At 42.5% G+C, this 71635-nt stretch overlaps 4 protein-coding genes and 2 pseudogenes across 4 annotated transcripts; 2 read left to right on the top strand and 4 right to left on the bottom strand.

Moving 5' to 3' along the window:
• Window positions 1-3196: 3196 nt before the first annotated feature.
• LOC137618973 (uncharacterized) lies at window positions 3197-5674 on the bottom strand. Its single transcript, XM_068349175.1, has 2 exons — window positions 5650-5674; window positions 3197-3513 (listed from the first exon to the last, which is right to left on the bottom strand). Exons 1-2 carry the CDS (start codon window positions 5672-5674, stop codon window positions 3197-3199), a joined length of 342 nt encoding a protein of 113 aa, XP_068205276.1.
• A 17533-nt stretch (window positions 5675-23207) lies between these two features.
• Window positions 23208-25749, top strand: LOC137619216 (zinc finger protein 271-like; annotated as a pseudogene).
• A 6573-nt stretch (window positions 25750-32322) lies between these two features.
• LOC137618972 (uncharacterized) lies at window positions 32323-43431 on the bottom strand. The gene is made up of 2 exons (XM_068349174.1): window positions 41683-43431; window positions 32323-32466 (listed from the first exon to the last, which is right to left on the bottom strand). Exons 1-2 carry the CDS (start codon window positions 43429-43431, stop codon window positions 32323-32325), a joined length of 1893 nt encoding a protein of 630 aa, XP_068205275.1.
• A 347-nt stretch (window positions 43432-43778) lies between these two features.
• Window positions 43779-44168, bottom strand: LOC137618971 (uncharacterized). Its single transcript, XM_068349173.1, has one exon. It carries the CDS (start codon window positions 44166-44168, stop codon window positions 43779-43781), a length of 390 nt encoding a protein of 129 aa, XP_068205274.1.
• A 183-nt stretch (window positions 44169-44351) lies between these two features.
• LOC137618970 (uncharacterized) lies at window positions 44352-46875 on the bottom strand. The gene is made up of 3 exons (XM_068349172.1): window positions 45984-46875; window positions 45339-45817; window positions 44352-45134 (listed from the first exon to the last, which is right to left on the bottom strand). Exons 1-3 carry the CDS (start codon window positions 46873-46875, stop codon window positions 44352-44354), a joined length of 2154 nt encoding a protein of 717 aa, XP_068205273.1.
• An 8990-nt stretch (window positions 46876-55865) lies between these two features.
• The window catches only part of LOC137619215 (uncharacterized), a 16501-nt pseudogene continuing 731 nt past the window's right edge, over window positions 55866-71635 (top strand).

Here is a 71635-nt window from a genome sequence, read left to right as displayed (position 1 = left end):
CTTTTTCTCTCAGACAACGCCACTCACTTTACATGGGCGGCCGGTAGATCCTCTGCGGGTTAGGTTGTGCTTCCCAATGGTTTTCTTTATTAATTAGGTGAAATAATAACTGCTTTTAATTTAAATTTTCAGCTTCGAATCTTCTCTCCTTGGGACGATGGTCCTACGGCCCTCTTTTGCCGGCGGAGGATGCACATGCTCTTTTGCTTTTGGTGAAGAGACGTCTGTTCGGCTTCTCGCCAACCGCCGATCCCCAACTAGTCGTTTTCTCATCGCCAACTCTCTGAATGACTGCTTGTTCTTTCGCTGATCACCAATAGGCAGCTTACCAATTTCCGATTGTTAGCTCGCCGATTGCTAGTTTGCCAATCACTAACTCACCAATATTCAAACCTTACTGCTGTTTTTCAGCTCACCGATTGTCAATCTGCATCTCCCCGAGCGTCCTCTTACGTCTCCTCTTGGTGATCGCCTGCCTACAGCACTCCGGCTGCCAGCTCACAGCTAGACCATTTGATAGCTTGCCTTCCACCAGCTTGCCTATTTTACAGCTTCCCTATCATCAGCTTGCTGATCGCCAGCCTAACCTGCTAGCTCACTGATTGTAAGCTCAACGATCGCCAATGGCAAGCTTAGCAACCGCCGGTTGCCGATCGCCTGCTCATTTTTTCGCCGATTGTCGATCTCCAGCTTGCTGATTGCCGATCGCCAATAGGAAGCTTGCCGATCGCCAATCACCAGCTAACTAGCCTGCCAATCTCTAATCATCAGCTCAACAATCGCCGACTCACTGATCATCGAACCATACTGCTGTTCCTCAGCTCACTAACTGTCTATTGACAGCTCGCTATGTACCGTTTCAGATCTCTGCTCGCTTAGCGATCACCAACCACCAATCGCCATGCCAATCGCCTGCTCGCGGGTTGCCAGTTTGCTGTTTGCTATCTCGCCAATCACTGATTTAATGGCTAGACGATCTCCAGCTTCTTACTGATCACATCGATCACCAATCATCGTTAGGCAACTCATTGTTTGCCGTCTTGCCGTGCAACAGCTTTCCATTTGTCAACTTGACGTTCGCCTACTTGCCGTTCGCTGCTCACTAGCTCGTGTTCTTGGCTAAGCTAGCTCAAGGTCTTCTTCTCTCCTCTCTTGGGCTTACGCTACTTCTTTAGCCCTCCAACTTTTGGGAGCCTAACCCATCACTCTTCATCAACACAAACAGGGTTTCTTCGGTTCCCGAAGTTTTCATCACCTTCTAACTTCGAAAAACCCAGTCATGTTGCCAGGTTTCTTCATCAAATCTGACATGTTTGGGGACGTTCATCCCTCATGAACATACGTTCTTCACCTTCACTTTGTTCCTTCTACAAAAGAAGGCAGATCCCTTAAATCTGTTCCTCCCCCTACATTGGGAGGTACAACCCCAAGGGGGTTACCACACCACCTCATTATTGTGTTAGAAGGTTGAATTCAATGCTGTCTAACGTGACCGCTATGGCAAATTAGTTGCTAGAATTCCAGTGGACTCTGGGATGGATCCCCAAGAAGAACACCAGAGGTTGCCAGCATCTTGTATTCTCCCGATATTCGTTGGCCTATACGCCCTCAGACCTTTGTGTGAGCACATTCAGCACCCATCTAAAAAATCCTTGCCCAAAGAAATGTATTTGCCCAACCCTTCATGAGACTCGGCCTTGCTCGTGAACTCGGACAATGACTCTCATCCGTAACCAGAACTCTCCCTTCAACCCAAGTTATTCAAGAAGATCTTCCTCTCATCCCAGAGCAAGGTTTTTCCAGTAATGGTAAAACCCCTCCTACAAACTTGAAATACTCCACTCATGTTTTCGCCAAGCACAGAGAGTCCACATCCCGCAAGAGATACTCTCTTGCAGTCTTTATTTATCCTAGCAATTAGAACATCTAGTCTCATGAGAAGATGTGGTTCATCAAGATACGACCGTGATTCTTCGGTCACATCTTACAGAAGTCTCCAGCTTAGCCTCTCCTCGTGGAATGAGTTTGATATTCAAACCCTGTCATACGAGGGGAAGACTTGTGATCATTCAAACAGTTACTTTACTTTACTTACTTTAAGGGATGCTTATCTGATCCTGTACACCAGGGGAAACCCTACTCTCTACAGTACCTCCACGGTCATTTTATGATGTTGATTTCAGGAGCATTCAACATTTCACAATGCCTATTGCTCGCTTACTGTTAGGTCATCACTATCGAAACACAGAATAAGAAAGTCTTCAGTTTCCTCTTTTAAGCCTTAATATGTTCAATTATTCAGATGTCTCATAGGAGCCTATTGTATAGTCTCGGGGCCGCATATTTAAAGGCTCTAGAGCCTACCATAGATATGTATCTTGGTTCTAATAGTTTGTAACCATCTGTAACTGTTCTCGGGTCAGGACAATTTGTTGGCTGCACAAGATGTAACAATTCTTTTAGATATTTTGGACGACTGGTTCTGATAGCTTGGTGGTTATTGTACATATTTTAGACTAAATTCTTGCTATAAATGGCAGCCAATGTGGATCAATTAGTATTAGGAGTGATCCTTTCTTTAGTTGGGACACATTTATGGATCTTGTTCCTCTGTTTATTATGTTTTGTAATTTTGTAAGTTGCACTTTTGGTAGATTTTAGTAGATGAAGTTACAGTAGTCAATTCTGGTAATTACACAGTCTATCACAAGTTTCTGTACGGAATAATCATCAAGGTACATTTTTAGAAAAGCAATATTTGTTAGAAGATAACCAGCAGTTTTTACTACATTATTTATTTCGGCATTGGAGGACAAGTTCCAGTCAAGAAATACACCTAGGTCATGAACTTTACTAGATATCGGCGCTGAGTCATTATTTTGTTTATTTGAATATCACCCAAACTTCTCACAGTGGTTTTCTTTCAAACACAATGAACTCAGATTTGTTCCCATTTAATTTTAGTTGTTTAATTGTCATCCATTCTCGTAACACTATCAAAGATTTGGTTTAGAGTTTTAGTAGTGTCGTCTATATCATTTATGGAGAAGTAAAATTGCGTGTCACCTGAAAATAGTTTGAACTTCACACCATGCCTTTGTAGTATTTTTGATAGACCTATAGTATAGATGCAGAATAAGTTAGGGCCAAGTACACTTCCCTGAGGCACCCCCCTGTTTAAAGGTTCATATGGTGACTAAAAGTTTCCAATTTGCACACAGTAATTTCTACCAACCAAGTAGTCTTTTAGGTATCCAAAAGCTTTGTCTTTAACACTGATGGACCGTAGATCATTTAGTAGCAGTTCATGCTCAACTGTATCAAAAGCAGCATGAAGATTGAGTAATATTAGAATACCACATTTATTTTCATCCATCATATAAAGCATATTTACAACAGAACAGATGGCTGTCTCCGTAGAGTATAGTTTTTTGCAAGCAGATAGGTTGTCTGGCAAAGCTTCTATTACTTCTAAGTGACTGACTAGTTGTTCAAAAATTATGTATTCTAGCACTTTTGAAATAAAGAATAGATTCGAAATAGGTCTATATGAGCTTAATTCCTGGTAATCCAGAGCACTTTTCAGAACCGGCGTAACTATAGCCATTTTTTTTAGATTCGGGAGATTTTCATTCATTATCGCTTGCATTTGCTATTCTCATAATTATTTTGGCTAGACTAGAAAAGTTCCCTTCTAGAGTTAATTCATATACTGGCATAGGATCAATTGCGCAGTTGGTTTTTTTTTTTTTTTTTTTGCTCTCTTGATAATCCTGGTGATATCGTCTTGTGTTATGCTGTTAAATCTCAATAATTTGATCTGTGCATTTGACGTTGAATATTCACGAATGACCTCGTTATGTTTTCAATTTTGTTTTTAAAGAATAATAGAAAACTATTCACTAGATCTTGGTAACTGTACCCATCAGGTAACTTCTTTTTGTTTACATTTCTCATTGTACCATTTAGGAGATGATATAACTTATTTATGTCTGTTGCTGCGTCGCGGATCTTTCTCTTATAGTATTTATGTTTTTTCCTTCTTAGTAGGTAGTTGTATTGGTGTATTGCAGTTTTGTATTCTACCTATGTACTTTCAGTTTTTAACTGATTCTACTTTCTTTCTTTACGTCTTTTTCCCTCTTTTTCACCAAATTCTATCTGTCAGACCAAAAAGATTGTTTTTTAAGTTATAGACTTTTCCATCAGTGGATTCATTGTATCATATTCACTTGTACTCACTGTATAAGGGCCTGTAAGGCAGTTAACACACACAGCTCCTTACAAACGTTGGTTAGGATGGTCACAGGGAATGTTAATAGCATCATTTATTTTATTTGTAACCTCTTCAATAAATACAGTAGGAGAAAAATTTGATTTCTGTCTAAAGTTTATTTTCTTTACTACTGTATGTTTCTGTAGAGATAGACTAAACGTAATAAGTTTGTGCACTGGGAAGATGGTACATTTCTCTTCAACTTTTATATCAGATACAATTTATTTATTCCATCACTCAAAACTAGGTCCAACGTTTGCCCAGTTAAAGTGAATGTACAGCCGACGTTATTCACCAATTGATATGATTCTAATTACTCGCTAAATGCCAAAGCATCAAGATTTGATGCATCATCCATCCAAAGATTGAAGTCTCCACAAAAAAATAATTTATTTTTCTCCATGAAAATCCTCTCAGTGAGTGCACTGAATTCTTCAAAGAAGATTCTAGTATTCATTCCTGCAGTTTTGTAGACTTTTACAATGGATTTTTTTCTGTTTTTTTTTGTGTAAAGATATATATATATATATGTATATATATATATATATATGTATATATATATATATATATGTATATATATATATATGTATATATATATATATATATATATATATATATATATATATATATATATATATATATATATATATATATATATATATATATATATATACACACACACAAAGCTAGTTACACTAGTTCTGTTTAACATTTTGTGATTTGAGCAACCTTTGTGAGTAAAAGAATTTAGACACCACTCACCAGACTTACCCTCTCTGAATGTAAAAGAAGGCGTGTATGTGTGTGTGTGGGGGGGGGGATCATTTCAGTGATCTTAGCCTTGTCAAAGTTATTCAACCATGTTTCAGATAATGCTAGTTTTTGCAAGTATTTCTCTTTTATCAATTCTCGAATTTGAATAGTTTTATTACCAACATATTGTATATTTACATAGCCACAGTTTATAACATCCTTAGTATCCATGATCAGTATTTTCTGTTTTTCTTTTCAATTCCAAGTCAAAAGTTTTGCAATTTCTTGAATTTACTCTGTGATTGTTTGGTTTGTTTAACTTTGTGCAGTTAATACACTTTGGCATTTGCGAGTTGCTCTCCTTGGTGGAATGTTTTTTCTGAACATTTTCTGCATACTTTATTATCAATTTTAAACTTGCAATCTTTTTCAAGTTGTCCATACCTCTGATAGTGGTAGCAGGTTATCATGTCCATACCTCTGATAGTGGTAGCAGGTTATCACATGGCACCTTTCAAATATGTCATAAGTACCTCATCACAACATAACTTTGTCACCATTATCTTGAATAACCTTTCTAACTTCAGGATCACATTTCAACATATGGTGGTTAGTCTCACCTGCAGCCTTTTTCTTCAGTACCATGCTTATGTTTTGTTCTATGTTTTGGATTTAGTCCAGGTAAGGATTCCTTTGAATGAAGGGTTTTACTACTACATCTTTATCATTGTCGTCGTCGGCGACCACTCGTGTCCGAGTATTGGGTTCTGTCGTTAGCCATCAGCCTCCTATCTGTGGGGTGGGTGCTTATGTCTCATGTGGCTGTTAAGTCCTAGTCTGTGGTGGAAGAGTCGCGGACAGTGTTCACAAGGGAGGGTAGGTGGTGGGCGGGGCTGTTCTAATCGCTCTCTCCTCCTTCTCCTCCTAGCCTCCTCATTTGGTCTCCTCCTCTCCTCGAAGTCCACGGTGCCATGGTGTACTGTACTCCTCCAGGTTTTCCTGTCCCTGACTGTTTCTTCCCATGAGGAAGGATCGATGTCAGTTAGAGCCAGGGTGCGCTTTAGTTGATCTTTATAGCGCATTTTCGGGGCTCCTCGTGGTCTGGTGCCCTGGGTCAGTTCTCCGTGGAATATTTTCTTTGGGAGCCTAGATGGATCCATCCTATGCACGTGTCCTATCCAGCGGAGGCGGTGGTGGATGATGGTGGCCTCCACGCTGGTCAGCGAGGCACGTTCTAAGACTTCAATGTTGGTGGTGTGGCTCTCCCAGGGGATTTTCAAGATCTGCCTCAGTTTCATTTGTTGGAAGCGTTCTAGGTTTTTAATATCGTTTTTATATAGTGTCCATGTTTCACATGCATACAGGAGCGTGGAGAGGACTACTGCCCTGAACACCATTATTTTGGTGGTTATTGTCAGTGCGTGGTTGTTAAATACGCGGCAGTTGAGTCGGCCAAAGGCGGAGTGGGCTGCCCTGATCCTGTTCTCCACGTCCTTTTTGCTTGTGGGAGTTGATGTTAGGATGCTCCCTAGGTAGGAGAACTGGTCCACCTGTTTTAAGGATGCTCCCTAGGTAGGAGAACTGGTCCACATGTTTTAACGGTTGGTCATTCACTGTGGTATTGAAGTTGGGGAGCATCAGTCCTGGTGGATGTTGGACGAGGGTCTTGGTTTTGTCTGAGTTGACTTGCATCCCAAAACGTTCGTAGGCAGAGTTGTATGCATCAGCTAACGACTGCAGGTCCTCTGCCGTCTGACCTGGGGTGGCATTGTCATCAGCATACTGCAGTTCTCGCACTGCACACAAGGTGGTCTTGGTTCTGGCGCGGAGTCTAGCGATGTTGAAAGCGCCTCCATCCATGCGGAAGCGTAGGTCGACTGAGGGTGTGTCTGGAGGAATCTCGTTGAGCATTGCTGCGGTGTATAGCGAGAAACACGTCGGGGCCAGAACACAGCCCTGCTTCAGGCCGCCGTTGATGGGGAATGGGTCTGAAAGAGAGTTCTGGTGGCAGACTCTCCCAACCATTCCGTCATGGAGGGCACGCACCAGCTTGACAAAATCGGGTGGACAGCCATATCTTTTGAGGACAGCCCACATGGTAGGTCGAGGTACTTTGTCAAAGGCCTTTTTCAAATCCCAGAAGATGAACATTATGGGCTGTTGTTGTTCGAGGCTCTTCTCTTGTAGTTGTCGCGCACAGAAGATCATGTCTATGGTCCCGCGGGAAGGTCGAAAGCCGCACTGGGACTCTGGCAGGATGTCTTCTGCGAGAATAAGGAGGCGGTCAAGGAGAATCCGAGCAAAAATCTTACTCGCGATACTTAGTAGTGATATTCCCCGGTAGTTGTTACAATTCTCCCTGTCTCCCTTCTTGAAGATGGTAGTGATGTTTGCATCGCGGAAGTCACTGGGGGGGGGGTCTTGGTCTCCCATATTTTCAGTATAAGGAGCATCAAACGGTTCCTCAAGCCGGGGCCACCGTGAGTGAGGAGCTCCAACGGGATGTTGTCTGGCCCTGGGGCTTTGCCGGGCTTCATGCGCTGCAGGGCCTTGTTGAAGTCATGGATGGAGGGTGGTAGTGCCATCCAGTGACGGACGGGATGCTGCGGGGTCATTCGCAGGAGATCGTCTGGGGTGTCTGCTTGGTCATTGAGGAGGTTCTCAAAGTGAGACCTCCACCTGGCCAGGATGCCCTCGCTGTCGGTGATGGTCGTGGCCCCATCCGCGTCCTTCAGGCTGCCCACTGATGACCGTGTGGGACCGAATATTTCCTTTGTTGCTGCATAGAATCTGCGCAGGTCACGTTGGTCAGCGAAACTCTGTATTTCTGCAGCTTTTCTTTGCCACCAGATGTTCTGGGCTTCACGGATACCTCTCTGGCAACCAGCTTCAGCCACCTTGTGACCACATTTGTTAGCTGCTGTTGGTTGGTTTTCCAAAGTCAGGCGTGCTTGTCGTTTGGTTTCAATGAGAAGAGAGATGGTAGCATCATTCTCATCAAACCAATCCTGCCGTTTCTTGGTGGTGTAGCCTAGTGTTTCCTCCGCGGCACGGGCCATGGCGTTTCTGAGGGTGGTCCAGTGGTGCTCAACAGTGGCCTGACCCACAGGGTCTGCGAGGTATTGTTCGCAGGCCTCCTTGTAGTTCTGTGCCACCTGTGGGTTGCGGAGCTTACTACAATCAAAGCGTTGGTGTGGTACGCTGTCAGGTGCCCTTCTGGGTGGTCGTAGGGTCGTCACGGAGAGTCGGGAGATGAGGAGTCTGTGGTCCGTCCAGCAGTCGTCCGCTCCGGGCATGGATCGGGTGATGCGGACGTCTCCTTGATCTCTGGCTCTGGTCAGGACGTAGTCCAGGGTGTGCCAGTGTTTAGACCGTGGGTGTCTCCATGTGGTCTTTTGTCGCTTTGGTAACTGGAAGATGGTGTTGGTTACCACAAGTTGGTGTTCTGCACACAGACCCAGTAGGAGTTGGCCATAGGCGTTGCAATTTCCAATGCCATGGCGGCCGATGGTTCCCTCCCACAGGCGATGGTCTTTGCCTACTCGGGCATTAAAGTCGCCAAGCACAACGAGCTTGTCATTGGCGGGCACTGCCTGGATGGTGCGGTCGAGCTGGGTGTAGAAGGCAGCTTTGTTATCATCGGTTGAGGTCATAGTCGGGGCGTAGACAGAGATCAGGGTGAGATGTCTGTCCCGCGTGATGGGGATGCGGACAGTCATCAGGTGCTCACTGATGGCCTTGGGAGCTAGGTTGTGCTGCTGCACTAGCTGGGAACGGATGGCGAAGCCGACACCGTGGATGCGAGGCTCCTCTAGGGCCTTGCCTTTCCAGAAGATGGTGTAGCCTGTTCCAGCTTCCCTGATGTTGCCCTCTTCGGGTAGTCTGGTCTCGCTAAGAGCCGCCACATCAACATTGAAGCGGGCTAGCTCCTTGCAGACGAGGGCTGTACGTCGTTCCGGGCGGTTGGTGTTCGTCACGTCTTGGAGGGTGCGGATGTTCGACGCACCTAAGGTTAATATTTTTTTCTTGTTATTTCGACCGCATTAGTGGGATGTCCGCCAGCCGCGGTGAGCTGACCAGACGGGTTTGCCGTGTCCGATGTTTACCCCACCTTTTCTAGGGGCCTCCCCATGTGGGGTGGGCTGCGGTGTCCTCAATAGGCCAGCCCAGTCACGGGTCCAGCTGCCGAACTCTGGTGTCACGGCACCGTCACTAGAGAGCGACTGAATCTTAGACTCGCCGCCTGAGTGCAGTCGTGGGCTAAGGGCTTCCAGCTATCCAGGCCTGCCCCCTTCACCCACGGTGCTGTCGCCTCAGGACTTGCTGGTGGTGATGATGATGATGATGGTGAGAAAGAGATGAAGAAGGGTGGAGGAAACGACAGAATGCCAGTAGCTGGGTATATTGTTTTGGGTGGTCGTGGCTTTGCAACGGCCACGCACACACACTTGGCCCACATCATTTTCACTGCGGCTCAAGACATCATTATTTTTGGTTTTAATTTTAGTTGTTGTATTTGTTGATTTAATTAATTACCATTAGTTTTTTTTTCCTTAACTTTGTCAGCGAATGTCATTTTCTCTGATTTTGTGTCCATCAATGTTTGAAGTGTATCCCCAATTGATTCCATATTCATAGGAAGATTAAGAACTTTCTCAATAAGATTTGTTTTTTGGGTGGAATTTGCTGCGTGTGCACTAAGGTCCACAACTTTGTTTTCCAATTCAGTAATTCTCGCCTATTGTTCGGTCAAAGCCTCTTCTCTTATACTCTGTTCTTCCTTCAATTTTGATATATATAACCTCGTTGTTCGGGCTTCATCTACTCAGTGTGGGCATAACCATTGTAGGTTTCTTACTTCATTATCAGTGGTGCATGTCACTATGTACACTCACTTCTTATGATAGAACCTATCCATTTTTTCCCTTCTCCTTTCGTGGTTTCACATATGAGACAGACCATGTTATGGGCAAACATGGTGCACTGTATCTTCCCACTTTGGTCTCTCCATAAGATTAACTAATATCTTTTCAATAATATTTAAAGTGAGAATTAATAGCTAAAACATATCTCAGGACTAGTTCTGAACGGAGCTCCTTGCAAAACACATCTACACTTAGCCCATGGCTTCCTCTGCCGGATCAACCACTAGGAATAATACTCTTAGTTTCCGTTTAGTGACAGCTGTCTTCATCCCGTCCTGTCAGGGAATGGTGTTTCACTTAGCTAAACACCGAGGGTAATAACAGGGGTTTCTACCCTGAGGACAACCTTCCCTTTCAGGATCTTCCTCGTCTCTGAAGACTTCGGACAACTGGCTAATCCTAAGAGTCTCAAGCTCCTCCAATACATCTCGAGTATAATGCGATCTGAGTACTGGAGTAATCTTAGAAGAGACCCAACTGTCGTATCGAATACGGATATTTATAGACATGGTTATCAGCCTACAGAAACTTCCGCAGGTTCGACAAGACTGCACCAGTCTCCTTCAAATCCTAACCTAATTAGGAATAGCCAGATCACAGGTCCTTCGGCACCAGGTATCTTCCTTCCTTTTGGGTCTCTATGAGATCTGAGTAAGAGAATGTCTTGATAATGAGGTTGCCAGTGAGAATCTCATCCAAGGACTCACTCTGCTCAGTTCTTCTCCAAATTGATTTTTCCCTCCAGATGCATTAAAGAAAGGAAGGGGGGCCTGCTGTATCGCTCAGCCACTAGGCTGTGGTCAGAGTCCGAACGGGCCCGCCTCTATAAACCTCTCAGAGAGTAGGGCAATCTTCCAGCGGGCAAGAGGTACCGCCCCTCTTCTAAGGAACTCAGTTTTGAGCTCCTACCCATTTCTCGTACAATGCCCGATGTTTGCCTTCAACTTGGGCTAGACCTCAAGGATGGGAAACATAGAGTGCTGCCAAGAGAATTGCCTCTATGTGAAGGAACTTTCCCTTCCATTGTGGAGAGAATAACCGACCACGGCAGCAGAAGTTGATCGTGTCTTTCCCTTCTGCGGAAAACACTTCCTTCTCTTGTTGGTCTCCCTTTCGGAGGATTCTTCCAGCAAAGAGGGGTATTTATCCACTCCCCTGCCGGGGAGGTAGTTCCTCCATCAGCCACTATGCAGCAATTTTCCTGATTGCTGGAAGGATCGTCGACAGCAGCAGCAAACGGTGGCCGCCTTTCCCATCCGCGAGAGAATCTTCTTTCCTTTTCCTCGTTTGTCTCCCCTTAGGGGTCCCTCTAATGGGAATTGATTTCACCTATTCTCCGCCATTGCCCTAGAGAGCAAGCCTTATCATCAGCAGTCCTGCCTCATTAGAAGTCTCGTCTCACTTACTGACGTAGATCCTGAGAGATCATACGGGAATTGGCTTCTTTCATTTTTTGCCCTTGATCTTCGGGAACAGGCCATCATACTCGTTTTGCCAGCAAGACGTCATGCCCAGCAGACCCATCTCATCAGCGATATTTTCCTTGCCCGTCAGACTCTTCATTCCCAGTCAACTCATCCACAACTCCGGATGGAGAACCACCTCACCGACTCTTGACAGTCACATGCCAATATTCCCAAAACAATACCTTTGCTATGACTTCGCGCCAGGAAACTATCCTGCTCCTCCTCTCTCAGGGAGTCTCTCTCACAACAAGTTGCAAATAGAATGTCTGGATACCTGGATAGATCTTTGGCTTCGGGCAATCCAGTCTAAGTGGACTGTTAGTTGGTGTCATTGAAATGTATCCTTCCCCTTGATACCACTATGCCGGCATTAGGGGTGTTACATGGTTACCCTCGGGAGGAAAGCATTTCTGAGTCTCAGCATTGAAAGGCCACCGCTATTCCTTGAGCCTCGCCTTCAGACCGGAAGGAATTAACCTTAACCTCCACGTCGGCATCTCTCCTCATACGGAGTTTCGAGCCTACTGACCCTTAGCTGGAAAGGAGACCTCATTCCAGGATTCCAAGCACCAGAGGTTTCCTGATCTAGATGACAGGTCTCCCGCTTGTGTTGAATTCCTCCAAAAGAGTCGGCGATACTCATGAGACACCCTCGTTTCTAGCAGCTCAGATCTCAGAATTTGAACCCTTCGATCTGGGAATCCTTTGCAGTATAACCAATGATCCAAATTAACAGTTACTATGCCAAAAAGAAACTGGAGGCCTTTCTCAAGAAAACTACGAGACCTCGCCCTGAGTGTCAACACTCTTCATCAGGTAGGGAATGGTCGAGAGGAGGATCACAAAGAACACCATATCTGCTTGGATTCGCAAGGTCATGGACCTCGCACTGAATCCAAATCCTCCTTCAACACGTTGACCAGAGCACTCGATGTCAAGGGAATTGCTACATCCCTGGCGTTAAAACTTATCTACTATTTGACGCAGGCTCTACAGGCAGCCTTGTAGAAACGTCAAACAACCTTCACTACCCACTACCTGCAAGATGTAACCCACTTGAGACTCGGTACGGTCTCTGTCGATCCTGTGGTGGCTACTCAATAACTGTTTTAACATCTCAAGTTCCTTGATGGAAAAGTAGCAGCAGGTTAAGGGCATTGGTTACCTGTTTTAGTGTAAGTGAATGATTAAGAAGGACTGGCTCTTTCTTATCTTCATCCTTCCATCTCCTGGGGAAATCAGCATCCAGGTTCCTCTGCATAGCTGAACTCAATCACTGCAGGTAAATCATTGTTCCCTTGTGTAACCTTTTTATTGTGTCAGTATTGTTGCTTCCCCATACCCTGGCGAGGTGGTATTGGGTATGTCTTGGTGACCTTGGAGGATTCCTTGACAGTCCCATTGCTAGTATCACTAAGACACAGCTTGTGTAGGTCACAGACCATGCATAGCAAGATTTTAACTATGTACTAACAAACATAGAGGGGAATCACCGGGTCAAATCCTAAAAGCCAGTTTGGCATGGATGTCCACTCTCCTAATGGAGGAGTCAACCCCTGTAAATATCGTCAGTGTATATTCCAGTTATGGAACAATTGACAAATTTGGAAGTAATTTGTATTTTTCCTAATGATATGAACCTGTAGCTATTTATACAAATTTGGCCCGCCAGCCCTGTCCCCCTTGAAGTCCTACCACCAACCTAAGTAAATTACAGTCACAGGTGTGTGAGTGAGAAGGGTAGCTACTATCTTCCACCCTCCGCTAACTAGTGGGTAGGTGGTTAACTCTCAGCTTTGCCAAAGGTAATTACCCTATAAATAGTTACAGGTTTGTATTGTTAGGAAAAATACAAATTACTTCTAAATTTGTCATTTTTAGCTGCAAACTATCAACCAATTGCATTGACATCATGCTTATGTAAGATCATGGTGAAGATGGTCAATGCAAGACATGTGGTACCTGGAAAAGAAGGGTATTTTATCACCTATCCGGTGTGGGTTGAGAAAAATGCACCCAACGACTGAGGTGTTGATACGACTGGAACCCTCTATCTGTGAACCCTTTGCTTCCAAACAGGTATATGATACTGCATGGGGATATGGTATACTGAAAACCATTCATGAATTGGGATTGAGAGGAGAGGTACCATTGTTCATTCAATCATTTTTTTTTCACATAGGTTTATTTTCAAGTGATAGTGGGGGAAACTGTATCAGAGAGGAAATGCCAGGAAGGAGTTTCCCAGGATAGTGTGCTAAGTGTGACCCTATTTTTACGAGCCATTAATGGGATATCCACCATTATTCACCAAGATATTGTCACAACATTATTTGTAGATGATCTCTCCATAATATTTGCTGGATCTAGAATGTCGATGGTTGAGAGAAAAGTACAACTCTTAATTGATAGAATTATTCAATGGGCAAATATGAATGGATTTAAGTTTTTGACAAGCAAAACTGTTGTTGTCTATTTGTCATATCCAGGGAGTACATCCAGACCCGGAGGTATACATCAAAGGTCAATGGATCCCATGTGTATGTGAAGCTAGATTTTTAGGATTAATATTTTATTGCGGGCTTACATGGATTCCTCCCTTGAAAGGTTTAAGAGTAAAATGTCTGCAGACTGAATCTTTTAAAAGTTTTTTTTTCTAAACATATTAGCCATGGGTGTGAAATATACTCCTCAGCCACCCCAAGCTGATTGAATATTTCAGATTCTAGACACCATAATGGAGCATTTAGAACCACCTATCCCAAGCCTCCGTGTCGAGGTTGGAGAATTCCCTTTAGTTCTTTACTGAAAGTCTTCTATTGTTCGGTATTGGTTTATGTTGCAAAAACTTCTTAATTCTATATGAATATATATGAAAACTTGTATAAATTTACAAAATTATCATTAATCATGGCCAAGTATTGCAAACTTCCAAACTGGCTAAAATGTTGGAGATTGGTTGATATGGATTCTAAGTACATGAAACCTGAATTCAACAGGAATAAGTATAGGGACTTGTAATCAACTTTCATATTTCTTTGTGGCCTGAAAGACAAGATAAGGAATTCTTGGATGATTGAATATCATGAGAAGCTGTATTAGACTGCAAACCTTGTAAGGCATTGTAGATATTTTGAGCACCCAAAATCTCCTCAACCTTATGGCTTTGGGTTAACCCTGGATAGGTACGATGGGTCGTTTGCGACCCCGAGCGTCAAAAAAAAACAGGTTTTTCTCACGTGACTCACCCCCGTGACTGAATTTGTGGGTGATCGACCTGCAGGAGGTGTCTCCCCTACACGCTCTAGTAGTGTCCAGATGTGCATTGCTGTAGCTGTACTCCTTCCCCGATTTCTGAGACGCGTCGGGGTCGAGCGCGACCGAGTTTACCCTTCTAAGGTAGTTTGCATAATTATCAAAGTTATTACGTATTATGAAATTGTCGTTGAATGGTGCAACTTGTATAGGTTATCAGTTGTGGAAAGTCTTGGTGGATTGTTTGGCTACCATGTGCATGATTTTTTTTTTAATTAAAATGTCGTTCATCACCACGAGGACCATTTTACCGCGAGTGCCCCTTTTTCATTTTTTTTCATTTTTTTGCCAAGTCATTTTTCCGTAAGATATTGCCAAATAGGGTCGTAAAACTTTTGCTTGTTTAGTGTTGGAAAGTGTGTCTAGATGATCTGGCTACCCATGCATGACTTTGTTTTTGTCAGATACGACGTAGTTATTGGTATATTGGGTATTTAACTGCGGTTACCAATTTCTGTTTTTTTTCAATATTTGTAAAAATTACTACGTAGTAAGGAATTGCCGTATATTATTCATTTTTTTTCATGTTTATGTGTTAGAAAGTGTGCCTTGATGGTTGGGCTAACACTTGCATGTCTTTTTTTTTATCTGAGATGCCGTATATTAGAATGTCGGGCATTTTACCGCGAGTGTCCCTTTTTCATTTTTTTTCATTTTTTTGCCAAGTCATTTTTCCGTAAGATATTGCGAAATAGTATCGTAAAACTTTTGCTTTTTTAGTGTTGGAAAGTGTGTCTAGATGATCTGGCTACCCATGCGTGATTTTGTTTTTGTGAGATACGACGTAGTTATTGGTATATTGGGTATTTAACTGCGGTTGCCAATTTCTGTTTTTTTTCAATATTTGTAAAAATTTACTACGTAGTAAGAAATTGCCGTATATTATTGATTTTTTTTTCATGTTTATGTGTTAGAAAGTGTGCCTTGATGGTTGGGCTAACACGTGCATGTCTTTTTTTTTATCTGAGATGCCGTATATTAGAATGTTGGGCATTTTTCCGCGAGTGCCCCTTTTTATTTGTTTTGCATTTTTTTGCTTGGTCATGTTACCGTAAGGAATTGGCAAGTGGTGTCGCAAAACTTATATTTTTATAGTGTTGGAAAGTGTTTCTAGATGATCTGGCTACCCATGCCTATTTTTTTTTTTAGCCAGATATGGCGTATATATAAGTATGTGTTCGATTTTCCTGTGATTGCCATTTTTTCGTTTTTTCCCATTTCTTTCAAAATTACTACGTACTAAGGAACTATCACAGAGTAATATTTCATTTATATGTTTATTTGTCGGAAAATGTGCCTTGATGGTTTGCCTAGCACGTGGCTGAATTTTTTTTTTCTGAAATGCCGTATATTAGAATGGCAATTTTTCCACGAGTGCCCCTTTTTATTTGTTTTGCATTTTTTTGCTTAGTCATGTTACCGTAAGGAATTGGCAAGTAGTGTCGCAAAACTTATAATTTTATAGTGTTGGAAAGTGTTTCTAGATGATCTGGCTACCCATGCCTATCTTCTTTTTTTAGCCAGATATGGCGTATATATAGGTATGTGTTCGATTTTCCTGTGATTGCCATTTTTTCGTTTTTTCCCATTTCTTTCAAAATTACTACGTACTAAGGAACTATCACAGAGTAATTATTCATTTAGATGTTTATTTGTCGGAAAATGTGCCTTGATGGTTTGCCTAGCGCGTGGCTGAATTTTTTTTTTCTGAAATGCCGTATATTAGAATGTTAGCCATTTTTCCGCGAGTGCCCCTTTTTATTTATTTTGCATTTTTTTGCTTAGTCATGTTACCGTAAGGAATTGGCAAGTAGTGTCGCAAAACTTATAATTTTATAGTGTTGGAAAGTGTTTCTAGATGATCTGGCTACCCATGCCTATCTTTTTTTTAGCCAGATATGGCCTATATATAGGTATGTGTTCGATTTTCCGGTGATTGCCATTTTTTCGTTTTTTCCCAATTCTTTCAAAATTACTACGTACTAAGGAACTATCACAGAGTAATGATTCCTCTAGATGTTTATTTGTCGGAAAATTTTGTTTACTTTTTTTTTGATTGAATATCATCAAATTTTTTTAGCTAAAATATTATATTGTTTTACATTTTTTTTTTTTCGATTTTATTTCCCTTCAAAAAAATTTTTTTGGGTCTGAATTTTAATTTTATAGTCGTAAAATAATCGACAATTATCCAGCAACCCACCATACAATTTTTATGCATATCCAATAATAATTAGATTAGTAAATAACACCTTGAAATTGACATACCCTTCCTACATTTCAAGTGGCAGATTAGGGAGTCTGAGTCAGTGTGGTTGGCGGCCATTTTGTGGACATATCCGAAGCGTAAGCTGCCCTATCTATATATATTCTTGTTCCCTATAGAATTTGTGATATTTTGGTATATTTTTACCTGCATAAATATCATATTATATATTAAATATATGTATTTTTTTACGAAATTTCTAAGTACTCAAAAAATTACCTTTAGATATGGCCCCTGATATAAATGTAATTTACAAAATAATGAAGATTTTTTTACATATTTCTATTTTAGGATAACATATGTTTATTCCCTAAAAAAATTAGCCACTTCCTATTTCATTTGGGTACCCAAAAAAATTCATGAAATTTGGACAAATTTTTTTGGCCAAAAAAAGTTACCCTTTTTTTCTCATTTCAGATCTTCACCTCCATGGGTCTGACTTCATCCAAAATACATCAAGATGTGTCCTAAACATTCAAGAATCAATTCCTAAAAGGATTTGTGTATATATGTATAAACTTTTTTTTATGAATTTTTATGTCAGGTCTTTTTTTTCTACTTAATTTTTTAAAATATTTATAATAAATAGTTTTTCTGCAGATGAGTAGTATTTATCTTTACAGTTGTTTTAAGCGTTCATTGAAGTTTTTTTTGGCAAAAGAAAAAAGGAGGTTACTGCAAAAACTGATTTTTAAAGAATTTTTTTTGGCGTCGGGGTCGTTCGCGTCCGAGTATACCCTTAAAGGGGTGTCCGAGGAGCGTACCTATCCAGGGTTAAAACAATTGATAAACAGTCTTGATATAGCAAGAAATAGTTCTTCCATTTAGGATATATCCAACCCCTCCATGGAAATGACCAGAGATATATTTTCTGAAAATATTTTATTAGTACTAAAAGGAATATGACTGACAGCCAGGTCTCTTTTTAATGGAACATGAGTATTGGGTCGTTCATATGAAGAGAATAAGAAGTTTTGGAAAGAAGTGAAGAGAGTGGGGGAAGGTTGGTTTGAGAATTTAAGAGACAGTAAGAGATGAAAGTGGAAGGCTGTTGAAAGGAGATGAGGCAAGGAAAAGGAGAGCAGAATATTTTGAAAAAATAACAATGTTGAGGATGATAAGGAGGCCGATATAATTGCTGCTGTAAGTGTTGAGGTGCCAGTGATGGGAGATGAGAATGAGAGAGATTACAAGAGAGGAAGTGAGGAGAGCACTAGATGAAACAAGAGTAGGAAAAGCACCTGGTATGGATGGTGTGAGAGCTGAGATGTTGAAGGAAGGGGGTGGGACTGTACTTGAACGGTTGTTGAGATTGTTTAATATGTGTTTTTTGTTGTCAATGGTACCAGTAGATTGGGTTTGTGCATGTATTGTACCACCATATAAAGGTAAGGGAGATGTGCATGAGTGTTGTAATTCATGAGATATTAGAGTGATGAGTGTGGTTGGAAAAGTGTACGGTAGAGTACTAATTAATGGGATCAAGCATAAAACAGGATGGAATCTTGGAAGTACAGGGTAGTTTTTGAAGAGGTAGGGATGTATGAATCAGATTTTTACAGTAAGGCAAGAAATATTTAGCAAAAGGCAAGGAGGTGTATGTTTTGTTTATTGATCTGGAGAAAGAGTATGATAGAATTGATAGGGATGCGATGTGGAAGGTGATGAGGTTATATGGAATTGGTGGAAGGATGTTACAAGCAGTGAAGAGTTTCTATAAAGGCAGTAAAGCATGTTTTATGATAGGAAATAAAGTGAGCGAGTGGATTCCATTGAGAGTGGGGCTGAGACAGGGATGTTTGATGTTGCCATGGTTGTTCCATTTGTTTGTTGATGGAATGGTGAGAGGTGAATACTCGAGTGCATGGTCGAGGAGTGAAACTGATAAACGAGTGATCATGAGTGGGAGGTAAAGCAGTTGTTGTTTGCGGATGATACTGTACTGGTTGCAAACTCGGAGGAAAACCTTGGATGATTGGTGATAGAGTTTGGAAGAGTATTTGAGAGAAGGAAGTTGAGAGTTAATGTGGGTAAGAGTAAGGCTATGAGAGGCATGAGAAGGGAGGGTAGTGCGGGGTTGAATGTCATGTTGAATGGAGAGTATCTTGAGGAAGTAGATCAGTTTAAGCACTTGTGGTCTGTTGTTGCTACAAATGGTGAAGTGGAAGCAGATGTATGTTAGAGAGTGGATGAGGGATGTAAAGTGTTGGAGGCTGTGAAGGGATTGGTAAAGAATATAGGGTTAGGAATGAATGTAAAGAGAGTCCTGTATGGAAAAGTGATTGTACCAACTGTGATGTATGGATTGGAATTGTGTGGAATGAAAGTTACAAAGAGACAGAAATTGAATGTGTTCAAGATGGTTTCGAGGAGTATTGCTTGTGTATCTCGATTAGATAGGGTTAGGAACGAAGTATTGAGGTTGAGAACGGATGTAAGAAAATAATTAGTAGCTCGAGTGGATATGAATGTGTTGAGATGGTTTGGCCATTTAGAGAGAATGGAGAGTGGCTGTCTACTGAAGAAAGTGATGAATGCAAGAGTTGATGGGAGAAGTACAAGAGGAAGGCCAAGGTTTGGGTGGATGGATGGAATGAAGAAAGCTCTGGGTGACAGGACGATAGATGTGAGAGAGGCAAGAGAGCGTGCTAGAAAGAAGAATGAATGGCAAACGATTATGATGCATTTCCGGTAGGCCCAGCTGCTTCCTCTGGTCGCCTTGGTGATCGCTGAGGTAGCAGCAGTAGTGGCGAAATTCATCACATGAAACTTCATTGTGGTGGGTAACGGAGGACGGTGGCCCTTGGCTCCCTAGCAATACCAACCAAACTCGGCTGAATCCATCATCAGTCCGGGAGGAGCGAAAAGAGGAAAATTCCAAATTTTGTTGCTTTTTTATGTTGGTTATCCTGCAAAATTGGGGAAAGGGCCTTGGTAAATAGATAGGTGTTGCAGAACATAGGGAATTGATTTTTGTATATACTGATGGCTCCAAATCTGATGCTGAGGTTGGGTTTGGAGTATATAGTAAAGTTTTTAATTGTAGAAGTGCACTTCCTCTAGTGTAAAGCTCGGAACTTAAGCAAAAGGTTACTGGTATAAAATCTCTAAAATGGGGCATAAAAGAAGTTTGGTTTAAATGTTACACAAAAGCTACTCAACTGATTTTGACCAAACTTGGAAATAATGACTCAATACCATTTTGGATAAAGTATATCAAAGTACAAGTACACAGCAGTACTTTGAAATTAATCTATGATATTTTTACACAGCATTAAGAGTTTGTGTTATAATAATTGGCAACAGCATTGGGAGAGTCTAGATGGAAAAAAGATGAGAGTAGTAGGAGTCGTCTCTTTACCGTCTCCTACTCGTCGTCTCCGCATTGTTTATACAAGTTTAACACATGAGTTTCTGATGACTAGAGAACACCAGACATATTGCTATGATTGTTTGGTGCCCTTGACAGTGAGGCATTTGTTGATAGAATGCCCCACTTTTAGCACCTTAAGAAATGAATATCTGTCGGAGGCTCAAAGTGAGGATGGCAGGTTCATTCTTGCCAAGGTTCTTTAACATGATGTATCGTACAATGCTAGCAGTACTTTTACATTTACTTCAGAAGCAGGTCTTCTGAAAGCTATTTAACTTCTATAAGGATATTTTTTCTTTTATTCTTTTAAATAGAATTTCCTTTTATTCCTTAATTATAACATATGATATTGGCGTCAATGACCTTAGATGTCTACCCCGCTCTTCTCCCGCTAATTATGGTTGGGTAGTTACACTCTGACAAAAAGACTATCGGCTGGTTTCAGCTTCGCCAAAATAAATACTCCATAGTAAAGAGCTCCAGTTTTGTATTGCTAGAAAAAATACAAATTCCCATATTTGTTTTGTTTTGACAGCAAATTTACTTTTGAGAAACACATTAGATCTGTGTCTTCTTCAATTGGACAAAAAAAATTTGCTTATTGAGAAAGTCTTTTAAAATTTTTGGTGATGAATCTATTCTGAAGAAGTGTTTTAATTCTTTCATTTTACCTTGTTTCGAGTATTGTTCACCTGTCTGGTCTTCAGCTGCTGATTTTTATCTAAATTTGATGGACAGGAACTTAAGGTCTATTAAATATCTTATTCCTGATCTAGATATTAATTCCTTCACCATCGTTCAATTAGTTTGTTATATATGATCCATAAGATTTTTTATTATTCTGACAATTCTTTACATTCAGATCTTCCTGGATAGTAGCACCCTGTTCGTATTACTAGGTATGCAGTTGATTCTAATAGTCAGGCCTACTCCATAATAAAGCTCAATACCACACAGTATTCTAGAAGCTTTATTCCAGCTTTGTGAAGAATCGTCTTAATTGAGTAATTAAATTGGTAGAACTTCAAAAGTTCAAAGTTGCAGCAAATGTTTTTATGTTTAATAGGCTGACATAAGCCTCTTTTTATGCATATATATGAAAGATCTGTTTTAATGTTGTTACTATTCTTAAAATATTTAAATTTTTTAATGTTACTGTTCTTAAAATATTTTATTTTAATTTTTCATTACTTTTTATATAGTTTATTTATTTCCTTATTTCCTTTCTTCACTGTGCTGTTTTTTATCCTGTTGGAGCCCTTGGGGTTATAGCATCCTGCTTTTCCAACTAGGGTTGTAGCTTAGCTAGTATTAATAATTATAATCATAATAGTAGTAATAATAATAATGATAATAATAATACTAATCCGCTGCAATGGCTCCAACTAGTTTATTCAGTTTCCCTGGTCTTCCTGGGGTTAAGGACAATTCGTAAGGACACCCTTGATGTCTAGGCAGCTGAAATGATGTATGGTGACCCGTTGGTCGTCCGTGCTGAATGTTTTCTGCCTGCAATCTCCTCTGACAATTGCCAGTGCCTACTACTTCACGTTGTTGGAAAATTTACACCTTTGCTGCCAGATATATGAGCCCCCAGTGAAGCAACACATACCGAAAGATTTAAACACTGAAATACATGTCTTAATGCGCACCGACACAAGCCACCCACTGCCAAAGGGCCATTTCCTCATCCCTTGCAAACAAACTTTTTATAATTAACATTCATGGCAAAGAAGACTAGATCATCATTTACTTTCTATGTTGAGAAACATATAAGGTCTGTGTCTTCTTCAATTGCACAAAAAATAGGCTTATTGAGAAAGTCCTTCAAGATTTTCGGTGATCAATCTATTCTGAAGAAGTGTTTTAATTCTTTCATTCTACCTTGTTTTGAGTATTGTTCTCCTGTCTGGTCTTCAGCTGCTCATTCTCATCTTAATTTGTTGGACAGAAACTTACGGTCTATTAAATTTCTTATTCCTGATCTAGATATTAATCTCTGGCACCGTCGTTCAATTAGTTCATTATGCATGTTGCATAAGATTTTTCATAACTCTGACCATCCTTTACATTCAGATCTCCCTGGACAATTCTATCCTGTTCATAATACTAGGCAGGCAGTTAATTCTAATAGCCAGGCCTTCTCCATCACGAGCCTCAATACTACGCAGTACTCTAGAAGTTTTATTCCAGCTGTTACCAAGTTGTGGAATGATCTTCCTAATCGGGTGGTTGAATCAGTAGAACTTCAAAAGTTCAAAGTTGGAGCAAATGCTTTTTTGTTGACCAGGCGGACATGAGTCTTTATAGTTTATTTATGACATATTTGTTTTTGATGTTGTTAATAGTTTATATATGACATGTCTGTTTTGACGTTGTTACTTATTGTAGAATGATTTATTGTTAATTTGTTCTCTTCATTTATTTATTTCCTTATTTCCTTTTCTCACTGGGTTATTTTTCCCTGTTGGAGCCCCTGGGCTTATAGCATCTTGCTTTTCCAACTAGGGTTGTAGCTTGGATAGTAATAATAATAATAATAATATATGACCCAGGGCCTATCACTTTCTCTTATTAAAACAGATATGGGGCAATAGTGGCCTCTGCTTGCTTCTTCACAGATCAGGACTGGAACACTTCTAGGGAAGTTACAGAGCCTTCCAGATTTGGTTTCAAGGTGACTAACAACTATGTAATCGGTGAGTCTCCCGAATTAAAGAACTCAGGTTTTTATAGATAGGAAAAATACAAATTACTTGGTTATTTTATTTCAGAAACTCCAACATTTTAATTTTGCCCTACTCCCATGATAGGTGTTCTCTGTTATTTCAGACTTTTCATACCAAAGGAAATAATCATCCACTTCCTGTGACAAGATTGTGTAAACTACTGAAGATATCTGTAAAAGATACAGGACTGGGAAAAAGGAAGAAGAAAAGATACAGGATTGGGAAAAAGGAAGAGGATGTCATCCAGTGGTAAGGGAAGGATGAAAAACTCTGAATCATTAGAATTTCCAATAAAAAGCGAAATGGAAGAATCCTTTTCACACACTGCAGGGAATTTGGAAAATAATGATGTGGTTGAAATTGCCGGGCTATTTGAAGATGACTCTCTTTTCATGGATCCAGACATGGAATTCAAAGCAGAGCCAGAATTCAAAGCAGAGCCAGAAATAGAATTCAAAGCAGAGCCAGAAATAGAATTTAAAGCAGAGTCAGAAATAGAATTTAAAGCAGAGCCAGAATTATTTGAGTCAAGTGAAAGTGACATGAAATATTCTTTGGACTCTGATGCATCAATGAGTGAGGAAGATTTGCAAATCAACAAAAGGGAAGTTGATAGAGAGGAGGAGGAGATTATAAAGGAATATGACATGCAGTTGGGATCCAGTAAGAAGGAGGACAAAGGAAAGGGAAGAGGAAGAGGGAAAGAATGTTTGCAGAATAAGGAGGAGCATATCGAAAAAAGTCGGTCTGAAAAACCTCTTTGTAAAAATAGTTATTCTAAATTTCACAGTGATGTTGGTATGATGTTTAGTGGGAATTTTAAAGAAAAACAATTAATTGGAGTACTTAAACCCACCAACACTCACAAGCTAATTCCCACTGGAGGCGATTTCAGTTGCAAAGAATGTGGCAAAACATTTTCTACCGAAATTGGTCTTGAAGCACATTATGGGACTCACACTAGGAGGCGGTTATTCAATTGTAGTGAATGTGGCAAAGGGTTTTTTTGGAAAAAGGATCTCATAATACATTTGAGAATGCATGTTGGAGAGAAGCCATTTAAGTGCAGTGTCTGCGACAAAGCATTCTTTCAGAGAAGTCATCTTACAACGCATCATAGAATTCATACTGGGGAGAAGCCATTTAAATGCAGCTTCTGTGACAAAGCATTTTCTCGGAAAGACAACCTTACAGAGCATCATAGAATTCATACTGGGGGGGAGCCATTTAAATGCAGTTTCTGTGACAAAGCATTTTCTCGGAAAGTCAACCTTACAGCGCATCATAGAATTCATACTGGGGGGAAGCCATTTAAATGCAGTTTCTGTGACAAAACATTTTCTCGGAAAGACAACCTTACAGAGCATCATAGAATTCATACTGGGGAGAAGACATTTAAATGCAGCTTCTGTGACAAAGCATTTTCTCGGAAAGACAACCTTACAACGCATCATAGAATTCATACTGGGGAGAAGCCATTTAAATGCAGCATCTGTGACAAAGCATTTTCTCGGAAAGAACCTTACAGAGCATCATAGAATTCATACTGGGGGGAAGCCATTTAAATGCAATTTCTGTGACAAAGCATTTTCTCGGAAAGACAACCTTACAGAGCATCATAGAATTCATACTGGGGAGAAGCCATTTAAATGCAGTTTCTGAGACAAAACATTTTCTCAGAGACATCATCTCATAGAGCATCATAGAATTCATATTGGGGAGAAGCCATTTAAATGCAGTTTCTGTGACAAAGCATTTTCTCGGAAAGACAGCCTTACAGAGCATCATAGAATTCATACTGGGGAGAAGCCATTTAAACGCAGTGTCTGTGACAAAACATTTTCTCAGAGACATCATCTCATAGAGCATCATAGAATTCATACTGGGGAGAAGCCATTTAAGTGCAATTTCTGTAGCAAAGCATTTTCTCGGAGACATCGTCTTACACAGCATCATAGAATTCATACTTGGGAGAAGCCATTTAAATGCAGTGTCTGTGACAAAGCATTTTCTCAGAAAGGCAGTCTAACAGATCATCGTAGAATTCATACTGGGGAGATGCCATTTAAGTGCAGTTTCTGTGACAAAGCATTTTCTCGGAAACATCATCTTAGAGACCATCATAGAATTCATACTGGGGAGAAGCCATTTAAATGCAGTATCTGTGATAAGGCTTTTAACACGAAATCATATGTGAAAAGTCATATAAAGATTTGTGCCAAAGAAAATTCGTAAGGATTTGGGGATGTCGGGTTCTTTTGAAAAGAGGAAAATGCAGTTACAAAGCGATTGAAGTACCATAACTGCTAGACTCTAGTTGTACCCTCTGTTGTTAGTTTAATCACATGGAATTGAGTCAGTTCCTTTGCAAATGATTCTTTATGGGACGTTTACAAACAAGTTGTATGAAATTTTGATCAAGCAAGAGAAACATGTTTGAATGAGATCTTCCTTGGTGATGTTAAGCTGCTTGTGATGTTATCATCTCCTGTTAACTAGCTATGCACCTCCTTGTTATACAGTATTCAACAAAACTGGGGATACCTGAATTCAGTGATGATCGTTTGAAAGTCACTAACTGGCAGCTCTCCTATTCTTCACATTTCTAATGAGACTAGGTTCCTGGGACAATGCATTTTGAAACTTCACTCAATGGAAGATACAGTTCATCAAGCACGATTTTTGAGAATTTATGGTTATCTTTTTATCAAAATATCATCGAAATCATTATGGAAAAATTAACCAAATAATCTTTAAATATGATAAAAATAAAAAGATGAAAATACCTAATGTGTGTGACTTTTTAGCCACCATAGTTATGTATTTAATGTAAAGAATGCATCAGAGATGTAGTTGTGGGCGAGGTCGAACCGGACATCAACTGACAGTCTCATCGTGGCACTCTCATAAGCAAGTCATCTGTCAAATATGGTTAGAGCTGCCCAACAGTTATAGGATACCTGTAACTTTAGTGAAGCTTAATTCACCAGATTCTCTATAAAATATTGATATAACCAATCTTCTTATCATCAATGAAACAACTGTTTATAGAAGGCTAAACGATACAGTCAAGGAGGAAAATTGATAAACCATCCTAGGAGGTGAGAGACCCCGCTGCTGCACACCCCTAGAATACGAAGAGTTATAAAGCTAATAGCATATGTCTAGAGTCCAGAGCCATCCTATCATCATCATCTCTATTATTATTATTATTATTATTATTATTATTATTATTATTATTATTATTAGTATTATTATTATTGTTTTTATTATAATTCAAGATACGTTATTGTATTTCTTTAGAATCTGCACCTAACCCATGTGGGTGAATATGGTTGACTTGATTATAGTTTTCTGTTCGTAAAGTAAAAGTAAAATCGTAGAATTAATTGTATTTCTAATAGTGAAGATAACTAGCCACCTGCTTATTTGTTTATTTATTCTTTTATTTATTTATTTATTTACTTTTCCTCAAATTGAAGAAACCCATTGGGAGACTAGAATTATGTAAGTAGTGTTGACTGTAGTCTAAGCTATGACTTGTAATAATTTATTGCATGTTTTGAAATCATGATCCTAACTAATATTTGTTCCATACACAAAATGAAATAAGCAAATAGTAAGTAATAACTTTGAAATCATACCCCAAATGCATAAATTGTTATTATGAGACTATGGGGCGCTGCTTAAACTTTTCTCCATCTAAACACCCTCTTTCTCAATTTGAATCCTTTTATCCAGACAGGCAACAGACTGTACTGTACTGTACCTCTGACTGACTAATTATTCACATCCTTTCTTACATAAGAATATTTGTCAGTTAGAAATGTGAAGAGTATTTGTGGAAATTAAAGAATTAAAGGATATACTTGGGCAACAAAAAATAAGTGTTCTAAATGCATTTGTCTGCTGATCTCTTGTGCTGTATGTGCTGGAGGAGAGACATCATTACTGCTGTACATCTTTCTTTTATGATCTTTGTACAATGTGAAATTATTTCACTCAATTGATATATTATGATGTTGAAATTATTTTGTATTTCAACTTCTGTTTTTTGTTTACTCTTATACATCATGCAAACTTTCGACCTTTGATTCGATTATGACTTCGGGTAATAGTAGTAGTAGTAGTAGTAGTAGTAGTAGTAGTAGTAGCTGATAGGTAGGTCCCCAGGTAGCTTAATTATGTTACATTTTCTGTGGTACCTGCCATTAGGAAATGCACTTTATCCCGTTGGGTGGCATCTCCGTAGCTGTGTTTGTGACCACAACAAGAATCTCAGGTGCTCCGTCAGCAGACGGCTGCTGAGTGTAGAAGGGAGGGGCACTGCACTTTTCTTCCCTTCAGCAATCACATAATTACTTCACAATGTATATAAAAGCTTTTTTACACATACAGTGCCCGTCATAGAGATTTGCCGCGTAGGAGATTTCAGGGGAAAAAACAGTTTACGCACGGGAAAATATTCAGGAAAAAACAACTAATAAAGTAAATACATTGGAGTTAATGGTTAACACTCACCAACCCCTGTCCTAGTACTTGATGGGCATGCCACGACATTTCCGCACCTCCTTTAATCTCTTGGGGAGGGAATCTGCTAATGACTGTAGGAGGGACGGGTCCAGGTTGTCCCAAGCGCGCTGTAGCTCCGCGGTCAATTTCTCAATGGACGACGTATTTACGTCCTGTAATTGTCTTTTAATGATGGCCCATAAATTCTCAATGGGGGAAATGTCTGGAGAATTCCCGGGCCAGTCACTAATAAACTCAATTCCGCAATCTTTTAACCAATTTATGTTCTGCTTAGCGGTATGAGCAGGGGCGCCATCTTGCTGAAACACACACGTATTACTTTTCTCAAACGAGTCTTCTAAATGTTCGTTTAGCAAGGTATAATAAGAATCTTTATTCACCGACTCATTCTTAGGCAAAAACACTAAAGATCCCTTGCCTCCATACCCAAAACAACCCCAGACCATAACATATGCAGGGAACTTAACACTCGTGGCGAGGTACTTAGGGTCGAGTGGATCGGATGTTGGCTTGCGCCAAACACTCTTTCCCTTTGTGTCCCCCACAAAGAAAGATGCCTCGTCGCTCCACAAGACTTTCCTCCACTTTTCGAGGTCCCAATCTTTATGGGATTTAGCAAAAGCAAGCCGATCCCTCTTTTGTTTGGCGGTTATAAGTGGCTTCCTTCGCGCCTTAACTTTCGAGTAATTGAGGTCTTTTTGTAAGCGCCGCTGAACAGTTCTTACAGACGCACCAGCAACAGCGTCTGGATTTTCAGCCTTAAGCTGACGGGCTGTAAGGGTGGGATTGGTTTCGATATCCCTAGCAAGGACCCTTAAACCCCTCGGGCTAATAATCTTCGGCCTACCGGGACTCGTGTCTGCCTTCGGTACCTCCTTGCTTCCAAGCTCGCGGTATTTTTTCAGAATGTTCCGGATCGTTCGAGGCTTTACACCGGTTTTCGCACTAATCACACCTGTTTTCAATCCTTCCTCGTGAAGCTGTATCACTCGAGCACGATTTTCAATGGAGGTATACCCTGTAGACATACTACAAACACGAACAGAAACACTGAACACAGAAAAATGCGACGGTAAAAGGGGACCTGCTGCGACAGGCAAAAACACACAACCGCACCTGGCAAGACCACAGAGAGCACTGCCTGAAGTCTGGTAGCAGGCACGTAGCGACGGAAGCTCTACTTGAGTAGCCAATTAGTCAATTTGTCCCAGGCGATTTTTTACCCGTAATTACGGGGTCGACCGATTTGCGTCAAAATGATTTGCCTTTTTTAAATTCGGCAATTCTTTATGACGGGTACTGTAGATTCAGAGTACTTTATTATTATTTAGAGTGAATAATATAAATATAATTAAGATAAATTATTCTATAATAACTTCATTATGAATAGAAGGAATTTTTGTTTGTTTAGAGTGAAATACAATATAGAGTAAAACAAGCTTTTGAAAAATAAAAAACAAAGCACATGCAAATGTAAGCTATCGGAGTAGTGACAAATCTCGTATGCAACTGCTGAGGATGGATCCGCTGCCTCGTAGTGAAGGGGTTAAGTTCCATGTTGATACAGACAAGCCAGTAAGTGTTCTTCGAGGCCCCGCCACTGGCGTCATTTGTTGCTTATTCATCCCCTGTGTTTCCCAATACTGATTTTTCTCTAACACCAAAGTACTGTGATACTCTACATTACTATGTGGACTGAGTGATCAGGTTGGTTTATTGGATGTACATATTGTGCACTTCTCCATTCTAACTCTACTCATGATCATCATTTCATACCTTTCAAACTAATCAGTGATCTTTCCAGCCAACCCAACTATCTTTGACTGGCTGACAATCTTGGGACATGCTGTGCCAAAGCTAGCGGTGCAAAAGACACTGCGAGTTATCTTGCATACTCTTTTTGTGCATTGATAATGTGTCAAACTTTGGCATGAGTTTTCTTACCTGATTTATGTCCTTGGTGATAGAAAGGTTCCTTTTCAAATTGAAATATGGGGGAAAGTTCAGACTTCTTAAGTACAAAACATATTACTTTAAAGTTCTTCTTAAATTGATATTTTTATCAGATGGACTATAAAAAAAGAAATGTTTTTGTATCTGTAAAATTGTAAATTGACTTTGAAAATTTGTTCTAATTTTTTCTTATTTGTTCATGTGTAACTGAAGTTTATTTTTTAATTCTTATACCATAACAAATAATTGTTAATTTGAGATATTGTATTTTTAACATGCATTTTACAATTTATTAAATAATATTTATAACAATTTTCATATTTCATTTACACTTTTGTTCCTTTCACACTTCCTTATTAGGAAATGAAAAGGTCTCAATAAAAAAAGCATTTAGAATTTGAGATATTTACTTCTAGATCTGAGAGATTGTTAGTTAACAAACGAGTATTCATAGGAGAAGAAGGGCATAAACCATGCAGCTCTGAACTCACAGCGGCAAGTGGGTGAAAGTTTGATTGTATCAAGATTCCTTCATATTACTTTGTGTCATTGTTTACTCCACCTTGGCAAACAATTTAGGTGGGTTGTTGACACTATGAGGTTTGGACATGCTCTTTGCACTCACTAAGATAGATTAGTTCACCAAACTTTCACCTGGGCTCCACAAGGCACTGGAAGAGTTTTAAGACTCAGGCTTACATGGCTGAGGACTATGGAATGTGAAGTAGATAATGAATAGAGAAGTATTGATTTAAAAGCTCAAGATCGAGACGACTGGCAAAATCTAACAGAGGCCCTTTGCGTCATTAGGCGTAGGAGGAGATGATGATGATGATGTTTACTCCAAGAAATTAAAATATTTTGTTTTGGTTTATATAAGCAACCTGATCTTGTTGAAGTTAGATTGTGAAAACAGCCAATTTTTCACTATTTATTGACTTTATTCTTTGATGAGGTCAAACAAGATTGTATGCTCAATGATATAAATTTTGAAAAATGGTGGAGCATCCGGTTATGGGGAGTCAGGCGTATAGGACACCTTACATATTTTGGCGTCCTCCTCGTGTTAAAAGGGCTTCCCTTCAAAGGACAGGCTAGTGAAAGTCGTGTCTCAGCAGGAGAACGTTTCTGCTCCTGCCAAGGATCCCATTGGCTTGTCCCCCTCTAGAACTAAGGTGTGACAAATGACAGTAATTTAAAAACCTTTAATTTTTCCTTTTTTGTGCCTAATAATTAGAAAATTTCTGTAGATTTCAGTGCAATAATTTGAACTACTGTGTATTGAAAATTTATATCCTAGTTTTCGATTGTTTGATGCTATATCACATTACAATCAGTTTTAGTTATTTTCTTATTCTGCAATGCTTTAAAGTGCCGTTCAGTTTAATTATTCTGTACTGTATTTTGTAACTAAATAACCAGTAACTGTTGATGCTTTTATCTAAGGGTTGTTTTCATGGTCCTATCACATGTGGATACCCTGTGCCTTACATGACCTACAAGATCTGTTATTTTTTTATATCTTAGGTATTTCGCATTTATTGTCAAATTCCAGTTATCGAAATGCATAGAAAAGAAGGAAGTCTTCAGCTTCATGAAAGCCTTAATATCTTCAGTTTGTCTGAGAAAGGTTGGCCGAGTCCGGAGTACTTTTTAAAGCTATTGGAATTAAACTCAATTCATGACATATTTGACCTAAACTACATCAATTTGGGTAATTAATGCTGAGATTACTAATAAGTGAAGAACTGCTTACCAATATTGTACTGCAATATAAGCCATATGTGTTTAACCATTGGTTAGTTTCTGTGTAGATTTTGTGCGGTTTGGTCTTCCAAACAATAGGGATTTTTTCAACTATCTCAATTTTTTGTTTAAAGTACACAAAGGAAACCTACTTCAGCAAGATCACTATAGTAATCTTTATTTGAAACTTATAATCAAATGGAAACTTGTTTCATTCAAAATTACTCACTGTTTTTTAAGTAGTCCCAAAACATTGTCACAGCCACATATCTCTCATCTCCAATCAAAGTGGGGTTACACAACCCGCCCTCGCTTTTTCCGGCGTTTAGGTAGTAGAGGAGAATGCAAGAATCCTTGAATACTTGCTACCCTATAATTATTATTATTATTATTATTATTATTATTATTATTATTATTATTATTATTATTAGCTAAGCTGCAACCCTAGTTGTAAAAGCAGTATGCTCCAAACCTAAGGGCTCCAACAGGGAAAAATAGCTCAGAGAGAGGACATAAAGGAATAAATTATAAGAAGTAATGAACAGTTAAAATGGAATATTTTAGGAACAGTAACAATATTGAATTAATTCTTTCATATATAAACTATAAAAACTTGAAGAACAAGAGGAAGAAAAAGAAGATATGATAGTGCACCCTCAATCAAAAGACTTCTAACCCAAGAGAGTGGATGACCATGGCACAGAGGCAATGGCACTACCAAAGATTAGAGCATAATAGGTTGATTTTGGAGTGTTCTTCTAGAAAAACTGCTTACCATAGTTAAAGAATCTCTTCTACCCATCCCAAGAGGAAAGTAGAAACTGAACAATTACATTTCAGTAGTTAATCCCTTGAGGGAAGAGGAATTGTTTGGTAATCTCAGTTTGTTCCATAACTGGAATACAAACCACGCTATTTATTAGGGGGTTATACTTTTGGCGGAGCTGAAATGACGAGCTATTAAAATTTAGCGAGGGTTAACTACCCTCACCGGTTGTTAGCAAGGAATTTGATAATGATAACCTGTTTGATAATGAGAGCACTAGTTCTGAATCCTCCAGTGATGAGGATATTGAAGAAACAGTTTTCTTTCGATGCCGAGAGCGAAAATGACTTCTCATTGCCGAATGACTGGACAATGAGATTTCATGTAATTATATAGGAAAGGAAACGCTGAGAGAGAGAGAGAGAGAGAGAGAGAGAGAGAGAGAGAGAGAGAGAGAGAGAGAGAGAGAGAGAGAGAGAGAGAGAGAGAGAGAGAGAATAAAGTGGATAAATAATGTACAAATGTACGACGAACATATTTGAAAACTATACTGGAAACTATATGGAGAGAGAGAGAGAGAGAGAGAGAGAGAGAGAGAGAGAGAGAGAGAGACTTGTCCCCTTGCTCTTGTTGCTGATCCTGGCGTAAGATTTACGATTGAAGATAAAAAGAACCCATTAGAATATTCAGTATTATGACCCTTTTGAAATGAAATAATAGTAGTATTAATTGTTTTTTTTTATTCCACCATTTAATTGATATCCCTACTTCTAACTATAAATACGAATTATAAGCATAAAGAAATATTATTAAGTTTGAAAAATTATCATTAGTGAAATGACCTCTCAGGGCAAAAAAATCGTGACCGTACGTTAGCGGCAACCTGGTCCAAGGGGGACGCTTAACAGGTTAAGAGAAGAAGGCCAACTTTCTGGTCCTTCAGCAGCCTCATCGGTTCCTAACAGACCACTCAGTGATGTGATGAACGACACACCACACACCACATCGACAAGCAAGAAGGAACTTGCTCGTAGCCTCTTCCCATCTAACAGTATAAACCCTAAGATGGGCCAAAGTCTGTTCGGTACAACTATCAGCCTGCATTATTGCAGACTAGAAGCACAAGCTCGCCGACATTCTGAGCACAGCGTCTCAGTTAAGGTATACCGAATGTTTCCTTTTAGGCTCACAGGCCTCCATCTAAGGAATGGTTCTGAGAGTGTTATAGTTTACTGCAGAACTCTCTGCTTCTGCTCACCTTTATTGCTGCAGCATCAGCATAGGAATGAGAACAGTGCCAGACAGGTTCCCTAAGGCAAACTTGAACTTGACCTTGAACTCAGCTCGTAGACGGGAAGCAGAGATGCTGCCCCGAGGTCAGCCTTAAGGGTTGGACAACTTTGATTTCTGAGGGAGAGTTACCCTCCACCAGCCACTGTCCAGCATTCTTCCCGTTTGTGGGGAGAGTTGCCAATAGCAACAACACAGGTTTGTCACCTTTTCCACCCGTGGAAGAGAGACTACCCTCGCCTGGATGGTTTCTCCCTTGGGGGACTGCTCTGGTTGGCATGGGATTCGTCCATGCCCGACTCTTGCTCTTTGGAGCAAAGTCCTTAGGAGCTTAGTAACGAGAGAGTTAGGTAACTGCTTGCAGTTCCTGCTCGTCGCCGCCATACCATTAGGGTACAAAAGGAGTCTCGTTTGCAACTTCCCTTTGGGATCTTTACCACAGACGTTGATAACTGCAGACAACTTGCGACTGCCACCTCTTCCATCGACAAGTCTCGTAGGCTTTAACTCTTCAGGCTTATTACCAACATCTTCCCTTTGGACACAACGAAGCTCTTAGAGCTTTGAGAGGCCAAGTCCTTCAGGACCTGAGTCTCATGGTTTCAATCTCTTATAAGGGAGACATGGCTTTTCTTCAAGTCCAGTGTTTGTGTTCTTTGCAGTCTGGGACAACATGCGAGACTAAACTTTTTCATGGGAAACTCTCTTCCCTGAGCAGGTGTACACACCCCTAAAGGCATTTGTAAACGCCCCATAAAGGCTGAAACAAACTCTTTTTGTTGCGTATGCTCACTGGCTAAGACAAAACCTCAGGGTTTTTGGTTCAAAGGCAATTTACTGCTGATCGCTTGTAGTTGCAACGAGTCTTTTGACGCTGAATTTCATGAAATGTAATCCTTAGAGGTCACTTTCTCTTGCTTATTTTCATTACAAAATGGGGCTCAAACAGGGAAAATATCCCAGAGAGTAAAGGAAATAATAAAAAACTACAAGAACTTCAAGAAATATAACATCATTAAAATAATTTTTTTCATATATAGATTAGAAAAACTTGAAAATAACAAGAAGATAAAAACTTCAAAATAACAAGAGGAAGAGAAACAAGATAGAATAGTATGCCTGGGTGTTTCCTCAAGCAAGAGATCTCTAACTCAAGACAGTGGAAGACCATGTACAGAGGTTATGACACTACCTAAGTCTAGAGAACAAAGGTTTGATTTTGAAGTGTTCTTCTCCTAGAAGAGGTGCTTACTATAGCTTAAGAGTCTTCTACCCTAACCAAGAGGAAATTAGCCTCTGAAAAATTACATTGCAGTAATTAACCTCTTTAGAGGTAGTAGGACAGAATGCCTAATGACATAATGCCTAATGACAGAATGTCTAAGGACAAAATGCCTAACTCCTCAACACGGACAAAATGCCTAACAGACATAATGCCTAAAGGACAAAATGCCTAATATACAAAATGCCTAATGGGCAATAGGCCTTCCAGACAAAATGATCTAATTTAGAATTTTTAAATATATCATTCAAGATTAGTAAAGATCTTACAGTTAGAGCCCATATAACGAATAATGACAATGCTTTCATAATCAAACAAACACAAGCCTTAGGTTTTGTTCCTCCAGAGGATGTGGCTGATCTTTTTCACAAATTTTTTTACTTCAATGGACCACTAATCTGAAGATATTCTGAGTGAATTCTTTGAATATTTAAAAATTACATGGCTTGGAATAGTTCAGAGAAGTTGACGAAGTTCAAATGTGGAATGTGCATCATATAATAGAATCAAATTTTCCGTAAAGCTACGAAATCTCTAGAAGAATGGTACCAAACTTTTACCTAGAGTGTTTCAATAAGAATTATAACAAGGACCCAACATATCAATTCTATAAGTTATTAACCAATATAAAAGGTTACAGAAAAGGTAGAGTATGCGACACCGGAGAGACCAGGAGAGGGGGTTACTGGAGGGATAGGAGGAGGGTTTAGACAGAGGGAGGAAATGAAAGGGGAGGGACGGGGGAGTGTACGCATTCGAACTGCTTCACCTATTTACCCGAGTCACGTGACTTGGGCTTTATTACGACAAGAGTAAATGCCTTAATTAATGAGATTTGCCGGTGGATTAAAGTATAAAAAATTTTGGGGAGGTCTATCGAGTGCTGTGTCAAAGTACCATTCTGATCTAGTATTTAGTATGGGAGACATTTACGAAAAACACACTATATTTTGCCTGAAATACATAGTAGTTCTCTTTTTTGTCACTTTTTAGATGTTTTGTCCATTGGTCATTTTGTATGTTAGGCATTTTGTCCATTAGGCATTATGTCTGTTGGGCATTTTATCCGTGTTTAAGGATTAGGCATTTTGTCCTTAGGCATTCTGTCCTTAGGCATTATGTCATTAGGCATTCTGTCTGCTCCCGTCTTGAGAGAAGAAGAATTGTTTGGTAATTTCAGTGTTGTCAAGTGTATGAGGAAAGAGGAGACTGTAAAGAATAGGTCAGACTATTCTGTGTATGAGTTGGCAAAGATGAAATAAGCCGTAACCAGAGAGAGGGATCCAATGTAGTACTGTCTGGCCAGTCAAAGGGCCAAATAACTCTCTAGCAGTAATATTTCAACAAGTGGTTGGTGCCTTGACCAACCGACTACCCACTAACCTTGTAAGGTTATTTTTCTACAAACAATACCAAGGAATTATTCATTTATGGGGATGCTTTTCCTGCCGACATGGCAGGCAAACATTCAATACTAATATAAGTTTGATCGCTGCACTAGCTGCTTGTACTTTTCGTGGACGCGCACACACTACCGAACATGTTAACAAGGCTTTTGCTAGTTGATAATCATTTCCATAGGACAATAATATTGCAATTCATTGCACATAAATTAATCCCGGGCTTAGGTTCAGGCTTGTTTTCGAACACTTACCTGGAGACAAAGAAGTTATGCTTGCATAACTGCATGCGGGCAAGCGATCTTTTCTGCCAACAAGGACTAAGTACCATCACACAATTAGAGCAAGTCTCGATGGTTATGTTTCGTACAGTAAGTCAGGTTATGCATTACCCTCTACCTTCTCATAGCCAGACATTAGTAGTTTACCCTCGAGTAGATACTTCCTTCTTTCCAGCCAGTACCTAATTAACCTTGAGATCAGCCTTCTTTTTATTTAAAATACTTAGTCTCTGAAACTTTGCATAAATAAATCTGTTCCTTAGGAGGACACATTCGGATCTTATGCTAGTCTTGCCGATCAGAAGCAAAAAAATACGAATGTATCCGTCATTTCTAAGGGATCTAGGTCATAGGAAGAAGGAGATCTTGATTATGGACGTTGATCAATGTTCTATGAATTGAATTCTGGATGCAACGAATCATTCGAGCTGCACTCATATGTTTGTCCCACCTCACTGATCTGTGTTACTTGTTCGTAAATAGACTTATGCATAAATTACCTGTCTAACAATGAATTGAAGACATGTCTCAATCTTGTCTTTCGAAGGAGCCCATAATGCTACCAACCAGGTTGCTGCTGGAGGCAGGTCATACCGGAGTGCTCTGGCCCATTTCCCTTGGGCGTGAGCACAGATATGAGTCTCTTGAGTGAGTTTACATAGAGTTGTACACCCCTTGACCGAGCACTAGCTAGGTTGGTTGGTGAACCCCTGCGTCTGATGGAGGTCTGCGTGTGATCTAGGTGGATACTAAATGGGGCCGAACCTTGGTCGATCTTTATACTCAAACAGGGATACATTGTTCCATTCACACCCTCACCCTCCTCTGACCCTACATCTGAGGTAGCATGCTAACCATAATATAGGGGACGAATCTTTGGCAACATAGCACACCCTACCATGTAGCGAGGTGGGCGGGTGAGCTCGCCCAACTGATGGAGGTGTGCAACCCACCTCTGCCACGTGTAGTGCTCTCTTGGGTAAGTCTTCCCATCAAGACAAACACATGCAGGAAGCACTGTCTAGAATAGACTTTGTCCAGAGCAAAGGTAAGTTCTACTTTGCTGGTACACTCAACGCATAGATATAAGAACACACAAGCATATTACATCTTACTTGTGCGAGCTGAGAAAGGTGTGCTCTCAAGCGCACCTTATCAGCCCTTGCCTAGAAAGCCAGTGCTCTCCTTGCAGTCGGTCTACTTTGCGAGAGGAACAAAAGGCTCTTTTGCAAAGGAAGGTAGCTATTCCTTCATAGACCAATCGCTCGGTCAGATGTGGATGGCTCCAATTTCCTTAGAGAAGAGGAGCACTAGGAAGGGCATGAGGACGTCCTCTTGCACCTTACCTTTCCTTGGCACTCCGCCTAAGCCAAGGAAACAGACTCTTTAGACCTTGTCAAAGTGGTGAAACAGGTGATCCTAAGATCGACCCACTGAACATGTCGGTCCCGGTAGGTCTAGATCAGAAGAAACCTGGGTGGTGGGTGTCAGACACCAATTTGCTCAGGGGAGTAGACCTTTCTCATCCCCCAGTTTGGTTGCTCTTCATAGACATATCAAAAGAAGTGGGGTAGGCTCACCTGTCGCACCTTAAGGGTTCCGCACCTTGGTCTGGTACTGAGCGACAGTGCCACATGAACCTCCTAGAATAATGGAAGCCTTTTTCCTCCTCAAACTTTTCATGGTACCTCTGAAAATTAGCTGTGGAATCGTCTGATCAAAGGACAACTTGGTGGCCATTCAGTCCGTTTCATCCAGAGCAAAAAGAACAGGATGTCAGACAATCTTGCCCGGCCGACTCAGATAGCAGGCTCCGGATGATCTCGGAGATGATATATAGCCAAGAGAGTTTGACTCTGTAAGGCTCGCCGATAATCGACTTGTTTGCGATGACCCTCAACTGGAAGCTCCCGGTGTACTGTTCTCCAGTAACAGATCCCAAGGCATTCTAACAAGATGCCTTCAACATCTGTGTGACACAATGATGTCTATGTGGTCCCTCCCCACTTCTGCCTAGTAAGGAGGCTCTTAAACAAATTCAGGACTTCTCAAGATGTGTCCATGACCCTAATGGCTCCCCTGTGGAATCATGCAGAATTGTTTCCTGACCCTCTACATCTGCTCACAGAGGCATCTAGAGAGCTCAACACTTCGTAATCTACCCAGACAACCATATGTGGAGAGATTCTATCAAACAATTACATCGCTTCGTCTTCGTTCCTGGTGGTTATCTAGTAACTGCTCGTGAAGAAGGGCTTTTCGAAATCAGTTGCAAAGAGAATGGCTCCGGGAGTCATCTGCCAGAATACTGTACTGTATTTCAGGTAAAGAGGTCCATCTTTTTTGGTTGGTGTTGTGGATGGGGTATTGCTCTTGTCAGTGCCCCTATTCCAAAGATAGAAAAGTTCTTAATGTACCTCAGGGGGGAAAATTTTGTTTGGTGGCCGAATCTTAAGCCTCATCTTAAAACTGGATAAAGATATTTCCTCTTCGACGGAGTTGCCTCTTCTCATAGGGAATTTTGAATGCCCGTGCCCTCGGTCAGAAGCCAGTCTTCCACCTTGGAATGTAGTCAAGGTTCTACATTTGCTTAAAGGAGCCCCTTATGAACCACTTCATTAAGCCTCAGATCAAGACTTGACCCTGAAGATGGTTTTTCTTCCAGCTTTGTCTTCTACCAAGGGGGTCAATAAACCTCATGGTCTTTCCTATTACATAGCCCATTCAAGGGGATGGGGGCAAGGGATACTCAGTTTTGTCCCTGAATTAGTAGCTAAGACTCAAAATCCGGTGGTAGCGGATCTTAGATTAAGGCCATTCCGGATTAAGAATTTCTGGTCTGTAACAGATGATCTTGATCAGCTGTTACTCTGCCCTGTAAGGGCACTGAGGAAATGTTTGAAAAGAATCAAGAGAGCCCACCCGCAGATCAGCAGGCTCTTCATAAACATAGGGGGAAATAAAAGGAAGATCACAAAGAAGTCGACATTTACCTGGATGAGGCAGGGGATTGAGAAAAGCATTCAACAAGATCACTCACCTTCCAGTCGCTGTTCCCGTGCCCACGACATCAGGGGTATCAGTACATCCATGGCGTTTAACAAGAATTTATCTGTGACACAGGTGTTACAAGCGGTTGTGTGGAATCGACAAACTACGTTCACCACCCACTACTTGTAAGATGTAACCCACAGGAACCTAGACACATTTACCTAAGGTCCTGTGGTGGCTGTGCAAAACATGGTTAATCAACACTTCTGCTCCCTTGTAGGACAAGTAGCCACTTCCTGTTTCATTCTCCCCTCTCTTGGGGCTTAGCATCGGAGGAAATCTGCAAACTAGCTCTGATCCAATTTTATGCTTACTTGGTTAGGTCACATTGCAAAATTCCATACTAGCACCAGTTACCCAGAAAGTTATCCGATAAGGATCACGAATTGTCAGGGTGCCCTCTAAACAGCTTGTGCGTAGAACAGAGTGTCCAGCCAGTTGCTTTTAGGCACTTCCACCCACCATGGGGTGAGCCTCCTATGTAAAGAGCGTGAGGTTTGCATATATTGCCGGAACAAATGACAAATTTGAAATACATTGTATTCTTCCTAACTATGGAAACCTGAAGCATTTTACCCATATTAGTACCACCATAGCCTTCCCCTAGATGGCCTGCTGCATTTGCAAAGTGATAATTGATTACTAGTGTTTGTGTGAGCGGGGTGGTTGATATACCCTCACTAAGTACCGGAGGGTAGTTACACCTCGCAAAAACTTCAACGGCGGGTTTTAGCTATCACAGAAATAATACTCCTTTGTAAGAAGATTCAGGTTTTCATAAGCAAGATACAATTTTTCCAAATTTTTCATATTTGTCATATTTTTATTTTAAGGCTTTTCCAGTATTTTTCACATTTATTTACAACTATATAATTTTACTTGAAGTTTTATTTTGGCCATGTTTTGTAATACATACCTCCCAACCATCAAAATGATTGGCCTCCATTTCACAAGATTAGGAAGTTGCAATATTTTGCAATTAATGTCAATTCATTCCAGCCTTACATTGATAGAAAAGGCAGTTAAAAATTGTACATCAATGACACTGAGAGACTAAATAAAATATACTTATACTTTTTGTCACTACGGTACTGACATTGTGTGATGTAGGTCAAGACGGCTTTCGAAAACCTCAGCAGCAATGTTTATGAAGGTTTTCCTGTTGCCTTCTGAAATGAGTCAAATAATATTTGCAACTTCTAGAATAGTCTACCTGTGTTATTAATCTTAAGAAAAACAATAAACAATATTTTACCATGTAAACTTTAATGAGTTTGTTATGGGTGACACAAACTCAGAAACTCAACTTTGACCTTTATTCCGTTAACAGTAGTAGTAGTAGTAACAGTAGTAACCGTAGCAGTAGCAGTAGCAGTAGTAACAGTAGCAGTAGGTTCATTCCTGAAAGGAATTATTTCAAACTTTAAATACTGTACATTATTAAATAGCCCATGATATTCAATAAGTCATAACGGTGACATGATGTACCTTAATACATCTTGCAAAGCTAATTAAATATAATTTTCTAAACAAGACACTTTCATTGCCACTTTAAATCACATTTTATCATATTTATAGGACAATCAAATGTTAAATGTCACAAATAAACCAATTTACGCTTTTTAACGCTTAAATGAATAAGACAAAACAAATATATACAAATAAGTTTGTCAAAAAACTTACATCTGTGTGCCCAAAATGAATCCTTACAAAATATATACAACTGTTCTCCTTGAAAACCTTGCTTGAACTGTCAAAGAGACTTCATAATTTTAGGAAGTAAGATGAAATCGTAATTTGTTTACACCTCTCAACTTTTTAACTACCACTTACAAAATTAACGACATTGTTTTTCCAACCAGATGGGTTTGTGTTTCTGCATTAACATACTCAGCCTCCTAAACAGATTAAACCTGTTTATCAGAATATACACCTACACATGCAGACACAATAAATAACCTTCAAGTTACAATGCAAACTCTTTAAATTCAAAACACTTCCACGATTCACTTATTCACCTAAACAAAATTAAACATCTTCATAACTCAAATAATATATAATATCAAATGATAGGCCATAAGAACAACATAATATCACGTTACATTTAACATGAAAATCCTAGCCTTCAACTAATAACACTAGCTTCTGAATAGGACGGACAATAACCAAAGAAAGTGTCTTAATCTTGGCACTGCGAATTGTTCCTTTGTCATCAGGGTATACTTCTATCACTCGCCCCATTGGCCAGTGATTCCTTGGCTCAATGTCACTTTTTACCAAGACCACATCGCCAACAATTAGATTTCTTCTTGCTTCATTCCACTTTTGTCTAGTCTGTAAAGTGCTCAAATACTCTTTTCTAAATCTTGACCAAAACAGGTTGGTCAGATATTGAACGCATCTCCACCTTCTCCTCATGTAAACATCATCCTTTTGAAAAAAGCCAGGGGGAGGGATCACATAAGATTTTGGAATCAACAAATGGTTTGGAGTTAGTGGCTCAAGGTCATCTACGCTGTCACTTACAGTGGTTAACGGTCTTGAATTGACGATGCTCTCAACCTCACAAAGCAGAGTCCATAAACTTTCATCATTTAGCCTTTCACCAAATTCCTTCACCAGTGCAGACAACACTTTTTTAACTGTTCTGATTTGGCGCTCCCAACAACCACCCATGTGGCTTGCTGCAGGTGGATTGAATTTCCATTCAATATGATGATGCGACAAATACTTCTCAATCTTCTTTTCTTCCATCTCATCAAGAGCTGCCTTAAGTTCTCTCTCAGCCCCATGGAAGTTGGTTCCATTATCACATATGATAACCTTAGGATGACCTCTTTGAGAAACAAATCTTCGCAAAGCATTTATGAAAGAGTCAGATTGTAAAGTGTTTGCAGTTTCAATATGAATTGACCTACTAACCAAGCAGGTAAATATCACACCATACCTCTTTAACTCCTTTCTTCCTTCCTTGATGTAATAGGGTCCAAAGAGGTCAATACCAACATTACTGAATGGTGGTGAAGGTTCCAATCTGTCTGCTGGAAGATCAGCCATCTTTTGGCTCAAAGCTGGTTCTTTCAACTTCCTGCAAGTAACACAATGAAATAACACATTCCTGACAGTTGCATTAGCATTGGTGATCCAATACTTCTGCCTTAGATTTGAGAGAACATGGTTTCTACCTGAATGAGCTAATAATTCATGCTCATGTCGTATCAACAATGTAGTCACATGATGCTTCTTTGGTAACAGTATAGGATGTTTGGCAGACTGTGGAATGTCAGACCTTCTTATCCTACCTCCAACCTTCAATAATCCATCCTCAGAATCAAGAAAGGGGTCAAGCTTATATATTGGACTACTCTTGCCAACTGACAATTCCCTTGATAAAGCCTTCACTTCATCACCAAACACCTCCCGTTGAACATACATTATGATTGCCCTTTCAGCATCAGTGGTTACACAACCTCTCCTTTTACCACTAAAGATTGACTTTAGTTGTTGAAATACAGAAACTGCCTTTTGTAAACTTGACCATGAAGAGAAATATTCAATTAATCTTGTAAACCCATGATGTTCTTCAGAAATTGTGACCACAGACACATGTTCACTCTTATCATCAACACAATCTACACTCACATACTCCTGTGAAGGCAAATAATCAGATGCAATAAATGATGGGCCATGAAACCATTCGTCATACTGCAAAAACTGATGTACACTAATACCTTTTGATGCCACATCAACAGGGTTATCACTGGAGTTTACATATCTCCATTGCTCAGGCTGGGAGTAGTCCCTTATAACCCTGACTCTGTTGGCTACAAAAACAGGGAACCTTTTAGTGTTGCTATGAATATAGTGAAGGACTGTTGTTGAATCTGTGTAGTACACTACCTTGCCAACAGTAAACTCCAACTCCTTCAGGATGTGTTGAGCAACCTTGACAGACACAGTTGCCGCTGTAAGTTCTAACCCAGGTATAGTCACCACCTTTTTGGGAGATACTCTTGATTTTCCCATGACAAGATTTGACTGAACTTGGTTTCCATCGTGAAGAACAAGGTACTGTATGCTGCAACACTATAACCAACTGTACTTGCATCGCTGAATAATACAAGACTTGAACCTGTCACATTACCAAACCCACTTGACTTGAAGCATCTTGGAATTGAAAGCTGCTCCAGTAAATGAAGACCTTGTATCCAATGTTGCCACCTTTCAGCTAGCTCATCTGGAATCCTCTTATCCCAGTCCAAACTCTCAACTTGACACAATTCTTGTAACAGTTTCTTGGCCGGTAAGATGATTGGAGAGAGCAACCCAATAGTTGATAACAATCCTCTTCTGGTGAATGGATTATCCTTGAGCTAAATTGAGAACTTGAATGAGTCTTCTTCAAGGTCCCATAACATTCCTAAGGATCTTGTCATTAAACTCTCCATGTCAAGATTAAACTTGTCACTTTCAACCGAACAATCTTCAGCAAACAGAGCTTTAAGGACATCACTTGAATTGCTGACAAATTTAGTTAACCTAAATCCTCCTTCACCAGTTGCAGATACCAAATCCTTCACCAACTTCACTACTGTAGGAACATCCGCACATGACTTCAAACAGTCATCAACATAGAAATTGTGCCGCCTTATGGTGTTGCTAACAGTTGAATCATACTTCTCATCTGCTTTGTCTGCTGTTGCCTTCAATGCAGTATTTGCAATACTTGGTGATGAGATTGCTCCGAAAATGTGAACAGCCATTCGGAATTTTTCAAGAGGTTGATTGATGTCACCATTAGGCCACTACAAGAATCTAACATAATCCTAATTCTCAGGTGGAATCTTTATTTGAAAGAACATAGCTTCAATATCTCCAATGAATGCATAAACCTCCTGCCGGAATCTAATGAGTACTCCCGTCAATGAATTGGTGAGGTTTGGACCCTATAGCAGAACATCATTTAATGACACACCTTCAAACTTGGCACTACAGTCAAAAACAACCCTAATCTTCCCTTTCTTGGGATGAAAAACTGCGTGATGAGGAAGATACCAAACAGGAATCTTATTGACCTCATCATCTGGGATCTTGTAAGCATAGCCTTTTTCAAACAACTTGTCCATGAATGCTGTGTACTGCTGTCTGTAATCTTCACTATTCTTCATCTTCCGCCTTTGCCACTTAGCTCTGCTAACAGCCTGTTTCTTATTGTTAGGAATATTCACATTGCGATCTCTGAAAAGCATGGGTAGCTGAAAGTGACCATCTCTAAATTCAATGTCATCCTGGCACCTTTTCACAAATCTGGTGTCCTCAAAAGATAAGCCACGCTCATCAGGAACTGACCCAAGATCCCTTTCTGAAAAATGTAACTCAAAGTACTTCCTAATACTTTCAACAGTAATAAAGTCAGTAACATGTTGAACATCTGATACAAGTAACCTGTGACATGAAACCCCATTTGAACTAACCTTAACATGTACAGGCCCATTAACTGTCCATCCATGCAAATATCTTACTGCAAAGGGGCCATAACCTGAAGTGGGTACAACCTCTAAAGGTTGTAAAGCTGTTGGACAGTTACTACCTATCAAAATTCCTATGTCTAACTCTGGCTGATACACTGGAATCTTATTAATATCACTTGATAAATGAGGCCAATCCTTTAACATTTCATACCTTGGAATTTGATCATGATTAACAGGAATATCCTTTTGTGTAAATACCTTTGGTAATACAACATCATTATTATCATGTATATCAGCAACAACAAGACCATTTACAATAAAGGTTTTAACCGTATCAGTCCCATGCATTGTTTTCAACTTGATAGCTGTTTCAATACCTTTACAGTTTAATTGATCCTTGATACTATCTTTAATGAAACAACCTGTACTGCCCGTATCATAGAAGGCATAAGTTTGTACTACATTGTCGCTACCCTTTACACGTAATTGCACAGGCAAGATTGATTGCAACACTGTATCAGAAATTGTACATGCAGAAGACCTCACATTACTTAGAGTGTGAGTATTACCTTGACCTGGAGTGCGACCTTCACCTTGAGTACCATCTTGACCCTTAGCACAACCTTGACCTGTACTTTCAGACTGTGCACTAGCTTGTGACACAATTGCACTGTTGCTGTCAAGCATCCTAAAATTCTCAATGTGTAGAGGGGTAGGATGCCTTTTATTGCATGTCTTGCACTGCCGTCGACTGAGACACCCTTTTGAAGTGTGGTTATTGCCCAAACAACTGAAGCAAAGACGGTTGTCTTTAACAAATTCCCTTCTTTCATCCACACTCCTGTGCAGAAATTGAGGGCACTCCTCAAGGTCGTGATGACCACTACAGAGTTGGCATTTCCTAGTATACTGGTTGGCAGAATTTGATGGTTGCACTGTCACTACAAACGATTTTTGCTTGGTCTGACTAGAGCCATTATTTGTCTGTCTTTGCCTTTGAAAAAACACACACTTTACCCAAAGCTTCCTTGCTGAATACAGGATCCATTGCTGCCTCTGCTGCATGCTGCACAAATTCCACTAATGTGGTGAAACACACACAAACACCTTGCTTCCTGAGCTTTATCACATGATCCAACCACTTATTTTGAATATACACTGGCAGCTTTGAAATCACCCTCTGAAGGTTTGGCGAATCATTGAAAACCTGCATATTTGATAATGTCTGCATGGTATGATTACATTTCACAAGATATAAAGCATATTCCTGCAAGGATTCACAGTTATCACCTCTCACTTGTGGCCACTTGATTATCTTGTCTATGTATGCCATGGAAACCTTGTATGGATCTCCATACACTTTGTCCAGAAGTCTTTTTGCTTCAATGTATCCTTCAGATGCATTCATAAACATGCACCCAGCTATGAGTGACTTAGGCTTTCCTTCTAGATGCTGATTTAAGAAATACAACCTGTTGGAGTCTGATGTGGTGTATGGCATAATGCGGTCATTAAATGCCAACATGAATGATGCATATTCAAGAAGATCACCACAAAACTTGGTCACTTCAGCATGAGGCAGCATCATAGCCGCTACTAACTGTTGCTGACTTTGGTAGAATGACTCTGGAGCAGGTGCCATGGGTAGAAAAGGTACGGTGACATTGGGCCTATTTTGATGCACATTGTGACTGGGAACAAATGCTGGTGTTTCAGGATTTAAAACTTTGTCTGTCGATGGAATAACTTCTTCCTGGAACACCTTCTCCCTCACCCTTGCTGCTTCAATTTCACCATCCAACTTTAACAAATCTTCCTTGGCTTTTAATTCTGCGTGTTGTTGGGCTATTTCTGTTTGTTTCTCAAGCAGTGCCCTCTGTGCAAGCAAACCAGCTAACTTTGCCTTCTCCTGTATGAGAGAAGACTTTACACTTGATGCCGTGCTTTTAACTGACCTCCTGGATTTATGTGACCTGCTCCACAGTGAAGATCCGTCCATAGAATCCTGCAAATTTGCTCCTGTTGTGGCTATCCATTTATGCACCTGTAATCTGAATCCTATGGCAAACAATTTGTTATCTTCAAACCTTTTGATTTCTGACTGGTGCTCGTTGACAGGTAGTTGAGACAAGTAATCACTGTGGCAGTCTTTGTACTTCTTTAACCCTTCCTCAAACTCCTCCATGCCTGTCTTTACTAAATGGAGATTATCAGGCTTCTCCATACACTTGCTGACTTCATTCCGTTTCTTTGTGAGGGCAGAGAGAGCAGCAGTCTGGTTGTTCTTGAGGGTGCGTAACTTCTCCTTGGCGTCACCATTGTCTTCTACGTTGTCCTTCTGATCCGTACTCATGTTAAAGATGAATGAACTATTTTTTAAATATTTAACTTAGCCGGTGAATATATAATAGCTGACGTCTCGGACGGCTCGACAGAAACACAAAAACTCGCGAGCGATCGCCATGAAGGTTGCGGGTGTGCCCACCAGCGCCGACTATCGGCCAGATACCGCATATACATGTAAAAAGCTCCAGTTCTTCTCTGTCGGTCTTGTCGACAAGTTGATTCCGCTCGCTGTTAACCTGGAGTTTTTCGTCAATTTGGTGAAGTACTTCTTTTTGGTTGTTTGAGCTTTCGCAGTGACAGGTGTTTTTCTCTTCAATTAAAACTCTTGAACCCTTTTTTGGCTAGTGTTTATTGTTGATGACTTTGGATTTGTTTTTGGATTTTCTTTGACTGTTCAAAATGGCTGACCCTTCTCCTATCCCTGGACCTAAATTTCGCAAATGTAATGCTAGGGATTGTAACAAACGTCTTCCCAAGTCCTCTCTCGACCCAAATACCGTGTGTTCTAATTGCCAGGGTAAAACCTGCCAATTAGGAGATCGGTGTGATGAGTGCGTGGTCTTGTCGGAATTCGACTGGCTAGAGTTTGAAAAGTATTCTCGTAAGTTGGAGAGAGATAGGGTGAGGAGAAGCTCCTCTAGGTCGTTGGAATTTTCCTCCTCCCATGCCCCTGAACCTAATCCTTCCCCTGTAGTAGTTGTTCCTGAACCCTCTACTAGCACTCATGAACCTTCCATGCGGGATATGTTGCTTGCTATTCAAGCTTTGGGCGAGAGAGTTGAGTCCTTAGCATCGAACCGTAATCAACTCATGTCGGATGTGAATTTATTGAAGTGTCAGAGTGCCAAATCAGAAAATCGTGGGAATAAAGTGATAAGTGCGCAAAGTGTTTTTAGTGTTGCGACCGAGGGTTCGTCTGTACGTGCTTGTCGTTCACCTAGTCCGAGACCTCTTTCAGGCTCCCCTGCACCAGGGAGAAGTAATGTCGTAGGACTTAAGGGGACGAGAGGCTTTAACCAACGTACAGACGTTCCCTCTTTGGTATTGGGCGTGTCTCGTCAAGATCGCCCCTATCATAAGACGAGCTAGGCTGTTTTCTCCTCGTCATCCGAAGGCTTCTCGCAAAAGAAACCTTGGCGCAAGGTTTCTAGACCCTTGAAGCGGAAGTCAGTCCCTTCAGGACAGGTCCAGCATCCTGGCTGTAGCCATTGGTACAGCTCTGACCCTTTGCATTCGTCGGAAGACTGTTCGCCCATTAAGCGTAAGCGTAACACGGGCTCCGAGAGTCTCAGTAAAGGCAATGTTTTGCCGACACAGTCGTTACCATCGTCTCGGCCCGTCCCGACTCCCGTTGATCCTAAATGGGTTGTCCTGCAGGATATGCAGACTAAGCTTGCCTCCCTTATGGAGGAGTATACCGTTGAACAGGTTCACGATGATCCTCGCCGTTACGCTGATCGAGACTCTGGCCGTCAGCCGCCCAAACGAGCTTTTACTCGTCCTTTTGACGTTATGAAACGTGATGTCGGTAGTTTGTCACGTCAGTCACGTGACTTGGATCCTCACTCGCTGCAGTCCCGTGTTGACTTTCAGCCGCTGCCGCAGTCTCGTGTTGACGTTCAGGACGTTCGCCAACCATCTCAGTTGCCTTGTTTTGACGTTGAGCGTCAAGCACCGCAGTCAAAGGTTGTTTTGACTGCTCAATCTAGGCAGTCAAGGCAGTCTCGACTTGACGTCGAGCGTCCATCAACTCCTGTTGTTGTTGCTGGTCAGTCCTTTCAGCAGCGACATGACGTCGCTTCCTTGACTGCTACTGCTGCTCCTTTGCTCGTGGACTTTGCCTGTCAAGCATTGCCACCGCGGCAGGTCTCTCCTTTGCTTGAGACTCAACAATTGTCGGACGAGGTTCCTTCAGATGAGGATGTTGCTGATCCTCCATCTACTGATATTCCTTTGGGTGTTTTATCAGACGGAGAAGAGCCTAAAGCTGCTCAACCCTCTATGGATTTTAAGAAAATCATGATGATTTTTAAGGATCTTTTCTCAGACCATTTTGTAACTTCTGCTCCTCGTTCGCCTCCGTCAGAGTTTGCGCTAGGCCTAGCTACTTCGAAGCCTTCTTTTACTAAGCTAATGCTCTCTCGCTCCTCTAAGAGGGCTTTACATTTGCTAGGCGACTTGTTGGTTACCAGGAGGAGTTTGGGGAAGACGGCCTTTGCTTTCCCTCCTTTTAAACTAGCTTCTAGAGCGAGCGTCTGGTATGACACGGGAGAAGTTCTCGGCTTGGGAGTCCCTGCCTCTGCCCAGGGAGACTTCTCAAGCCTCGCAGACTCTCCCCGTCGCCTGGCCATGAGACGCTCTAAGATTTGTTGGTCCTCCTCGGAGCTTGACCATCTCCTTAAAGGGGTTTACAGGGCCTTCGAAGTTTTTAACTTTTTAGATTGGTCTCTAGGAGCATTAAGCAGGAAGATTTCGTCGGCCGACCAGGATGTTTCCGTGCTTATTATGTCCTGCATGGACAAAGCCATTCGTGATGGTTCCAATGAGCTCGCCTCTACCTTTACGGCTGGAGTCCTGAAGAAGAGGGAGACTCTTTGCTCGTTCCTTTCGGCAGGAGTGACCCCCTGTCAAAGGTCGGAGCTTCTTTTTGCCCCCTTATCAGATGCCTTGTTTCCTCAACAGCTGATCAAGGAGATTGCGGCTTCACTGGTGCAGAAGGATACACACGACCTGATGGCTTCTTCTGCTCGCAAGGGTGCTCCTTCATCGTCTTATGTCGTGAGACCCAAGATCGATACCCCAGCGACTAGGTTTATCCCGCCCTTTCGTGGCAGAGCCCCCAGAAGGGGAGGCGCTCGTGCCGACGGTAAAAGAGGCAAGAGGAGAGGATCCAAGTCCTCCCGTGGAAGAGTCTGACTGCCCACGTCCTCAGACAGTGGTAGGGGCCAGACTGAACAACTTCTGGCAGGCCTGGGAGAAGAGGGGTGAAGACCAAGAGTCTGTGTTGTTGCTCAAGGAGGGGTACAAAATACCTTTTGTACGCAGACCTCCTCTAGTAACAGTTCCTTTAGACCTCTCTCCCAGGTATCGAGAGGAGTCAAGGAGACAAGCTCTACATCAGGAGGTGTCTCTGTTGCTAGAGAAGGGATCGGTGGTGAAAGTCTCGGACCTTCAATCACCGGGATTTTACAACCGTCTCTTCCTAGTACCAAAGCATACAGGAGGTTGGAGGCCAGTGCTGGACGTCAGCTCAACGTTTTTGTTTTAAAAACAAAATTTACGATGGAGACCACGAAGTTTGTCCTAGCGGCGGTCAGAGAGGGAGACTGGATGGTCTCTCTCAACCTGCAGGATGCGTACTTCCACATTCCTATACACCCAGATTCTCAACAGTATCTGAGGTTTGTTTACAGGAATGTGGTGTACCAGTTCCGAGCACTGTGCTTCGGCCTCAGCCCTGCTCCTCTCGTGTTTACGAGGCTCATGAGGAATGTGGCAAAATTCCTTCATTTATCGGGAATTCGAGCCTCCCTGTACCTGGACGACTGGCTTCTCAGAGCATCGTCCCACCATCGCTGTCTGCAGGACCTTCAATGGACATTGGGTCTGGCAAAGGAGTTGGGACTGTTGGTGAACTTAGAAAAGTCTCAACTGAATCCCTCCTAGGAGATTCTCTATTTGGGGATGGAGATTCGCAGTCTAGTTTTTCGGGCTTTTCCGTCTGCCACCAGAATAGAGCAAGCCCTGCTCAAAGTCCGCCTCATGCTGAAAAAAGACCGTTGTTCAGTGAGAAGTTGGATGAGCCTCTTAGGGACTCTGTCATCCCTGGAGCAATTTGTCTCACTAGGGAAACTTCACCTTCGCCCTCTCCAGTTCCATCTAGACTCATACTGGAACAAGAGCAAGACTTTGGAAGCTGTGTCAATCCTGATCTCCGAGCCAGTAAAGACGTGCCTGAACTGGTGGGACAGCAACATAAGTTTGCGAGAGGGTCTGTCCCTGGCGGTCAAGAACCCAAACCACGTGTTGTTCTCAGACGCGTCGGATTTGGGTTGGGGAGCGACTCTGGACGGTCTGGAATGTTCGTGTCTTTGGACGTCGGATCAGAAGAGCATGCACATCAACTGCAAGGAGCTGTTAGCGGTTCACTTGGCCTTGACAAGTTTCGAGAGCATTCTTCGAAACAAAGTGGTAGAAGTCAATTCGGACAACACCACAGCCTTGGCGTACATCTCCAAGCAAGGAGGCACTCACTCCCACACACTGTTCGTCATCGCAAGGGACCTCCTCATCTGGTAAAAAAATCGAGGCATCTCCCTGTTGACAAGATTCATCCTGGGGGACTTGAACGTCTTGGCGGACTGTCTCGGTCGGAGAGGTCAGGTGATCCCCACAGAATGGACCCTCCACAAGGACGTGTGCAAGAGTCTTTGGCTGACTTGGGGTCAACCCACCATAGACCTCTTTGCCATCTCGTTGACCAAAAGGCTCCCGACCTATTGCTCTCCAGTCCCAGATCCAGAGGCAGCCCACATAGATGCGTTTCTACTGGACTGGTCTTACCTGGACGCGTACGCATTCCCTCCGTTCAAGATCATCAACAAGGTACTGCAGAAGTTCGCCTCTCACGAAGGGACAAGGTTGATGTTGGTTGCTCCCCTCTGGCCCGCGAGAGAGTGGTTCACAGAGGTACTTCAATGGCTGGTAGACGTTCAAAGGAGTCTTCCTTTAAGGATGGATCTCTTACGGCAGCCCCACGTAAGGAGTCTTCATCAAAGCCTCCCTGCTCTTCGTCTGACTGCCTTCAGACTATCGAAAGACTCTCAAGAGCTCGAGGTTTTTCGAAGGAGGCAGCCAGAGCGATTGCGAGAGCTAGGAGAGCTTCTACCATCAAGGTCTACCAGTCGAAGTGGGAAGTCTTTAGAGACTGGTGCAAGTCATCATCCATTTCCTCTTCCAGTACCTCTGCATCTGAAAAATGTTCGCTCCCTCTCGGCTCCCACTATTAAGGGCTACAGGAGCATGTTGGCTTCTGTGTTTAGACATAGAGGCTTAGATCTCTCCAATAATAAAGATCTCCAAGATCTCCTTAAGTCCTTCGAGACCTCTAAGGAGCGTCGTATGGCTACTCCTGGATGGAACTTGGACGTGGTCCTAAGGTTCCTAATGTCTGACAGGTTTAAGCCATTACATTCAGCCTCCCTGAAGGATCTCACCCTCAAGACGCTTTTCTTAGTGTGCTTGGCTTCGGCTAAAAGGGTCAGTGAGATCCATGCCTTTAGTAAAAACATCGGCTTTTCTACAGATAAAGCCACATGTTCGCTTCAGCTTGGTTTCTTGGCCAAAAATGAACTGCCTTCTCGTACTTGGCCTAAGTCGTTTGATATACCTTGCCTATCAGAGATTTTAGGCAACGAACTTGAAAGAGTGCTGTGCCCAGTTAGAGCTCTTAAGTTTTATTTAGCTCGTACCAAATCCTTACGAGGTGGATCTGAAGCCTTGTGGTGTTCAGTTAAGAAGCCCTCATTGCCTATGTCTAAAAATGCTTTATCGTATTTTATTAGATTTTTAATCCGAGAGGCTCATTCTCACTTGAGTGAAAAAGATCGTTGCTTGCTTAAGGTCAAGACGCACGAAGTCAGAGCGATAGCAACTTCCGTGGCCTTTAAGCAAAACAGATCTCTGCGAAGTATTATGGACGCGACCTTTTGGAGGAGCAAGTCGGTGTTCGCTTCATTTTACTTAAAAGACGTCCAGACTCTTTATGAGGACTGCTACACACTGGGTCCATTCGTTGCAGCGAGTGCAGTAGTGGGTGAGGGTTCTACCACTACATTCCCTTAATTCCAATATCCTTTTAATCTTCTCTTGAAATGTTTTTAATCTTGTTTTGGGTTGTACGGAAGGCTAAGAAGCTTTTCGCATCCTTTTTGATTTGGCGGGTGGTCAAATATCGTTTCTTGAGAGCGCCCAGATTAAGGGTTTTGATGAGGTCCTGTTGGATGGGTTGCCGCCCTGGATATAACAGCTCCTGGGAGTCTTTCAGCATCCTGAGAGGATGGCTGGGCTTCGTGAGGAAAGCGGACTAACAAGGCAGAGTAATCGTCAGAGTCAGCTTCCTTACCAGGTAGCCTACCTATATTTATTTGGGTTTTGTTATGATATAACTGTCAAAAACTCTAAAGCATATACGCCTTTATTGTATTAATACTGGTCTCTACCCACCACCATGGGTGTGAATCAGCTATTATATATTCACCGGCTAAGTTAATTATTTAAAAATGATATTTTGATTATAAAATAAATTTTTGAATATACTTACCCGGTGAATATATAAATTAAAGGCCCTCCCTTCCTCCCCGATAGAGACCCAGCGGAATGAGAAGAACTGGAGCTGTTTACATGTATATGCGGTATCTGGCCGATAGTCGGCGCTGGTGGGCACACCCGCAACCTTCATGGCGATCGCTCACGAGTTTTTGTGTTTCTGTCGAGCCGTCCGAGACGTCAGCTATTATATATTCACCGGGTAAGTATATTCAAAAATTTATTTTATAATCAAAATATCATGTTATGGGCGACACAATCTCAGAAACTCAACTTTAACCTTTATTCCGTTGACAGTAGTAGTAGTAGTAACAGTAGTAACCATAGCAGTAGCAGTAGCAGTAGTAACAGTAGCAGTAGGTTCATTCCTGAAAGGAATTATTACAAACTTTAAATACTGTACATTATTAAATAGCCCATGATATTCAATAAGTCATAACGGTGACATGATGTACCTTAAGACATCTTGCAAAGCTAATTAAATATAATTTTCTAAACAAGACACTTTCATTGCCACTTTAAATCACATTTTATCATATTTATAGGACAATCAAATGTTAAATGTCACAAATAAACCAATTTACGCCTTTTAATGCTTAAATGAATAAGACATAAAACAAATATATACAAATAAGTTCGTCAAAAAAACTTACATCTGTGTGCCCAAGATGAATCCTTACGAAATATATACAACTGTTCTCCTTGAAAACCTTGCTTGAACTGTCAAAGAGACTTCATAATTTTAGGAAGTAAGATGAAATCGTAAGTTGTTTACACCTCTCAACTTTTTAACAACCACTTACAAAATTAAGACATTGTTTTTCCAACCAGATGGGTTTGTGTTTCTGCATTAACAGAGTTGAAAATTCTTGTGGCAAGCAAAAGGCCATACAATCAAATAAACTTAATATTGATATCTTCTACTCGATTGGTGAGAAGTATATTTTCTCTCGCCACTGACCCCGTGAATTTGCATCTAGTTAAGCTTATCGTCATTGTTTTTTCTCCTCAGTTTTCTGGGTCCTTCTCAAGGGGCTTTGTCCTGCTACTTAAGAAAGCATCTCTCACTCCTGATACTCTCTGATCCTCTGCATATAAGTGGTGAAAAGTATAGAACAAGTCATCAAGGCAACCATTGTTATCTTGCATGAGTATTTGACCTCTTGAAATGCAAACTTAGTCCATTCAGCTTTATGGAATTTGGTCTTTTATGGTTCAAGGGGATGAAGTGCTGTAGTGGTATTGTAAAGTGAATGTCAAAGGAAGGCAAACAGGGGTGTATTGACATTGCTACCCTACTGTGAAAGAGCATGTTGTTATTATTACAAGCTGCGTTACAACCCTAGTTGGAAAAGCAGGATGCTATAAGCCCAAGAGGGCTCCAACGGAAAAAAATAGCCAAGTGAGGAAAGGAAACAAGGAAATAAATAAACTACAAGAGAAGTAATGAATGCTCAAAATAACTTATTTTAGGAACAGAAGCAACTTAAATTACATCTTTCACATATAAATAATAAAAACTTCAAAAAAGGAGGAAGAGAAACAAGGTTGAATAGTATGCCCAAGTGTACCCTCAAGCAAGAGAACTCTAACCCCAGACAGTGGGAGACCATGGTACAGAGGCTATGGCACTACCCTAGACTAGAGAGCAATGGTTTGATTTTGAAGTGTCCTTTTAGAAGAGCTGCTTACCATAGCTAGAGAGTCTCTTCTAACCTTACCAAGAGGAAAGTAGCCGCTGAACAATTACATTGCAGTTGTTAACCTCTTGAGCAAAGAAGAATTGTTTGGTAATCACGGCGTTGTTAGGTGTATATGGAAAGAGGAAAATGTGTACATAATAGGTCAGACTACTAGGTATATGCGTAGGCAAGAAAAATTGAGCCTTAACCAGAGAGAGGGATCAGTGTAGTACTCTAGTGGCAGTATCTTAATGGGTGGTTGGTGCCCTAGCCAATCTACTACCTTCGATTCAGTTATTACCAATTCTTCTCTACTATGTAGGCTCCTATAGCTTCAATTACTCTAGACAACATAAGGTCTAACGGCCGTATGCTAAGAAAAATTATAGGGCCTTCTTTATACCCTATGGAAAGTGTAGGGAAGCCCTATATTTTTCGGTGCTATGTTTAAAGCATCTTCTAGGAAAGGGTATGGTTAGTATCCCTGATGAGAGGGTGTCTGTTGTCCTCTAAACAGTTGGTATGCAGGAGAAACATTTGTTTACATTTGTGAGGGTAATTACTAAGTGGGGTACCCGTGTGTCGCGAATTTCTGTTCTTTCAACGAGTTATTGAGGACTCATAGACAGTGGAAATGGCAGAAAAGGATGGTATAAGAGCAAGATATATAACTGCAAATGAGAGAACGATGCTGGTGACCATGATAGAGGAAAGAAGCGACATATTATTCAATAAGAGATATGACTTCCCCATCATCCATCGGAAAAAAACAGCATGGGAAGAAGTCACTAGCTTATTTAATGCTGCTTGTTATGGACCACCAAGAAGCCAGCAACAGCTGAAGAAAGTCTGGGGGAATGCAAAAGGAAAGTAAGTATTCATAAACATATTAAAGTAATAGTACTTTTGACTCACTTCCTGCATACGTAAGCAAGCATCAGCTTAGGGATTGGCGAGGGCCAGTTTTATTTAGGCTATATGTAAGGAATAATGTACTTTTCAAATGCTGAGCAAATAAATAATTCTCATTGCAGTTTGTACTATTCTTAATTTAAGACTTCATACTGGTTATCCTAATTGTTTGGATTTTATTCGTAATTTAAGGCTATATACTGGTTAGCCTAATTATTTGGTCTTAATTTCAGGCTATCTACTGGTTAGCCTAATTGTTTGGCATTTATTCTTAATTCAAGGCTATATACTGGTTAGCCTAATTTTTTGGTCTTAATTTCAGGCTATATACTATTTAGCCTAATTACTTGGCTTTTCTTCTTAATTTAAGGCTATCTAAGGGTTAGCCTAATTGTTTGGTTTAATTTCAGGGTATATACTGGTTAGCCTAATTGTTTGGAACAAAGAACAGACTTTGAAATGAAGCAAAAAATCTATTTTTGGGTGAGATGGCCATGTCGTCCTGATAGAAGGTTCCTTTAGGTAGCTTTCCAAGGTAGAATTGACCACAGGTCTCCAGAATTCTAACTTCTGGCGCAAATATCCATAAAATTTTTCTTAAGGATATTGCATAATCTCAGGAGACGTGTATCTTGATACGACACATGGCAATCTTCACCCCGAATAGCTTTTTTGTTTCGAGGGGGAAGAGTGGCGAAACTGAAAGGGAGCCGTTATCAAGGTTACCCTTCCTCCCGTACTATTACAAGGCTCCAAGATGGCGCTCATTCCTTGTAGCATTGAGCATGGTGCTACAGATATAGTAGTTTTGGGAAGGATCTTGCCTAAGCCTTTTCTCTGGAAAAGGAGGGCGAGTTCATCAGGACGACATGGCCAGCTTAGCCAAAATAGATTTTTCGCGCTGCTTCAAAATCCGTTTTTTGGGCTAAAGCCATGTCGTTCTGATGGAAGTTTACCAGAGAATTACTAGAAAGTACTGTATCTCTGGATTTATATAAGTGACTTGACCTTGGGACAATTTTTATATGGTCATAGAGACTTGAGAGATATGACGATACTGTTATACGTCATTACCACTAATCATGGAACAATGTTAGTGCTTCCTGCCCCCTGCAGGGAAGTGTCGTGTTAGACAGTAAAAAAAAGTCTCAATATTTGTACATTGTAGGAACAAATATAAGTATCAATCAGACCTATTTGTTTCATTTATTCCAATAATATAAGGTTTACTTAGGAAATTAAGTAAAGAAATCTGGCTATTTTTATTGTGTTATTTGCAGGGCGAAATAGGACGCAATTACACTTCTTGTCATTTATTTAGGCTAAACGAGTAAATTGGATACCAAGTGTAAATGTAGAATAGAATTATACATACAACAATTACAGATAAAGTTTTTCTACCTGAAAGGGAAGAAAAGGTTAAGGCCACTTTAAAAATTGAAAAATTTGGAGAATTTATCAATATAATTTCAGTAAATGTTGGATACTATCAACACTGTGTACAATGTACATATGACACAAGTGTTATCTGTATAATTCTACACCTGAAAATTTTGAACAGTCCTAGTGTCACCATGGTGTCACTCATATGAAATATATTGTACTGGAGGTGTCAACACCTTTTCACCCAAATTGATAGTCCCCATCAATTCACTGTTCATCGCAGCACTAGACGACAGGTTTTACTACACTACCTGCCGGCACCACGTAATGCTTCAGTTCGTGCACTTGCTTCGCATAATGTTTGTAGAACACTCTGGATGACTTCCATCCAGTATATGAGCGAAGACGCTCGAAGTCCATATATTGAAAAAAATTCAGTGAGGAAGCAATTTTTCTTGGATCATGACCTGCGGGTGTACTGTCAAGATCCGCTCTGCGAATGAAGTACCTGAGCTTCGCCCTCAGTTGTTTTAGGGACAAGTTCAATCCCGAGGTTTCTCCTTTGAAGAGATGACCTCCCCTGAAGTCTGAAGTTCTTCGAAGATAGACCTTTAAACATTCTACTGGACACAGAGAGACATCTTCCTTCAGAGGGCAGATTTTCCAGGAACCCCATCTCTTAGTGGGTACCTCATTCTTGGCGAGAGAGGTAGGATCAGGAAAGAGTTTCAGCTTTCCCGCTTCTATGAAATGAATATGGCCCTTACCTCTTGATATGGCTACTATTTCATTACTCTAGCTCCTAAGGCTATAGCGGACAGGAAAATAACTTTTTGGGTAAGATCCTAAAGAGAACTATTTTCATTGTTCAAGATTGAGGCATGGTGTAGGACCTTGTCCAAGGACCAAGAAATGGGCTTCGGAGGTGCTGCTGGTCTAAGTCTAGCGCATGCTTTCGGGATCTGGTTAAAGATTTCGTTCGTCAGGTCCACTTGGAATGCGTATAGAAGAGGTCTAGTCAAGGCTGACTTACACGTAGTTATCGTGTTGGCAGCTAGCCCTTGTTCATGAAGGCGGATGAAGAAGGACAGGCAGAAGTCTATTGAGACTTCTTTCGGGTTTTTTGCTTTAACAAAAGCAACCCACTTTTTCCAAGACGATTCGCATTGTCTTCTAGTTGACTTTGACTTGTATTCTTCTTGGAAGTCTATACTGCCTTTTGAGATCCAAAATCTTTTCTTAACCGCTAAGGTGAGAAAATCATGAGAAGAAGGGTTTAGGTTCTCTGTTATGAAGCGAAGACAGTCGACTTCTGAACCAGTTCAGATAGAGCAGGGTTTGGAGGAGGGACCAGCCTCAGCTTCAGTTCCATTACCAGAGGGAACCACTTGCTCTTGGGCCACTTGGGGCCTAATAGAGCTGCTGTTCCCTTGAAGGATCTCAGCTTGTTGAGGACCTTCAGTAGGAGATTGGTTTGAGGGTACAGGTAAATCAAGGACCATTCGTTGCAGTCGAGGGACATGGTGTCCGTCGCCTCTACCAGAGGGTCCTAGTATGGGGCTACATATCGAGATAGTTTCTTGTTGTCGCTCATCGCGAAGAGGTCGATCTGCAGTTCCGGTACTTGTTACAAGATGAAGGAGAATGAGTCTGCGTCTAGGGACCATTCTGACTCTTGTCGGCTTTAGCCAGGATAGAGCGTCCGCCGTCACATTGTGGAACCCTTGTAGGTGAACTGCTGATAAGTGCCATCTATTCTTCTTCGATAAACGAAAGATGGCTAACATCATATGGTTGATGTGGGGCGATCTCGAGCCTTCTCGGCTCAGACATCTCACTATCACTTCGTTGTCCAAGAGCAGCCTAATGTGGGCTGATATGCGAAGGGAGAGTTTTTTCAATGACAAGAGGACTGTCATGGCCGCCAGAATATTGATGTGAAAGGTCATGAACAGGGATGACCAAGTCCCTTGGTCTTTTCTTTGGTGGGAGTGACCTCCCCATCCTTCCATCGAGGCATCCGTGTGGATGGTTACTGATGGTGGAGACGGTTGCCAGGGTACAGTTCTCGTTAGTCTCTTGTCCTTCGACCAAGGCTTGAGAAGTGATCGCAGTAAGGTCGGTATCGGTCTTTGGAGATCTCTTCGAGCATTTGATGCGTATCTTCTCCAGACGCCTGAAGCATCTTTCAGCTGTGCTCTTAGCACTAGGTCTGTTACTGCTGCAAAGGGGAGAGAGCCCAGTACTCTTTCCTGTTGGCGTCTTGAGATCCTGTTGGATTTCAGTAGTCTCTCAACAGACCCCGCAATCTCTCTCCTCTTCTGTGGGGGAATGGAGAAGCGGTGTGACTTCAAGTTCCAATGGATTCCCAGCCATTGAAACTCCTGATCTGGAGAGAGTCGAGACTTCTTGAAGTTGATCATGAATCCCAGATGTTCCAGTAACTGGATCAGCTTTTTGGATGCTTGCAGACAAGCCATCCTGGATGCTGCCCACACCAGCCAGTCGTCCAGGTACGTTGCTACCTGAACGCCTTCTAGGCGTAGTTGTTGAATGACTGCGTATGCAAGTTTCGTGAAGATCCTTGGGGCTATGTTTATTCCGAAGGGCATGGCTCTGAATACATACTTTACTTCTGTAGCTTGAATCATAGGTAGGAGGAGAGGGGGCGGCTGACAAGGAGATGCCAGTAAGCATCTGCCAGGGATATTAGGACTGTGTACGCCCCTTTTGGTAACAGGGTCCTTATGTGCTGAAGGGTTAACATCCTGAACTTTTGTTCTCGATGAAGTTGTTGAGTGGCGACAAGTCCAGAATGACTCTGAGTTTGTGAGTCCTTCTTGGGAACACAAAACAGCCTTCCCTGAAATTTGATGGACCTTGCTCTCCTTATAACCTGTTTGCTCAAGAGTTCTAAGGTATATTCTTCCAATGAGGGGGTGGAGTGCTGGAAGGATTGAGGAAATGATGGTGGAAGCTTGTTCCATCTCCATCCTAGTCCATTCTTTATTAGGCTGTGAGCCCAAGGATCGAAGGTCCAATGATCCTGAAAGTGTTGGACCTCCCTCCTACCTAAAGTATCTCATTGCTTCGATTGTCCAGAGGGTTTACCTCCCTGACCGCGTCCTCCCCTACCCCGTGAGGGGTGTTGAGGAGCTCTGTCGTGAGCCTCTACCTTTCGGACGAATGGTAGTGGTTTACTTCTCAAACCCAGGGTTGAATGCTGGTGACTGGACAACCAGCTGCTGAGGCACCACTTGGAATGTGGTCTGTGGTTGAGCAACCACTTGGGGCACCGCAATCATGGTGACTGTAGGATGTTGCTTGGCAGGCCGGGAGGGTAGTCTAGGCTTCTTGGTCTTCCTTTTAGGTTGGGGACCCGCATCCGGGGAACACTTCCTTTTAGATGAAATGCCCCACTTCTGGAGAAGGTTCCTATTCTCCGTGGCGGCTTTCTCAACTACCTCCTTAACCACTTCATTTGGGAAGAGGGCTTTACCCCAGATGTTGGAAGACATCAGCTTCCTGGGTTTGTATTTTGCTTTTGCTGCAGTAAAGACGAACTCCCTACAGGTTCTCCTAGCCTTCATAAAGGTGTACAGGTCCTTGACTAAGGTGGCCATGTGCATTTTGGCCAGGACCTTGAGCATATCCGGGGTGCTTTTTAAGCCTGCACACATCTCTTTGCAGTTCTGTAGGGATAGGGATGCCACAAGTCTCTCCTTTGTCTCTTGCTCCCTGTGCAAGAGAAAGTCTGACAGTTTCGGGAGATTTTTCGCTGAACTCTCGTCCCGCGATATCTGCATCCAACTTCCCTACTGAGAAGGTTAGGTGGACTTTATTCCATTCCTTATCTTCCATGGGTAGGGATAACGACAGAGGCCTGCACTTCTCTTTTGCAGGGCATAGTTTGTCTGCCTCCACTGCCTTGACAACAGCCTTAAAAGCCTTCGATATAAAGGGGAAGGCTATTGAAGCAGGAGCAAGAAAGGTAGGGTGTTTCTCGCTCAAGGCGGACACTTTTGAGTTTGTGTAACCAGCCTTCTTCAGGCTGCTCGACAAGAAAGCCTGTGCCTTGTCGTGGTCGAAAACCATGACCTCCATCAGTTCCGTCTCCTCATTTGTCGCTGGCTCCTGCTTCAGACGAATGAAGCAGTCAGGGTAAGCATTAAAGCTTTGCCAGAACTGAATCTCATCTAAGGGGACGGCTCCCATATTCTCAGAGATGTAGAGCTTACTGTTAGTAATCGGCATAAACTCTGCGTACCTCCAGGGATTCGTATCGGAGCAGGGTGGGAGGTCTTGAACTCTGGGTCGCTTGAAGGACCCTCAGGAGGAGGTAATTCGAGCTTCACGGAGCTCTTTCTCGAGCCTCGCTTCCATTGCTTCGCCTTGCTTGCGAATATTCTCCATTAAGGCCGTAATATGAGCCAAAACTGCCTGGCTCATGTTGTTCAATGGAGGGGTAGAAGCAGAAAATGTAGAGGGTGTCGGCTCCAGTGCCAGCACAGACGGAAGGGACTCCATCTCAACTTCTTCTTCTTCAAGAGGTAGAGTAGACTCCACCTCGGGATCATCCTTAAGTAGATCCTTTTCAGTGTCCGTGAACACTTCAGACATCCTTTCCTCCTGGCGGATGTCTATGCCTCTCAACGCCTCACTGACATCCGTCTCGATGGCAATCTGGACGCAGGGAGGTCCGGGTCGTGTTTGGAGCACGACAGTTTCACTACCCGCCTTCGGGAACAGTAAGCTACGTATCCTGTCGTTAGGTAGGTACAGGTCCCGGAGAGTTCTGGAACTCTCGTACCCATTTGCGCATCTTTTCTTGTGCTGCATCCCTCGACTCCGTTGACTTGGGGTCGTCGAAACCTTCAGCCACCAAAGCCAAGCAGATGTTGCAGTCTTGGGGGTCCCAGGACCGCAGGTGCAGGCGGCATGAGACCTCTACACTTTGTGACCACAGAAGTTCCTACTCCTGTGGTTACAGAAGATCACCTCGCACTTCATTTAGGTTTCCTCCTGTAAAGAAAGGAAAATTAAATGAGTGTGCGGTTGTTTATCACACATGATAAACAGGTTATGCAAAATATTGATATTTTAACCATTATAGCTGAGGATAGTAAGCTAAAAAGGAAATAGAAAAGACATATACTTGTGCCTCCTGTCCAGACAATTGCTGTGACCTCCCCCTAATATTAAGTGGTTCCGTAACTGAAATACAAACCACGCTATTTAATATGGGTAATTACTTCGGCGTAGCTGAAATGACGAGCCATTAGATTTTCAATGAGGGTTTACTATCCCACCGCTAGTTAGCGGGGGGTAGGGAGGGGTAGCTTGTTACACCCCCCCCCCTCACACACACCTTTGAATACTTCACTTTGCTTTTGGCCCGGGTGGCAGACGGACGTGTCCGCTTTCACCCTCGCTTTTTGTCAGCCATTAATCTGTTTTTGCTTTTCCTTTTTCAAGAGTGTTGTGAAGTTGGCCTCTGCCCTCATGTGTAAGTGTCCTGGGTTACCTGGGCGCCCTTGTGGCACATTTATGTCGGCGGTTGACACAGATCCCCACACCTTGTGTCCTCATTGTAGGGGCCAACGGTGTGATAGTGGTAACGTATGTGGTGAGTGTAGGGAGTGGTCTACCTCCCAGTGGGAGAGGTTTGCCCGGCGCCAGAAGAACAAGTCCAAACGGGATATTTCTCCTTCAAAGGTTTCTTTGAAGAGAGAAAATCCCAAGGACTCTTCTTCCGTAGCCCAAACCTCCTCCGAAGCTCCCACTCGATCGGTTTCTTCCGAGAAGCCGTCTAGTGGTAGCGTAGGCCGTAGTTCTGTTGACCAATCCCGGGATGCGGAAGAGGGCTTTGCCTCCCATAGCGAGGCAGCTCCCCCTCTGTCTGTGAATAATGATGATTTTTTACAGCTTTGGGCCTCCTAGGGGCTTCAGGGTTTGACATCATCAAGTTAGGAGCGGCTGTCAAACAATCGCCGACGTTAGCAGAGATAGATCCTCTGTCTATCGTTGACGTTCTTGTGACGGAGGCCTCTGATGTGTCTTCTCAAGCCCCTGGTCCTGTTGTTGCTGCAGTAGCTGAAGGCTTAGTTTCTCCCTCCGAACATTTTTCGAGGGAGGAACTAAGTCCTACGGTCTCTCCTGCTGGTGATTCTCCCCCTTGAGGGAGTTCACTTACAGAGACTCCTCTTCGGAGGCCTGCTGATGGTCAGCTTGCTGATCCCAAGGCCCCTAGAGGGCGTATAAGGCAAAAGGCTTGTCCTCCCCTTCACCATAGAGGCCTTCCTTCTCTTCACAAGAGAGTGAGGAGGCGCCTCTTCGGCTCGTCATTCCCGCAATCCTACCCTGGGGAGACTCGTCGTTCGCCGATCGTGCCAGCTATCACCTTGGACCTCTCCAGAGATCGTTCGCAATCTCCTTCGCTGGAAGGTCGTCCTTACTCAGGACACAATGACCTTTCGCCCTCCAGACCTGCTGACCTGCTGTCGCCTTTCCAGGCTGCTGATGCGCTGTTGGGCGCCTACACACCCTGTTATGACACAGGCAACAGTCCCTTTGGGGCACAAGGGACTTGAGCGCAAAGTTGTGTCTCAGTCCCTTAAGGGCCAGATAACCCCTGCGCACCATCGACCTGTTGCAGTTATTCTTGACTTAGCGCCCCAGCGCCCACCTGCACGCGTACTCACTCCTGCTATGGATCCTGTGTCTACGCGCCAGGGTTCCCCTGCATGCCCACGACCACCTGCGCGCCAACCCGCACAAGCAGTTCCCGCAATAGCGCGCCAGCGCTCACCTGCGCACAAGCGCGCACCTCTGCCATCTGTTTCTGTTACAGCGCGCAAGCTCTCTCCTACACGTCAGCGCTCTTAAGGAGGTCCCTGCGTTAGCGCACAGGCGCTCTCCAGAACTTCAGCGCACTCCAGTGCCTCAGCGCACATCTGGGCTCAAGCGCGCAGTTGCAGAAGTTCCTGATATAGCGCGCAAGCGCTCACTGGCGCGCCAGCGGACATCTGCGCATCAGCGCACATCTGCGCATCAGCGCACATCTGCGCATCAGCGCACATCTGCGCATCAGCGCACATCTGCGCATCAGCGCAACGCCCTGGAGTCTCCTAAGTTACCGCACAGGCGCTCACAGGGACTTCAGCGCTCTCCAGCCCCACAGCGCACTCCTGTGCGCCCGTATCCTGATGCGCGCCATGCGTGCCCACGATCTCCTGTGCGCCACGATCTCCTGTGCGCCACGCGCGCCCAAGATCTCCGGATCAGAGCGCATTTCCTGTTTCTCCTGCTCACCAGCGCTCACCTGAGCACCAGCGTGCGCAGTTTCCATCGCGCGCCTACGAGGTTGCACAAACACGCCCTCTCCCTCTGCTTTATCCAGATCCACGCGCCACACGACCGCGCGCTAGAGATATTTCTCCTGCGTGCGCGCAACAGTTTCGCCCTCACGGGCCCTTCAGCAGGTTCCTGCACGCCTGCGCCAGCGCTCACCCAGCCCCCTGCACAAACCCGCGCTCCATCACCTGCGCGCCATCGCTCTCCCACGCGCCCTCGCTCGCCCTCGCTATCGCCTTCGCGCGCCCATGCCCACGCCCGCGAACATTATCCCCCACGTAACCCAGGACAGGGCCCATCGCGCGACCACCAGCGCGAGTTGCAGCATGATCGCCAGCGCGATCCAACACGCGAAACCTCGGGGCATCAGACGGCCAGGTCATCGTCTTCTCGTTCCCCTCCCCGCAAGCACAGAACAGCGTGCTCGTCGGAGGGGGGGTGGAGGTTTCCGGACAGGTCCAAGGACTCCTTTTTCTTTTCAGCATCTCTTCAGGTGGACCCTCGTGTAGTTACTCCCCCTAGGGATCGAACGATCCCCTTCGCTCCAGAGGGAGTGTCTGACAGTGCGACTGTCAGCCAGCAGCCCTGGTTTGGGACTATTGTCAGAGCTGTCATACAGGCTTTTAAGCCTGTATTCTCTGAACTAGGTCACAAAGCAGTGGCAGCTTTTTCTCCCCTGAAGAGGAAGAGAGGAGTTCCCTCTGTGGTGACTTCTCTTAGGGCTAAACTGTCTCCTCGGAAGTGTTTGTGAAAGGCTCCCTCTCCCCCTAAGACTTTCTCTCCTTCCCTGCGGACGAGGATTTTCCGTCCTCTGGGGATTCGGATGAGGCGGGTCTTTCCCCCATTGCACCAATGGGGGAAACTCCGCCTCCTCCCGAGAAATCTTCCCGCATTGGGGTTGAAAAGAGCCTTCCACCATCGTTACTAGAGTCCTGTATCCCTCCTAGGAGAGAGCCGAAGGCAAGGATCAGACAGGAGCCAGACAGACCTTCGGAGAAAGTCCACAAATCCCCCCAGGAAGAGCCTCTGGGGTCAGGAGACTTTGCTCCTAGCCCTTCGGGAGGAGAGCTTTGAGTCAGAACATGCGATCTGGCAAGTTCTGACCCTCATGAGAAATCTCAACGGGTTTCCGGACCCAGATTTCCCCTCTGGTGAGGCCAAGGACACGGTCTTGGACCGAGTCTACGGTACCCAGAAGCCTTCTAGGGCCAGTGCAGCTTTGCCCTGGTCACAGGGGTTGAAGAGTGTCAGAGATAAGGTCGAAGGCCAGCTCTCTGCGCTTGCCTCTTCCAGCAAGTCCAGCACCGGTAATAAGCTCCTCCCTCCTCCTCGAGTCCATCAGAGGAGGTACTTTGAGATCTTGGAGGAGACTTGTTTAGCTCTTCCTTTGCACCATTATCTGGAAGAGCTAATCTGGGGAGTCCCTCTAGAGAGACTCTCCAACCGGCACGTCTCGTATTCGGCAACAGAGATCTTAAGCCAGGAGAAGGTTGCGAAGTGTGCCCTGCAGGCAACGTCGTGGCTGGATATCTGCCTAGGGTCTCTGGGCATCCGGGTGCGGTCTGAGGACTTGTCCAAGGAAAGCACCAGGAGGGCATTGGAGACTTTTTTGCTCTCAGGCACGCGGACCATCGAGTTTCTAGCCCACCAAGTCTCGAGCTTGTGGGCTAACACGATCCTGAAACAACAGGACGAAGTGGCTGAGAGATTCCATCAAAAGGTTCCCAGTACCGACGTGAGCAGGCTCAGACATTCTTCCGTCCTCGGTAAGAATCTGTTTGAGCCTAAGGACGTGGAGCAAGCCGCTGAGAGGTGGAGGAAATCCAACTAGGATTCCCTTCTCCATAGGGCCATAACATCGAGGCCCTACAAACCTCAAGCAACCAAACAGCCCCGTCCCGCCAAGAATGCTAAGAAGGCAACAGCAGCAAAGACAAAGGTGTCTAAGTTCATTCCTGCCAAGGGCAAGAGGGGCAAAAAGTCCTCCAGGGGAGGAAAAAATCCTAGAGGGAGCGGCCGAGGCCGCAAACGCTAGGATTGGCAGTCCCCCTGCATGTCCACCAGTGGGGGGATGACTACAGAGTTGCGCAACAAGTTGGTAGCAACTTGGGGCAGATCCCTGGACAATCTCCATGATCGGTCAGCAATATCGCGTCCCGTTCACAATATCTCTACCTCCCCTGACAGCGAATCCAGTGTCGTTGAGCTCCCGGTTACCATGGGATCGGTAAGGGGGCAAGCCCTTCGGGCAGAAGTCGAGACCATGTTGAAGAAGGACGCTCTCCAAGAGGTAGTCGACGGGTCCCCAGGCTTCTACAGTCAACTCTTTCTTGTAAAGAAGGCGTCTGGAGGCTGGAGACCACTCATCGACCTCTCAACCCTGAACGGGTTTGTATACCGAGTTATGAACTTACCTGCCCTCAGTCGGAAGTGAGACCTCCTCCATGGAACGTGGTTTGAGTTCTCAGGTCTCTTAAGAGACCTCCCTACGAACCATTACGCAAGGCTTCAGATCGCCACCTTACTTGGAAGACGGTGTTCCTGCTAGCTTTGGCCTCGGCCAAGCGAGTCGGCGAACTTCATGGTCTCTCATACGACATCGCCCATTCAAGAGGATGGGGGGAGGTAACGTTCAGGTTCGTCCCTGAGTTTGTTGCCAATACCCAGAGTCCGGGATTGCCAGACCCTCGGTTCGACTCTTTCCAGGTATCGAGTCTTCGTTCTTTAACAGATGACCCAGACCATCTCCTACTGTGCCCAGTAAGGAGTCAGAGGCTGTATCTTAAGAGAACGGTTGCAGTTCGTCCCCAGGTGCAAGCCTTATTTGTGAGCACCGGGAGAACGAAGAGGAGGGCCACCAAGAATACCATCTCGGCCTGGATTCGCAAGGTGAATCCTGACCCTCCTCCGTCACGTCGCCCTAGAGCACATGATGTTAGGGGCGTAGCTACGTCCCTGGCTTTCAAGAAAAACTATTCGGTGACGCAGGTCCTGCAAGCTGGCGTGTGGAAGCGTCAGATGACCTTCACAGCCCACTACATGCAAGACGTGACACACAGGAGACTCGATACGTTCTCTATCGGCCCTGTGGTGGCTGCACAACAGCTGGTCTAGACCTCAGGCTCCTTATTGGACAGGTAGCAGAGGGTAGAGGGCATTGTTACCTGGTCTTAGTCTGCATGAATGAAAAGGTTTGTCTGGCCCTTATTCTTTTCTTCATCCTCTCCTCCCTTGGAGAAAGCAGCATCCTGGGTTCTCTGCACAGCTGACCTCAAACCTCTGCAGGTAAACCATGCTTCCATATGTTCCTAGTATTAAGGTTAATACTGTCACGTCCCCATACGCTGACGAGGTGGTATTGGGAGAGTCCTAGCCTAGAAATCCATCTGAAGAACTCCAGGTCAACTTCCTAGGACTGGTCACACTACTTACCTTTACACACAGCTTGTGCAGGCCGCAGCAATTGCACAGCAAATGCTAGCGAGGCGCAGGGAATCCTTATTATTGAGTACTTACACACTCAAATATGGAGTCCCCGGGCAAAGCCAAAGCCAGTAATGGTCGGGACATACCACCCTTCCTAAGGGGGGAGTTACCCATATTAAATAGCGTGGTTTGTATTTCAGTTACAGAACAAATGACAAATTTGTAGGTAATTTGTATTTTTCCTAACAATACAAACCTTATATATTTAATCAAACTTGCCCGCCAGCCCTGCCCCCTGTGAAGTCCTACCTCTAAGCTAAGTGAAGTATTCACAGGTGTGTGTGTGTGGGGGGGGGGGGGGGTAGTAAGCTACCCCCTCCCTACCCCACGCTAACTAGCGGTGGGGTAGTAAACCCCCGTTAAAAATCTAATGGCTCGTCATTTCAGCTACGCCGAAGTAATTACCCATATTAAATAGCTAAGGTTTGTATAGTTAGGAAAAAAACAAATTACCTACGAATTTGTCATGTTTTTAGAGTTTCCTTATCAAGGCAAACTCACAAGAGAAGGGTTCTAACCTCTGGCGATAGAATAAGCATATACTAACACTGACCCTTCTTAAATTATTTGATATTGTGGGGTAAGTTATCAACTGATTACTTAACAGTGTATTGAAGGAATTCTTTCTTTCAATATAGAATTGGTCTCAACAATAGACTGTGAAAGAATACACAAAATATGTTGGAAAATAACTACTGTATAATATATACCATAGTTTTCTGATGGCAGTATATACTATACTGCAAATATACTGGCTACTGTATAATCATATACCGTAGTTCAGCTGGCATGTTGCCGGCTAGGCTTGCAACTGGTGGCACCGGTCCGGCGGGCATGTTGCCGGCTGGGTAGTACCTGGCGGCACCAGTCCGGTCTAGTCTTCTAGACCGCAGGGGAGAAGGTGGCAGCATTATACTACCACTTAGAGTGCGGCCTAGGGAGGCTTAGCCTCCTATGCCGGCAGCTCTAAGCCGCCAGGGGAGTGATTTCTCGTCCTGCACCTCATCTGCCGTCATAAAGACTGAATACTCAGAGGTTTTGTCAAAAACCTAAGCCGGGATACTCGCCGGCAAGGGTTGAAGACAGAAAACAATAGCCTAGTCAAGCCGGAGTGACTATTCTATGGCGAGACCAAGAGGGGGTTCTCGCCCATTGCGGCACTCAGAGGGAAGGAGGGATTACCCTTAAATCTCCACAGGAGAGGAGTATCGAGTTATATAAATAAATTTAGGAGATATACTATCTCCTGTTGAATTGATAAAACGATACACGAGGGTAAACAGGGATAATGTATGAAAGTATACTAAAGCGCTTAGGCTAGGTAGCCTAGCACGGGCGAGATTACCTAAATCGCCGAAACTCTAACATATACGATTGACATATAAGGAAGAGGAAATTTGTATGCATAATCATATCTTCACTAGTATAGTTGTGACTAAATAGCTTTCATAATTTATTAATGCCATTAGAACCGGAAATGTCATTCTGCTGACTAAATAACACATGCATGATGAACGACAGCGCCCAATGTGGCACCTCCGGTGACTGGCCAAGCTCCATAAACCCATTAAATTAAACTAATTTCGGTCTAAAGCAGGAGCTAAAAATTATACACTGTAAAGATTAAATACTCAACTTTCCAGAGGCAGAAGAAGCTGGAGAATGCATAATAAATCCTCTCAAGAACAATCAAGAATGTTAGATAAAAGGAAAAACCACTGTGCAAAATCGCTACCAAAGAAGGAATGAGCGCCATCTTGGAGCCTTTTAATAGTACGGGAGGAAGGGTAACCTTGATAACAGCTCCCCTTCAGTCTCGCCACTGTTCCCCTTCGAAACGAAAACGCTATTCGGGGTGAAGATTGCCATGTGTCATATCAAGATATACGTCCCCTGATATTAGCAATATCCTTAAGAAAAATTTCAAAGATATTCACGTCAGGAGTTAGAATTCTGGAGACCTGTGATCAATTCTCTGGGAATATCACTGTAACCAAATATCCCTTAGAAAACTACCAAAAGGAACCTTCCATCAGGAAGACATGGTTTGAGCCCAAAAATATTCATTTAACCACTTAACTCTTGTAAAAATTTCAGAGCAAAGAAACAGCATGCAGCCTATAAGCGAGAGTCTATAAGGACAGGTGGTGGTGCTCCTCCTAAGCCTGAAGATGAAGAGACTGCTAAAATCCTTACTATCATAAGTGATGACCTTGATGGTCAGGAGAATGAACTGGACTGTGATGCACTTCAGAGTACTGGTAAGTCCTTCTTTGATAATTCTAAAGAGAGCTCTGCTTGGATGTTTTGCATATTTTACTGATTTTCATACAAATGTTTTGTTTCTCTATTCATTTTTTTTTCCATAAAATTGAGAGGAAGTCACTTCTTTTACACATATCCTTTCATCAGGACGACATGGCTTGAGCCCAAAAATATTCATTTAACCACTTAACTCTTGTAAAAATTTCAGAGCAAAGAAACAGCATGCAGCCTATAAGCGAGAGACTATGAGGACAGGTGTTGGTGCTCCTCCTAAGCCTGAAGATGAAGAGACTGCTAAAATTCTTACTATCATAAGTGATGACCTTGATGGTCAGGAGAATGAACTGGACTGTGATGCACTTCAGAGTACTGGTAAGTCCTACTTTGATAATTCTACAGAGAGCTCTGCTTGGATGTTTTGTTTCTCTATTAATTTTTCACCATAAAATTGAGAGGAAGTCACTTGTTTTACACATTTCCCATAGCTATCAATTTATAAAGAAGTTAAATTAGCTCCTATTTGGTTTAGCTCCTATTTGGTTTAATTCTCGTAAGTCTTAAGGAAGCATTTAATATAGTTGAAATTATGGAAGAAACGTTGTTTGTCTTAGCCTAAAATGTAAGGTTATAAAGGTGGAACCCTGTTGAATAAAAAAAGGGGGCATGGGGACTACAGCCCCCAGCTAGGAAATAACCAATTTAGTGCCAGGTTAGGTAGGTGTTTTATGTTAGGCTAGTGCTCCAGAATAAACTTAAATACCTGCCTAACTTGTCATTGAATTAAGTTCCTAGGTGGGTTGCTGTGCACCCCCCCCCCTCCCTTAGCTGCCAAGGGGGTCTAGGCAAATCCTCTTTCCATGTCACATTTGGAATTATCTCAAATTTCACCATAACCTAACCTTTTTTTTGTGAATTAATAAACTTACTGCACAAGAATCATGTCTAACATGGTGTGACCCACAACTGCGTAATTATTAGGATTAGGTAAATCATTCATCACTATAA

The sequence above is a fragment of the Palaemon carinicauda genome, chromosome 25, assembly GCF_036898095.1.
Source record: "Palaemon carinicauda isolate YSFRI2023 chromosome 25, ASM3689809v2, whole genome shotgun sequence".
Classification (NCBI taxonomy): domain Eukaryota; kingdom Metazoa; phylum Arthropoda; class Malacostraca; order Decapoda; family Palaemonidae; genus Palaemon; species Palaemon carinicauda.
This window is presented reverse-complemented; position numbering and strand designations above follow the sequence as displayed.

Coding starts and splice junctions, on each gene's coding strand:
- LOC137618973 (XM_068349175.1), bottom strand. CDS start 5,674: ATGGTACTGAAGAAAAAGGCTGCAG. Junction 3,514..5,649: donor ACTGAAGAAAAAGGCTGCAG/GTGAGACTAACC, acceptor TTATTTCAAAAG/TGCTAGAATACATAATTTTT.
- LOC137618972 (XM_068349174.1), bottom strand. CDS start 43,431: ATGGGAAAATCAAGAGTATCTCCCAAAAAGGTGGTGACTATACCTGGG. Junction 32,467..41,682: donor TTGTTGGCGATGTGGTCTTG/GTAAAAAGTGAC, acceptor CTCATTGTCCAG/TCATTCGGCAATGAGAAGTC.
- LOC137618971 (XM_068349173.1), bottom strand. CDS start 44,168: ATGGCTGTTCACATTTTCGGAGCAATCTCATCACCAAGTATTGCAAAT.
- LOC137618970 (XM_068349172.1), bottom strand. CDS start 46,875: ATGGACGGATCTTCACTGTGGAGCAGGTCACATAAATCCAGGAGGTCA. Junction 45,818..45,983: donor GATAAAGCTCAGGAAGCAAG/GTGTTTGTGTGT, acceptor AATCGTTTGTAG/TGACAGTGCAACCATCAAAT. Junction 45,135..45,338: donor GTGTAAAGGGTAGCGACAAT/GTAGTACAAACT, acceptor GTATTACCAAAG/GTATTTACACAAAAGGATAT.